Below are 72089 nucleotides of genomic sequence, written 5' to 3' on the forward strand. Positions count from 1 at the left end.
CATGATTTCTATTTTAAGCCCAGTCTTGATCCCTGGATTTTGTCCTGGTAGATTTACTGACCCATTGCTTATCCTAGCAGAGGAAGACCACAGCTTCAACCAGTGATCTAAAATTGAATCCTGTCCATGGCGTTCTCTTCTTCTCCGCTTTTCTGGGCAACAGACCTCAATATCAGCTGAGGGAAAGGTCTTTTAAATATCTCTGCAGACAGGAATACAGCTCTACAGATTAGGAGTAGCAATAAACAGAGAGTTTGTTACTTGAATCCTCTTAACTCATCTTTCTGTTATGATATATATTCTATGAAACAAGATAATAAAATGGTCCTGACAGTGGTCCCTCACCTATAGCTGAAGGACCTCCTGCAATTCTTCACAGGCACAGAGAAGAAAAAAGCAAAAAGAAGAGTCAAAACTAAAGTCAATAAAGAGATCCAAGTATGACACATCTCACAGAACATGGTCAGTAATGTAGCCAAGGATCAAGGAAGAACCTGGTCTCTTCCACAGCTCCAGGAAACCATTTGTGCTACATTTGTGCTACTTAAAAATTAAATCTCTGGCATTATTCTGGCAAAACCACTTTTCTCTTTTTAAGCCTGAGGTTTTTTTCAGTGAGCAGTTCCAATTTCTTCCAGTAGAAGATAGCCATTTTTTGTCCTGGTATACCATTATTGCATTTGAGTTTCTTGAAAAGCCTGTATCATATTATAAAGTTGTGTGTGCACATAGAAGAACATTCAAACATGTAAGTTAATGGCATATTGAATCTTTATTTAAAGTGCAACAGTCAGCTGCAAATATCTGTAGAATTCACACCCTTTAGCAGAGGATGAAATATTTTTTTCAGGTCCTCTGACTTTCCCTTTATCTGCTTCTCTGTTTCTCTACACTATAGCCATTTATCTGAGCATTTTTTGTAACTATTTACACATACTCATTGCCATTCTTGAGCTTTCTAAAATGATATGGAGCTGTGTTAGGGGCAAAAGCAGAGAAACAACACAACAGATTTTATTTATGAAGTTCTGAGAGTAGTCTTCTTAGGAACAGGGATAGGCAGTAGGGATAACCTTCCAAAGTGAAGAAAAATTGGTTTGGGGCAGTGACTGTCATATAATGTATGACATATATAATAATATCTCTATAAGGTTCTGAGCTGATGGAAAGTTGGAAAGCACAGACATCAGGCATCAAGTAAGTGCTGCTTTCCTGTGAGTTTCATTATCTGTGGCCCCATGTCACTCAATAAGCTTGTTTAACAAGCTCTTTTTTGGACTGCTGCATCTTTCAGTGCTGCACTAAACTCTTCTGTGAAAGAGATCTCACACTGATAGATGAAGCAGAGGTTCACCATCAGCTGAAAACAATCAGTGAAACTGTCACAGTTCCAGTCCCTCAGCAGATCTGCTCTGTGGAAGAAGTTCAAACTTAATAGGTGTTATAAATAATTCTGACAAATCTTGAAGAATTTTCTCCTTAGTACCTGTCACTTGGCTCAAGGCAATGGAAGAAGGATATTTAGAGTCAAACAGGAAATAAATACAGCCTGATAATTCAGTCATGACAGCTGTTCCGTTCCTTGTAAATGCAGCTTTTCATTCACACTAACTGAAAAGAAAATAAGTCAAATAAAATCTAGATGGAAATTACAAGATGAAAGGAAAAAAATGTATTCCAAAGCTTAATAATAATAATAATAATAATAACAACAACTTATTGTGGAGAATACTTTTATGTTGTTCTGAGTAAAATCAGAGCAGTTTATTCCAATTATGTTTTATTTTTAAATGCCTTAATATTTTAAAAAGTATACTTTATTTCAGGAGGATATTTATCTGTGCTGTTGCAGTTCCATACAGGGTTTTTGTTTGTTTCAGGCTGTATAATGCCCTTTTAATAAGGCTTTAACCTCTTGAGAACTTTTGACTTAGAAGAGACTGCATTTCAGTAATGCATGAAGTAGCTCTGTATTATATAGCTGGCAGGTTTTTTGAGCATCTTTGATTCAACAAGGCAAAATAAGAAATACAGGTTCATGAAGAGAAAGGAAATGTCATTAAGGGTGACATTGTAGAAATATATATTTGCATGAGAGCTCTGGAAATAGTGAATGTATTTCAGTGACACTACAATGGCAAACACAGTTCTTGATTAAAAGCTCTTATTTAGAAAAAAAAAGTACACATTGTGATATGTATAATGTTAGCTAAAAAGGAGGTCATTAAACCTGAACTTTGGAACTGCTGTTGTAATAAACACCTTGGACTACACTGAATTTCCACTGTACTACTCCAGCAATGCTCCAAATATTTTTTTGTCGTTTTGGGACTTAAACAGGGACAAACACATCCTCAAATTTTGGACAAAAAGGAGATAGTTTAAATTGCAAGACAAAGAGTTTTGTCATTTCTTCTCACCAAATGTCTGTGTGACCCTTCAAGCGCACCGTGGAAATATCTGTGATAGGAACATGCACGTGTGTATCTTTGCCACGTGAGGTGCAAGGAGACAGAAAGGAACAAATGCTTGACTGGATCCTGGTGCTCCCAGAGCTGTGTGTTGTGGAAGTGGGAATGGAGCTCAGCAACAGCCCAACAACTTAATGAAATTCTCCCATTTCCAGGAGATTCTGAGGTGAAGAATGGTCAGTATAGCCTGTTCTTGGGCAGCTTTCAGTATGCAGTTTGGGTTATGTTTGCAAACTGGAGAAGGTTGTTGCCTGGTGTTTTCAAGTTCTTCAGTACTGCAACAGAACCCAAATCCATGGCAGCTACTCCATCTTAGGCTAGGAATTAATATCTCAAAAAATAATAAACTGTGATGATACTTATTTGATAACCTTGTGCTTTCTTTCACTCTCTTCTAGCCATCAATATACATTTAGCAGCTTCCTATTTTAAATGAGAGCCAAAGTCAGTGAAGGATCCACCTTTAATGTTTCTTATCATATATAACTTTCACAAGCTGTATTTTAGTATCAGTGTTGCAAGTCTCTGAGCTAGCACTCCATAAGTTGCTACTGAGCATCTCACAGCAGGAAACTGTTCCTTGACATTGCAGGACTATTGGCACTCTGTTCTCACCTGTAGCATACCAGATGGAGCTTTGTGAGTCACAGAGGTTTCACTGCTTGTAAGGCTCTGGTTATGGCAGAAACTGTGCCAATTCAGACACCGATATCTATGCAGGGACACCAGCAGTGTTGGTCACACCAGAAAAATGTCTTTGATGGTGCGAAGATTGAGAAAGTTAAATTTTCTTACATCAAAGATAAGTACATATTTTTCAAAATTTTAAAAAATATTTATTCCAAATCTCAACCTGAAAAGACAGATTAATTTGTTCATTTATACATTCACAGAACAGTGGGCTATTCAGTCAATGATGTAATTTATTTTTAAAGATCTAGAATATATTTCTCCTTAAAATTACCTTTTTGGGAAAAAATCTATGAATGTTAAAGAACATAATCTGCCTAATGCCAAGGATAAAACTGGTGAAATGGGCTGTTCTCTTTGGTAATTATTTGCCACATGAAAAATATGGTATGTGTGATTCCTCTCAGAGCTGGCTTAGCTGGGGAGAGATTTGAAGTGGCAATTATTTAAGCACGAAGTTAAATTTTAATCTTGAATATTCAGTCAAGTTTGCTGAGCATGTAATGCTGTCCTCCATAGCCAGCCTATGGTTAAATGTGCTCTGCCTGAATATGTCAGAAACAAATGTACCATTTGAAGTAAATAATTCACTTTATCCATTAAGGGAATCTACAATTGATACTTTTGCAAAAGCTGCTATTGAGAAAAAGCTTATTGTGTTGAGATTAATTCAGTACATTCCACCCTTATAAAAGCTTAAAATAAGCCTTTGAAATCTTTTGTACTAAGCTAACGTGGCTTGGTTTTGTTGGTTTTATTTTTTTCTGGGTTTTTTTTCTGAGAGGAAAGCTTACAAGAGCGTTCAATTTATATTAAAAAAAAGCATTTAAAATCAATGAGAATCTATTAAATTCTGACTAAAGCCTCTCAGTTGAGTTAGAGTATTTAATAAATGCCCAGCATCCCTTTTCCAAAGTCATTGAATTTTTCTGTTTCAAAGTTTTTGCTGCTGATTTATTTCTAAGTCATGCCCTGAATTAGTCCCTGCCTCACAGAAGTCACAGAATACCATATCAAAGCAACTGAAAAGGAAAGGAAAGGGAAAAGAAGAGAAAAGACAGTGGCTCACAGCTGTACTCTGAAAAATGGTATTTTTTAATCATGAGTATCCTGAGCTGAATCTTAAGATTGTTGTTGTCCTCTGGTATATACCTGTGTATTTCTGAATAGGCAATACCTATCAGCAAGGGAACATTTCCAGTAACAATGGGCCTTCCTACATTACTTCTGTCGTAATGCCTGTACTCACACAAAATTATTTTCCTTTTATTTTAATTAATTGGTAATTCTTCATATGAGGACAATTCTTCTAAGAATGTGCTAATTTTATTAGTACAACATGTTGGCAAATTCATAATTTCCTTTAGAAAGACCTTTATGTACTAAATATGCCCCTCATTAATTTTTACAATTTGTTTATCCTTCATGGGAATCAAGAGAAACTTTTAATGGATGTTAGTGGAAATTGTAATGGGCTATAGAGGATGGAAATATTGATTGAATATATTGATTCATGCTTATTCAGGAAGATAGTGAGCTAATAGAACTAAATAATTGGTTAAAATATGAACTGACTATTTAGACTATAAATTCTTCTGCATCCTAGACCTAGAAGAGGACTTTCTTTAATTCACTCTTAAGCGCTTAATTAATTCGCTAACTGGCAAATAGCTAATACTACCTTCTCAATCTCTCCTCTGGAAATCTTTCACTACCTCTGTTAGGCAGCATGACTGATCAACAAAGATGGATTTTTTCCCCCATAGCCATTATCTAATTTTAATTTTTAAAATTTTCTTTTCTTTTGTTCTCCGCCATAGTACATCTGATCTATTCCCAAGGGAAAAGAAATATACTTCTGACTAGTGCATTGCTATATTTAAAATTCTAATTAAATGAAAAGAGAGCTAGAAATTATCACTACTTGAATTTTGAAAAATTATTTTTGGCAAAAAACACAGTACTGTGACAAGAAGATCAGGTTATTAGTTACTATGACTGCAATATTAATTGATTGCTAAGCTGAAATGCCATGGGCCATGTCTTACTTATTCCCACAATTGTCAATGAAGGTTCTACTCATGGAATGAATAGAATTAAATAACCCAAGCCTCCCCCTCTCCTTCCCACGCATATCCCTTCCTCGTATTGCACCTATTTAACAAACTAATGATATATGAGCAAAATAAGTGTATGTAACCCTGAAATTCTGACTTTGTGTTGAAAAAAGAAGCATTTTCTGTGGCACATTTTGTTGTTTTGTTTTCTAGCATTTTTGGGTGTTCCTTAGCTTCATGGAAGAAAAATTAAAGTGTGTGCCTTGGCATCTATTAGTGTATATATACATTTAATTAATTGAGCTGGAATGCTTGAGTTCATGCCTCCCAGTTGAATGAAGTTTATCTCAATAGAGTTTTACTTTAAGACTGACTGTGGAACATCTATTTAGCTTTAAAATGCCTATAATCTCTGGTCTTCAGGTTGGTTGATTTGGAGGATGGGGCTATGGGCCTTGTAGTCACTCCATTCCAAACATTTGCTAAGCCAGAAGTTCTAGCCTTGTCACAAGTTCATTAATTTGTCCGATGACATTTTTGAACCTATGTGGCAGTTTTGCATTTTTTGAAATGTCACAAAATTACAGTTTAAAAATTATATTTTGCAATTTACAATTTAGATTGCAAAAATCTTGCAAAAATCCCTGTAATATTTCATAGGAAGTTCAGTGCTTTGAATGTGTGCCTTTGTTTTGAACCTGTCTTTTTGATATTATTTGGTTCTTCATCCTCTTTTTTTTTTTTTTTTAAGGCATAGAATGCTAGAATGGTTTGGAGTGAGATGAATGACTAGTTCTTGTTTCCTCTCCTTGAATGTAGTTTCAATTAGGCACCTGAAAGAAACGAATCCTTTTTGAGAAGTTGTTAATCGTATGTGTTGAGGCATCTGTAAGATTTTGTGCTCACAAATTAATTATGTGTTGCACTTGCTTTCCTAGTTATTTACATTCGAAGCAGAGCCACTGAAGCTCTCTCCTCCCTGGCATGTTGTTCAGTCATCTCTTTTCAGAGAGCAGTGGCCTCATGAAAATTACGGAACAAATGAACACTTCAAATACTATTTTCTCTGTTCTGTCTTCGTGAACTCCTGCTACTGTCATCTACAGACTGAATAGTCCTCCTACTTTACAGATGAATGGTTAAAAACCTTAGAGAGACTGCAGTGTGTCTTACTAGTCTTAATTTGTACTCCAGTGGCTCATATCTGCAGAGCTCAGGGCTTGGTCCCAAATTTAGATCTGCATCTGCTTATAGCAAACTGATGTAGAGCTCTGCTTCCTGCCCCACAGGTGATGTGGAATATCCTGGCTGCTGCTCTGAGGCAGCCCAATGCCCATAGTCCTCTAATTGGGGGAATATTTTCATCTCATTTGAGTAACAGTTGGAATAGTAACAAAAATATGTTTTAGGGATTATAAGGTTTTTTCCTTATTATACTAAAAATACATCAAATGTCAAATATTCTTCAGAAATATAAAAGTGCTGATTTCTCCAGGGATATTTGATAATAGTGTTAGACTAGTACAGATTTAAGTGTACTGTAACATAGGTTTTTGTTTAGGAAATAAAGCCAGTTTACAGCCCTTGACCTATGCCCAGTCTCAGCTGTGGTTCAGTTTTGCAAGATAACTTGCTCAAATCCTTTCCTCCACACAAGTCCTGCTCTTCCAAATTAAGTTTCTGATTTTTGGCTGTTGTCTCACTGTCAGAAATTTTCATAATTCTTGTTCATTCTGGTCTTCTTGTACTCCCTGTTAAAGAGCCTTCCTAGTCTGGTAATTCTATGCCTCTGAAAAATAGGAATGTTTCTGCTGTTCTTTCAGTAAACTGGGGAAGGATGAGGGGTGCATTTTAATTTTTTTTACCCCAGCTGAAAAATCTCAAAAATATACTGTAAGCCAGATGAGCTGCTGAAACTGAGCACAAATACACTATGCTCACTGTTCACCAATAATTTATGTGATTCTTCTGATATGCTTCCTATTAGGCATCTTCCTATAATCCCTCAGATAGTATTAAATTTATGTGGGGATTCTTTTGAACTATACCATACTCAGGCTTTCCTTAATCATCCGTGTTTCAGAAAGGCAGCACTAGAGAAACAGATCTATGTAATCAAATAATGCCTGCAATTCAATTGGTACCACTTTCAAGAAAATATTTTGAAAGGGTGGCGTGTTTTGCATGTATTCAGGTCATCCTAGCTCTGGGGTTTCTTGCATAATTGAATGAAGGAAAACTTGATATCTGACTAAATAAGGGATTTGGTTCCTGGAAACCCCAGCAGTCTGAGTGATAAGAGCAAATAACTGCAAGAAAAAGATTTATAGAAGTGTGGAATGGAAGCGTTGAGTCTGTTTAAAGAGAATATTTAGTTACATGTTTCTTCTAAATAGACTGATGGCCTCTAATTCACTTTTGTTGAAGTTTCTTTTTAATACTTCTTCTGGTTTGCAAGAGCTATATATAACTTTTCTAGCTTTTTGAACTGCTAACAACCGTGAAAGCTGGCTTGCAATCCAATCTTGTATAATACTTTTACTGCTATGACTTTGTTACCCTGTCTTCAACAGAAATATGGATGTCTACATAGAAGGAATTAATTCTCTTCAATAAAGGAATTAATTCTCTTTAATGCTTTTATTGTGCTGGAACAGCATGATGAGCATGTGTACAGGGCATTCATTGACATCCGTTCACCACATCATTGCTATTGAGCATCATTTACTTTTGCATGTAAATATCAAAACACTTCTTGTACCATTTTGGGGGACACATCAATAGACCAGTGGTGGTCTCAGTTATAGCTGCAACCCTGCTACCATTTCTGTCAGTTGCTGTTTTAGATGTCTTCTTGGGTTTTTATGGCTCATTGATTACACTTAAATCCACCACAGCTCTGACAACTTAGTAGAAAAATAATTTCTTGTCTCCAGTTGAATAACTTGCATTTTATTTCTTTTACCTTCTGGAACATGAGCAGTGGGAGAGAGAGAAGATATCTGCTGTGCACAGCTTCCCCTTGGTCTCAGTCCGTCTGCCAGAGAAGACATTTAGTGATGTGCTGAATCGGTACTACAGTCAACCTCCGCTCCTCTAAAATCAAGTTTTGTTTGCTGCTCGCCTGTCAGTACTCTTCTTATTAGGTCTGAGGTCTTGTTGGTTACCTTGTATTAATTTTTTTGTAGGAAACTTTTGGACACTGAAGATGAACTCTCTGACATCCAGTCGGATTCAGTCCCGCTGGAAGTGCGGGACTGGTTAGCTTCTACATTCACAAGAGAAATGGGAATAGTGAAGAGGAGACCTGAGGAAAAGCCCAAATTCCGGAGCATTGTGCACGCTGTACAGGCTGGGATTTTTGTAGAGAGGTGAGAGCTTTGTTTTCTTGTTACAACAAGTACTGCATTTAACCACAGTGCCTGTCATTGGAGATCCTTTAAACGGTGGGATGAACCTGAAGCAAATCTTTGAGCCAGAAGTTATGCTTCAATTTCTGCAGCCACTCTATTTTTCTATACAGAATTCCAGAAGAAATCTCTAAATTCGTAAAATCTCCTAGGCCTTGGAAAATTCTGGGGATGAACTAAATGGCTTTGTAACTTTTACACTAAATTGTACTGAAGACTGTTGCAACATTAAAGAGTAACATACCTGCAAAGGGGTTTTTCTCACAACGTCATAAAAGATTACATAAATCTTTGGGGCCAGACCCTTAGATAGATTCTTCTTATTTCACGAACTGTGAAAGACAAAAAAGATAAACTGTTCCAGTATGTTTTTAAAGGAGTGCTATTTCTTAATATTTTATTTGTTCTTTTAGGATGTACCGAAAAACTTCAAGCATGGTTGGTTTGGCTTATCCAGCAGAAGTCATAGTCACATTTAAGGTGAAAGAAGTTTAATCATTGTGGAATTTGAATGTATTTGCACTTATGTTTAGCGACTTCTAAGGTCAGATGAATATTTTTCTTCTGAACATACCCTAGCCATAGTTAGTACTACAGAACTGAGCACACAGAACAGAGAAAATAATAGTTAAAATTCAAAAACAACATATGATTCTGATTAATTGCGATTTAATTTAGATTGCATTAGAGCAATAGAATGAAATTTGTATAGAAATTCTTATAGAAATGTGAGACAGTTTTATCAGTTCCCAGTGGTATCGTAATCAGCGTCTCAGACAGCAGCATTTGTTTCTTTTTTAGGAAAGAAAAAGGAGATAGTATTGGGATAGAGCTAACAAAAGAAGCTGAAGCTTATGGAACAAGTACAGTATTTGCTGTAAATTTAAGGTATTACTCTAGTTCAGCCAAAAGATGATCTTTTATAGTAAGCTGAGTTCCGATGTCTATGAATGCAATTAAAAACTGGTATTTCTTGAAAATGAAGTACCTCAACTTTTTCCCTGAAAGCCAAGCACTGTTATTCTTAAATTGCTTTATGGTTAATGACATCAGTGTTAATGACATTGCACAATAGCCTGTTTGAAGGGTGGTATTCAGATTATCTCCATAAGGTTCTATAGACAATTTGTACTGAGAAAGTTAAACTTGAAAGATTAAGACCTTTGATGCAAAGCATGCAAAGTTGATTCAGTCATGTTGCAAGTATTTTATTCATAACTGACACAATTGTTTTCATCATTAATATTGAAGTAGCCATTAATGTGTTATCTACATTAGGAGTTTGAAAGAGTTGGACAGCAAAACCACCAAACTCTCCCTCTTCCCTCTGAAAAACTCCAAAGTATCTTTTCCAGTGATTAAATGGAAAACTAGCTAAATGGATGGAAATGTAATGTTTTTGGGTTGTTGGGAGTATTTTTTTATTTTTGTGTTTTTTTCTTTTTCCCTCCTCTACAGGATGTTGATAAGTGGTCTTTTGATGTATTTGCCCTAAATGAAGCGAGTGGAGAGCACAGTCTGAAATTTATGATGTATGAGCTGTTAACCCGATATGACCTTTTGAGCCGTTTCAAGGTCAGGAACTAACCAAGAATAAAAATATATATGCAAGAATACATGTGTCAAATTTAAAATACAAGAAACCCAGCATTGAAATGTTTTTCTTTTATTGTACAATGCAGTGCAGAATTTCAAAGAATATGGCAAATATCGTAATATGCCAATAGTTCTACCAAATGAGACTTCACCCAGAACATGCAAATTTTTCTGCAGCCCAAAAAATGGAGAGCTGTGTGTACCCTTGTCATGTCATTTGTGTCACACAAATAGATTATGTATACAGGCTATTTACTCAACAGGCCTGAATCAGTCTCCCAGCTTTACGGACCAAACATTGCTAACAAGGCAGAAAACCGTAGTTAGTCCTAAATACTTTTTTCATGGTCTAGATCTTAGTATGTTGATCACCACTGTGCAGGGGCTTCAGCTGAATCTTCCTCTCCTAAATAATCTGGGGTGATATATAAAGAGAAAAATTGCTTTTCCAAGGTGTTTGTAGGGTTTTGCAATACAATATAGAGTCCTTACAGACAACTTTGAAAGGCTGAGATAAAAAATGGATCACAGTAATAAATTTATCATTATTATACTACCAAATGAAAGTTTTCAAAAGTTTCAAAATCTCTTCACTGAGAAAACTCAGTGTTTCTTTTGAAGAGGCTGTCTCACCCTGAAATTCTTTGAATATTTTAATTTTAGGCTGGTAAGCCAGCTTTTTCCAACAGGTTTTATGTACTTGAAGTCAGAACCACACCAGGGCTGCCATTATAACATAGACATGAAGTACACAATGCTAATGGCAGAGTGGGCTTAAGCCCATTCTCAGTCCCATTGTTTGCATTGCAGGGTTTTTAAATAAAGAAAAAATTATTAAGGGAAATGTAATTTCATTAAATGAGTGATGTGGTTTATCCCCAGGCAGCAAATAAGCACCACACATTCACTTCTCACTCCTCTCCCCAGCAGGATGGGGGGAAGAGAATTGGAGGCGTAAAAGTGAGAAAACTTGTGGGTTGAGATATGTACAGTTTAATAATGATGGTGATAATAATAATATAGAAAATTAATATCTAAGAGAGAAATAAAACCCAAGAAGAAATGATGGGAATGCAGACAATTGCTCAGCAGCAGCTGAGCGGTGCCCAGGCAGGCCCCAGGCAGCAGCCCCCACCCAGGCTCGCCCAGCCGGGTGTTGCTGACCATGGGGCCGTAGGGAGCGTTGTCCCTTGGGTCAGCGGGGCCAGCTGTCCCGGCTGTGTCCCTTCCCAACTTCTTGGGCACCCCAGGCTACCCAGTGGTGGGTGGGATGGGGAGCAGAAAAGGCCTTGACTCTGTGCAATCGCTGCTCAGCAGTAACTAAAACATCCTGGAGTTATCAGCTCTGTTTACAGCACAAATCCAAAACATTGACCCATACCAACTACTATGAAGCCTATTAACTCCGTCCCTGCCAAAACCAGCACAATGCAAAAATAAGTGGGACCAGATTGTACCTGTACTTCACATGTTGCCTGGAGGAAGGAAAGTCGTACTACGAGATTAAAGCAAACCTTGTCTCAAGCAAGGCAAAACTGGTGAAGAAAAGGAGATAATCCTATTGTTAGACTCCTATCTGTCATGCCTGTATTGTATGTGCAATCTATGCATTCCTGGCGCAGACAGACACATCTTGAAAACCATTTGGTTGATAGCTCTACAGTGTCTTGTGCATGGTGTATGTAGAGAGATATAACATCTACAGAAATTGTGTGGAGACTCACTGGTGCATGTATGATATTAGACCTTTACACTTAAAATTTTTCTTTTTTTGTTTGCTCACTAGATTCTATGGTATATTATATGTAATTCATTCATTGCATGCTTGACTTTGCAGCTGTTGCAGGAAAAACACAATTATTTTAATGTTTTCTTCTCTGTAGATCCCTGTTCCCAATCTTATTTCTTTTGCTGAAGCTCTTGAAGTTGGTTACAGCAAATACAAAAATCCCTATCACAATTTGATCCATGCAGCTGACGTTACTCAAACTGTGCATTACATAATGATTCACACTGGCATCATGGTAAGAAAAGTATTGTGAAGTTCAATTTACTTCTTTTCTCAGACTCTGCTGCTTTGAATAAATGCGTACATGTGTCTTTTCTAGAGGAAAAAGCTCAGCTGAAAATTTTGCAGAGAGAGATTCAAAACTACTATTCAGGCTGCAAACTTTATTTCATTTTTACAGTTCTTCCAGGCTAAACTTCTCTCGATGCAGAGGGAACGAGGAAGAAAAAAATAATCCTTAAATCATTTTTGCTTTTCATCGCCTGGAATTAGGTATTTTATATCATATTTACTGAGATAGATTTGCAGGAGTGGGCAGGTGAGAATTTTTTACTTTCACATCAGAGCATGGGAGGTGTGATCAGGCAAGGAAGCTTTAGTATCTGCAGAGGTCCTGGCTGTTGAAAGATGTACTGAATCAGTTCAGGCTTAGAATATCATCATGGAATGGCTTGGGTTGGAAGGGACCGTAAAGACAACTCAGTTCCAACTGCCCTGCCATAGGCAAGGACGCCTTCCACTAGACCAGGCTGCTCAAAGCCCCATCCAGCCTGGCCTTGAACTCTGAAACTGCTTTTTCCTTTAGTTTTTAACCTTCTTTAGGACCACTCTTGCATACTCCATATGCTTATAGTAGGCAGGCTATTGCAATTGCCTTGAAATATCACAATATTTTAAATTATTTATTTGGGAACTGAAATTAATCTGTGAAAGCATTTTTATTTCTAAACACCTTAAATTTAATACCAGCAGTGGAAATCTCCTCACTATCAGCTTGCTAGGCAAAAGTAAATACTGACTAAAAGAAAATGGGTGTTGCTGTCAATGGCTTTTTGATAATTTGTCTTCACTGTGAATACAGTTGTTTAAAAAAACCCCAATGAACAAAAAAACAAAAAATAAAACAGCTGGGAAGAAATAGTGTCTGATTTCTGTTTGCAGAGCTATGAAACAAGTCCAGAAGACTTTGGAAAGAAAAAATTTAGAGGTGACTCTGGATGTTTTTGCTCCTATATACACAATAAATGACAGTCAATAACTTATGTTAAGCCTTTTCTCACTTAAAATGCCTTTGGCTTCAGGGTGGGGAAGGAAAGGTTCCCAGGCATTACACATTTTTATTCTACTGTTTGAAGGAAACATTTTGCTTCTAAGAATCAATTGTTTAAAGCTGTATGTTAACTCCAACACTACTTAACTGTAGCCCAGTGTCTTCACCAGCCAAGATTCCTTTTTAGATTGAGAAGTTTTCTTGAGAAAGGACTTCCATATCAGACTGAAGCAGAGGCTAGACAGTTCTTGCCAAGAGGGGTCCAAACCAAAGTTTTTGTATATAATATTCACCTATAAAAATAATATTTTAGTAAAAGAAAATTCTTGAAGTTATTAGATTGCTGTTGCTATTCTACCCTTGTCTTCTACCGTAAGATTAACTGCAAGAGTTAAGTGATATGAGCCATGTCTTTGTTGCACGTATACACCTGGATCAGGAACTTAACAGGAGGAAATCCTTTTGTCTCATTATAACCATTCCTCTTGTCCATTGTATCTGTGCCACTCTGCCCTTCAAAAAAGGCAATAGCATTCAGATTTTCCTTCTGATGCCAGGACAAGGTTCCAACTTCCAGAGCTATCCTATTAATTTTGGGATGTTTAGCCATTGATTAAACCGCTTTGAAAGACACTTTGTTTATCTCTGAACACTGAATGAAGGAATCCGTTTCATATTTGAATATCTGCTATTTCACCAGCTGCACGTGAGTGTGAGAAAGGCCTTTCCAACACGAGTTTTACAGTATTGGCATCTTAACCTTCTAACTGCCTTTGAGGTGGTTTGGACAACTATTTTCAAAAAGGTTAAGGCTTTACTGCTGCAAAATCTCATTAATGTTGCAACACTGCTACAAAATATTTCTGTAAAATTAGTCCAGGTTTAATTCACATTTTAATTGCCAAATTACGATATTGAATTGTGATATTTCCCTGCCCATAGCAGGGAACATAGCAGATGATCTTTAAGGTCTCTTCTAACCCTAACCATTCTATGTTTCTATGGTTCTATGATACTAGAAAGTTCTTGGAAAGATATCTAACTAGGACAACACTTAGTCAAGAGTGCCTTCAAACAGATGTACTTGCCAGGCAGAAGGAACATTTATGGAAATCAGTGTTTGAAAGAGGGCCTAGTGATTCTGCAGCTTGCAAAGTATTTCTCTCCCAAATGTCACTTGCAATTTGAGAAAGCATCAGTATCATGAAAATGTTCTATTTAACTTGCTGGATTTTTTTTCCCTGTTGCCTCGTTAACCCTCCAGTACCCGACTCAGTAACAATTTGGCGTTTGCTTCTCAAGCCAATAGTTTTCAGAGCATGTCCATTGTAATACTTTTATTTTTTAACTCTCCTGTATCTCTGATAAATACTTGGATTAGAGTAAATCTGATGAGATTCTAGATCAAATTACTGTGGGGTTTTTTTTTTGCAGATTGGTTTGCACTTTGAAGTTTTTGTGCTTTCATTGTCTCTTAAGGACCTGATACTGATTCCAAATCTTGCAAAGGGTTGCTATCTTCCTTGTTTATTTCTGAAACACATACTGAAGCAAATGTTTCCAAGACCTGGGGTTTAGGAAATCTTTTGCATGGTTCCTGTTGTTGAGGTCATATGTTTTGTACCTTTTACAGGAAGCTGGAAAACAGCCGTATTTCCACATTTGCCAAAAAATTTTGGCTAATCAGAGTTTATGCTTCTCCACAAGCCCCTAGAGAGATTTTGGTGAAGAATAACACATATTCAGAGCTGCTGTTAAAGAAATAAAATAATCATTATATTTTTCAAAAGTTGCTGTCTATCTTAAGAAAGAAGATCCGGCCACCTCAAATCAATGTTAGAATGTTAGATATCACAGATGGCAGACAGTCTATTAATCCTCCCAAGAGATTAAATCCCAGATGATGTAACTGAAATGTATAACTCAAGGTTACGTTTATGAAGTTTTCATCTTTATAAAGGTTTAAGAATCCAAGTCCCAGGGAATACATCTTGTAAAGAACTTTTGAGTCATCGATCATCTTCCCACCATCCCTTTTCTCCTCCCACGTACCTGTATTGCTCAAAGTAAAGGAAAAAATGTCTTTACTGCCAATAAGTGCATTGTGAGACTCCATTTCTTACTCAGTTTTTAATCCATCATCACTAACAAAAAAATAGTTTCAACTATTATTATTCAACTATTATTCAATTATTATTATTCAACTATTTCAACTATTCGAACTTGTAAGTTGAAATGTATCTATTTACATGTAAGCAACACATAGTACTTCAATAGAAGTTGCAATTTATGTTATCTATTACAAATACGAGATGTAGTATCTTTCAGGAGGGAAGCAGGTTTCAGCTCTTCTCAGTCTTGCAGACCCCCAGATACTCATTTTTCCCTCTCCCTTTCAGAAACACACTTATTAACTGTCTCTCTAAGAGTTTTTTTCTACTTCCTTATAAATTCTTTAGCTGAAGTAGTTCTCTGGTTTGATTACTGATCTCAATTTTGACTGTACAGCTAGTGTGTGTGGAATACTTGCTCTTCTATGTATGAATGTATGAAGTCTCTGCATAGCCCATGGATATTGTTTGTGAGGAATGTTCTTCTGCCTGTGAATGCATTGTCTAGCAATTATTTTATTTGCTACAAAAGCTGACCTTTGAAAAGTCATCTTAAAGAAAAGTTTATGTTCAGCTTTCATTACTAATAATTTCTGTGTTTCTGTTCTATTTGGTATGTTGGAAACATGGTGAAAGCCAGGACTGGTCATGGCCTGGTTTCTTGTGACACACAATATGATGAAGGTCATTGTTTCCATTTTTAGAACTGCTTACAGTACATTCTCATTCCTCTGTCTGTGACCTTTCTAGACCTATACTGCTTCTCCAGCAGCCAGTACTTGTTCCTCAGCAGCCTTATTTTGTCACTGAATGACCTACTTAATTATTCTCACATTGCTTATGAATCTTGACTGTTTCCTTTCTTCTTCTTTGAAAGAATAACAACTATTGGCAACTTGTACTACATCTGACAGCTTATACATTTCATATCCATTCTTGCACACGTATGTGCATATTCAGATGCATGAAGTTGAGATCATTCTTTGATCCTTTAGTACAGAAGCATACTTGTATGCCAGAAACATCTGAAATATGTGAGGAAATGCTTGACTGGCACTTGACTGAATCAGTCCTATGATTGTGGGGGTTAATTATCATATGATTTTTCTACCCCCATCTTTAGGTGGAGTAAATTTTCTCCTCAAGGACTTTTTATCATTCAAGAAAGAGAACTTGAAAGAAGATAATAGAGGTTATTTTACAAACTGAGCAATACTGAACGGCTTCATTTAGCAAGAGTTATGAAAGGGCTCAAAACTCAGGGTCTGCATTATTTTGTATACATGACCTACATTACCTTTTGTTCTGTGTAACTTTATACTAGCCTTGTGCACTTTTTTTTTTTTTTTTTTTTGCATCAGTACAAAGTATGATAAAATTTAGAAGAGAAAAATCTCCCACGGGCTTAATTTTAGTGCTATGTACACTAAAATATAGATAATGCTAATTTTGTACCTTCAATTTATTATTAACTGTATCTATAGTTTACTCAAAGAAAAATTATAACCTAAACTTCATATTAGGTTTTTTTAGATTAATATACCGTAATTTGGCAAGTGCCATGGGTAGCTAACAGATTAGATACTCAAAGTAGTTGCAGAGTAAACTGTGTAATTCTTTTGATAACTTCATATATTTTTGGCTGCCAATATTTACTTTGCTAGTGACCACAAGGATGTTAACTTGCTCTCAGAGAAATCGTAAGTACAAAGACTTGTTTAATTGTATAATAGTCAAGTGCTTTGGATATACAGTTATCTGGAGTAAGACAAGAGGAAAGTTTATGTAAGTTGAAGGTAATGCAAAATATATTCAGCACTGTAGGGTTTAATCTGACTTCAGCTATTATCAAAAATGTGACTATGATTTGTTTTTCTTTTACCAGCACTGGCTCACAGAACTGGAAATTTTAGCAATGATCTTTGCAGCTGCCGTCCATGATTATGAACATACTGGGACCACGAACAATTTTCATATTCAGACAAGGTAAGTGAAGTGGTCTCCTAAGAGTCACATCTGGAGTTTGCAGTTCATTGAGATCCTTGCTGAACTGTTTCATAACTCTTATTACTAAAGCCAGGAGGTAGCCATGTCAATCCTGATTTTACAAATTGCTTCCTTGACTTCTGTACAGTTAATGGGATCACTCACATGATCAAAAACTGTAGAAAAGTAATGAGATAGCTCCATAATGTCTGAAATAATTCCGTTTTGGGGCTGATATATCAAGAGAAACTTCAAAAAGATCCAGAACATGCAGAGGATGGACTTGAAACCCCCTCACCCCTCTGCTCACTTAAATTCTGATACTGCTGACTCAAAAACTTCTTCCACTGTATCCCCATAAAAATGCCTTGTCACTTACAGCAATGTGCTTACATTTTGTTTCACTTTGTGTATTAAATTTAGAGGGTCTTGGTGCAGAGGGAGAAACTTTCAAGTACAGCTTTAGAAATACCTAGCACGAGCCCTTTCCCAGCATGTTTTGAAAGCAGATACACAAAGGAAATCCAGAAAGGAGTCCAGTTTGAAAGTTAGGCTAACTGCATTCTCCTGCAGGTGCAGCATATCACTCTAGCTGCTGGTCCCGTAGAAGAGCATATACTTCTCTCCCTTAAAATATTTTCAGCTTATCAAAGGAAAATCCCTGACCAATCCATTACTGAGTGAAAAATGGTACATTTGATACTTAACCTAGTACAAACAACCTTATTTTTCTCTTACACTAAGCTATACTTTGTTTTTAGTATCCTCAGATGAGGAGTTAGCTTTAGCTGCTCTTTAAAAAAACAATCAGCATAGCACTGGCATATTCTAATAAAACAGCTCAGTGCTAGAAATATTATTATTTTGAACAGAATTGTCCTCACACTCACCTATATGGATAAATTCCCCAATGGTTACATTTAAATTTAATCTATAGCATAGTTGTTCTCCAAGATGTGGCCTTCAATAATGAAAAAATGCTAGATTTGCAGCTGAAATAAGGACACAATTCTTTTCTCCCTCAGCATAGTCTGGCTAAAAATAAACTTCAGTTTGTAGTTCCAAGTTTATATTAGTTTTCTATTTTTGTCCTTAATATTTTGCTCTGAAGTATTGCAAGAGTGGAAAACTAATTAAGCTGATAGTTTTAAATTTTACTCAGGCATATTTGCAAACAGGTATTTGTTATGTGATGTAGCTCATTCTTCTCTCCTCATGTAACTTGGCCCTGATGTGCCATCCCAGACTGTGATTCCAAGCTTCTTTTGCCTGAGGAAAACTGATGGAATGAATGGCTGCCAAAATCATAGGAAATCTTAGCACTGCTTAAGCCTAGTCATAAGTAGCTATGTTGATCAAAGTGTGCTTCATAAACATATGTGATTGTCATAACAGATTTTCCCATGATTTTAGTTAGATTATGGTTGTAAACATATTGATTATTGAGGGTGGTTATGGTTCGTTCCTCTAACATTCCCAATCCTATTTAAATTATTTAGGTTCCTTGGTACCATACATGACAATATATACTGTTGCTCAACAGAACAAGGGGTTGAATTTAGTTTATTTATGTCAGAGCAAGCTGCACTGCTAAATCAACACACCTTTCTTCTAGTACAGACTTGTCAGTGGACCAAATTGAAATATTCAGGAATAGTTTTGTCAGAACAGAATTGTAGCAGAGAGGGGACTCCTGAGGTTGCCTAGCAGGTCAGATCAGGTCTTGGGGAAACAAATTCCCCAAGAATTAATGGTGTTTGAAGCTAAGTATGATAAATCCATGCCACATCAAAATTTGTGAATATCTCAGTGTAATTTTGGAATTGTACATTAGTCTTTGATTAGGAGGGAAAGGATACTGTTAAGTGTGCTAACATTATGTTATGGGTATTTCTTTAGTAAGCACTTGAGTGCAATCAAATTGCAGCTTAGCATCTCTACCATCCCATTGTAATGAGGCTCAAGGTTTCTGTGTTTTTCTGAGAAAAGATGGTGGCTGTTTAAAACATATGAAATGGAAACTTTTTAATACTTTATTATTTACAGCATCTTCTGATAATGTGTAGCATGGGCCAAAGCACTTCCCTCAGAGCAGGGGGAGTAACTTCTTAATACCCATGCTATGTGTGGAGCCCTGCTGTTGGTGAACATATTGCATTTTAAATGGTTGTATTATGTTAGTGTACTCTTGTAACCTAATTAGAGCATGTCTGATGCTCTGTTATCCTATCTACAGTCAAGAAGCTCAAAGATCTCACAAATTTTTGCCACAGTTAGGTCATATCAATAAAACAGCACACATTTGAAAATATGACTTTCCCACAAACACTGGGAAATTTGGCATAATGATAATTTTTTATGCATTTAAGATGGAAAATTTATCAGTATTTGTTACAATAGGGACAAATGCACGTAGTTTGATATATCTGTATCTACCTCTATATATGTATCTATAGTCAATGTTTCTCATGGAGAATGCATATTCCTACCTTTCTCAGAGTCATCATTGGAACACTTTTACAAAATCTGCCTTTTGTCCTCCACACTAGGTCAGATGTTGCTATACTGTACAATGATCGTTCTGTTCTTGAAAATCATCATGTAAGTGCTGCTTATAGACTCATGCAGGAAGAAGAGATGAACATCCTCGCAAATCTAAACAAAGATGACTGGAGGTAAGACTTGCTGTGACATTCAGAAATACTCCCAGTATTTAAAAATAATAAAAACCACCAGGCCTTCCCTGTGGAGTCTATTTTAAGATTTCAAATTACAGGAAGTTGACACTGGAAACAGTAGTGGATATTAGAGCCTAGGGAAGGCTGCTGTGTTGTTAAGTACTGTTTGGGAGACTCCATATAATTTTCCAAGTGAGGTTGTGCATTTATGAAGCACAGTGCTGGAGTGTGTGGACAATGCCTCAGATGAGATAGCCCTTTAGGAAAACCACAATGCTGCCTGAGCTAGGTTGCCTTTGTCCAACATAACCAGTGGGTTGAAAACACAATGAAGGGTCACACTCTGCTGCCAGGTTGAGCTCTACTGCCCCTGGGATTTCAGCAGAGTCACGTCTTGGTTAAGCATTAGAAAATGAATTGTCTGGACAGTCCAAAAATAATAAAGGCCCAGAAGCACTACAGAAATTTCTTTTTCTTCTTAATTTTAGTGTAATACCTGAAGAAAATTTGGACAGCTGAAAGCAATTGATATATCACAAATAATAAGACCCGTAAGGCTAAAATTCAGGTGTTGGATTAAGACTCTCTCCATTATTAAAAAGGAAATGTTATCTTTGTATATTGTTGATGGATACATATTGCATTTAAAATTTGAGTTTTCTGTGTGTTTCTGTAAACATAGATATTATTCAGCGACCTTAAAAAACCACTTGCAGACAAGTGGACTGTGACGTTCAGAGAGATATGTTCTGCTTCCAGGAAAGTCTCCCACTGTGAATGATGCTACCAGGAGTAACAAAGCTAAACACTGCTTTACTTGTATTTTCACAAAACTATACATTTTATGAAGGAATATGTGAATACCAGATCAAATTTTGCTGTGGTGTATATTTACAGGTGAAGGACTGTTTTATGTGCTAGATTATAAGATTTTACTTATTTACATGGTGAGAACACCCCTAAATAAAGCATTTATTCAATGTAAGTCTGCTGGCCCTTCCAGGTTTCAATTAATTATTATTCTGCACATGTTTTAAAAAAATATTAAAAACATTTATAATTTTTTTATTTAATACAAAATGAGAGAGGAAGCATACACTTTTTAGTTCTCTTAAAATAATTCTTTTCAGAGGATACTCATTTGGATTTAGTTATCAGAAGGTTTGTGTTGCACATTTAGTTCTGTAGAAATTTCACCAGAAGTAAGTAGGAAACTTCATTGATAACTGCCTACACACCTAGATTTTCAATGCCAACATGAGCCAGCCGTGCTTCTCTTGAAACTATTTGGGGCCTGATAGTTTTGGGGCTGATAGGCTTCTGTGACCCTATTTTTGCTTGTCCTAACTATTGAGCATGGAGAAAATGATTGTGCCCGTACAATGCCATCAGAAAGTCATATTCTGTCTTTTAAAACCATAATTTTAGAGGGAAAAGTATTTCCAAATCTTCGGACATGTTGCCTTGAGTACATTTTTTTTGAAGTGGAGTTGTTTCATATTGCATCCTACCAGAGAATGCTTCCATGTAGAAAGGGGCTGCAGATGAATTTCAGTTCAGGAGTGTTCCACAGATGGCTTGAAAACACTTATGTGTGTCCCCAGTCCTGGCTTCTTCATTACTGGAGACCACCATAAATCAGTATAGTTTAGGAATACCTGCAGCAAGATACAGTGGCTCCAGCTGATAGAAATCTGGCTGCCAGCTAGTACAGTTTATCCCAGTCATTCCCTTTCGTTATGTCACTGAGGAAAAGAGTAATACAATGAAAACCAAATATTTGCCAATGGAAAGAGGAGCCTGTCGTTTCCAGGTTGTGATGTTTGTATGTACTGCTATGGTGGACTGCAAACAAAATAAAGGGGGGAATGTGATAGGCTCTCTTCACATTTCTGAAGCACACACTTCTCTGCATAGATTTTTTTGGGCAGGTCTTCCCACAGTTCTTTGTCCAGTTCAGTTGTGGACTGTTTTCTCTAACTTTTGTTGCATTTTATTTCTCTGTGGTTTTTGAACCTGTGATAAATTACCACGTTCTTTTGGAACTTGCTCAATCACATGCTGGCTCTGTTTTCACTTCCTTTTCAATCTCTTCTCACTGTAAGCCAATTATGTTTTCCTAGAAGATGTTTAGTTTTTCAAATTTTGTTTGTATAGAGTGGCTACACAGATTCTAGTATATGCAGCCAGTTTGAAGCTGGTGAGATTTGGCAACAAGAGAAAAGTAGAATTTATCATCTCTTTTTGGGCATATTCAGTACAATGTAGAAGAAATTTATGAATGGACTAATAAACTCAAGAGTCTAAACTAGGAAATTCAGTTCTATGTTTTTTTATTAGCTCAGCAATTGCAGTCTGTACTTTGAAGCCAGCAGTAAATTCCAAAGTGCTGGTCTGTGCCAACCTGCACAACCTGTTTCAATGTGATAGTTCAATTTAGAGGGTCAGTCATGGAAATGACAGTTTCCTGGTCTTCATTCCTAATATCCAGAAATTCCTGTTACCCTGTCATTTCATTGGTGCAATGATGGATCTGGTAGCCACTTACCAGAAGCTCTTATTTGAGTGAGTTTCTTGGATCTATACTGAAACTCATGCTGGTAAACTAACAGTTTTGAAGGTTGCACTGAATCAAGTTGGCAGTAAATTGAAATGATAATCTGTTCAACTTTTTAATATACTTCCTGGCACTGATTAATTTCTTTACTTCTGTCATATCTATTTTCTTCAGTTGCAGAAATTTCATTTTTCAAAAATTTAACACTGCTGACTATTAAAACTGAGGTTCTGCTAATTCTAGCAAGATGAAGCAACATGACTGAAATTACTTTATGGTATTCCATTTTCTCTTCTACATGTTAACATTAGGAAGATAAATGTGCTAATAAACTTCCAGCTTCAATTAAGTCTAAAACTTAGGCTTCTGGTCTGAGCTGGGGAACACTGCCAGCATTCTGAGGATGATGTCCTTTGTGGATAATGCATGCAACATTCATAGTAATTTTTCAGTCTTTTCTCAGCTCTGAAAATACATTCTGGTCTTTGATATTATCTTGTTTCTCTCACTTAGTGCCCTTAAATAACTAAAGAGGGATCCTCATTTGTCCCCTTTTCTCTTTAGCTTTACCAGATTTCCAGTGTTCCAGCACCCCGTGTAATATTGTTATAGGTGGTGGGGCAGTATTAATGTCTCAAACCATCCCAGTCATAAGGCATACAGTGATATATTGCCTGATTATAAAAGTAAGATGAATAAAACAGCATGTATTCTATGTAATGCATAATGACCAACATTCTTTCACAAAGTCCCTTGGGATTCTTCTGGCTGAGGATTCCTATAATTTGAAGACGAGGCTTATGTCTTCAGTTCCCACCTCGCTTTTGCTCATCTTAATCTCTTCCTGAATTTTTTGATTAGTTTCCAGCTGACTAAATGTCTTTGTCATTGACAAATCCAGGTAAAGCTGGTTTCTATTTATTGGTTAACTACTTTTCCGAGAAATTCATGTTGCCACTCCTTGTCTCTTTATTACAGCATTGTTCATGTAATTTTTTCACATAGTCTTGCATCTGTGTTGTTTTACAGTATCCTATCCATAGGACTTATGGCTATGGGGAGGGTTAAGAAAGGATGCCAGCACAGAACATGACAGTTTACTTAAGTGGAGATGGTAGACTCAAACTCAGTAATCTTCTGATTTTGGGCCTGAAAGATTGCCATGTGCTGTACGTGAATTCTGTTACCACTTCCCTTCATAGCAGGACAACATCTATGTGTCTTTTTGCCATGGCAGCAGGTATCTGTATTATCCTGATGTTTGTAGTTGTGGACTGCTTAATGAAGATTGGGAGGGATTTCTGTCCAGGAGTCACCTAAGAGACCAACTGAGGTCTCCTACAATATGGAAGTTGAGACAGTCTTTTTTCCCTGGGAAGCAATTTGGTAATGGGATCAGTCCAAGAGTAACCTTCTGTGCAACGATAGCAGATGAAGTATTTCTAGCTCTCGTAGAGCTTTATCTACCATTTCCCCATCAGATCTCAATTTTCTATCCCTCTAATTATGGTGGATACAGGCGCAGGTAGTTAACAACTGCAGGAAACTCTCTTTTGCTGTAAAGCAGATTATTAGTGGTCTGAAATCTTCAGAAGTGTGTGACAGCATAGTGCTAGACTATTTGATCCTTATTCAGGTGTTGGAGGTAAGAATTAGGGTTTTTTCTGCTGCCGTGACAATATGAATAAACTGAAAGTGTGGTTTTGCTTCTCTGTGTGTGTGTCTTGTGTAGAAGGGGTGAGATGTCTTGTGAGTAGGGGTGAACTTATTTCTGATTACTCTAAAAAGTTCAGACATTGAAAGTTCCTAAGAAAATCTCCTGTACAAAAGAGAAGTGATAATTATCTCAGTCTTAAAAACAACAGGGTCTAACAATGCAGATCCCTCATTTTTCTTGTAGTGTTAGCTGTTTTTTTTCTTTTGTTTTGCTTTTATTTTTTTAATGGGTTTGACTGTTTTTGAAGGGTACACTTTCAAAGCAATGTGGAGGAGGAACAGTTGGGATGCAAAATAATTAGTATCTTATTATGAGATCAGATAAGGTAAGGCATTTTCTAAACACAAGTTGCTATGGCTGCATATTATTGAGTAGAAGTGAGAGCATCGAGTCTTTATCCAGTTACATTAAAGCAAATTGGGAATAAATACATAAAAATCAGTGACAAATATCTGCTTAAATATGTAATTAATTGGGATCAAAAGCAGTCTTGATAGTCTTAATAAAAAAGTATTCTAACAGCCCTAAAGAAAACTGCAAATTACCTCTTTTAAGTATAGTCCTTTGAAAGAACCTGCATGTTTTTTGATTTACCTAAATCAAACGTATGAGTACAATTTGAAAGATCAGTGAGAATGACTAAAGTAGGATTTTACTGTTGTATTTGATACTTGGACATCCTTAAGATTGGGGGTGTGCTCCTGAAGGTAATATGGTACCTGATGAAAGGTTTAATGAGGTGAATTGTTCCCCATATATGTATAAGCAGGACTTGTCCTCCTAGGCCATTTAACAAACATGTAAATAAAGACCCACTGGACTCCTACATGGCCTATATCCTTCTACATCAAGGAGATAGAATTTTCTAAGTCAGTAATTATTGTTGACAAAATTAATTTAATTTCATATTCACAACCAGAATTAATACACTTTTTACATGATTCATGTTTTATTAGTTTCATATTGACTTAATAGAAAGCTGATGGACAAGCCAACATCTCTGACCATAATACCAAGACAGAGATGAAATATTAATCCCAAACTTGTTCTGATTCATAAAATAGATATTACAATGGTTTTGGAATGAAAGATTGTTTGTCATAATGATCTTATATTGATATAATGTTAGTATTTCAGATGCAATACCTCTTGCTCTTCTGAGTGTTTCCTCTCACTCTCCTGAGTGTTTCCACAGCCTTCTTCCTAGGTTTAGTGTTATGCACACTCTTCACTAATATGAGGGCAGTAATAATGTGCCCTGTTGTATGGTGGTAAGCCCAGAGAACAACTTGTTTTTTGAATACTCTACCGCTGGAAAAAATAAGGAATTACTTATAATGGGTGAGAGAACTGCATGTAATATTAGTTTATGCACTAGGAAATAGGATTTACAAAACAGTGTGACTCTGAAATAATGATTGCAGAGTACATTTTCTGAGGTACACTGCTTTCACAGAATCCCTTTAGGATACAATGTTCAAGTTGTTAATAATTTATTTAAATGCTTTTTAAAACATAATAAAACCCATGATGTTGTTTTGAAAGTTATAAATTAACAAATACTGCTTAAACAAATGTACCATACCTAGAATAAATGAATTTTAATCAGTCGTTTTGCTTTTAATTATTCTTAGGGAGTTGCGTAGCTTGGTCATTGAGATGGTCTTGTCTACAGATATGTCGGGTCATTTTCAACAAATTAAAACAATGCGACACACTCTACAGCAGGCACAGGGGTAGGTTATTTTCCATTCTGTTCATTATCTGTAGTCTTTCAATAAGCTCATATTCAAGAAAAGAATTTAAATAGTTGCTTTTGTTTTGAGATAATTGGAGCATGTCCTTGAATTGACAGGGTAGACAAAGCCAAAGCCATGTCTTTGATTCTACATGCAGCAGACATAAGCCATCCAGCAAAATCCTGGGAACTGCACTACCGGTGGACCATGGCCCTGATGGAAGAATTTTTTCGACAGGTGCCATTTTTAAAATCCTTTAATAAATCTAGTTCAAGAAGCAATGGTTACACGATTAAATATTTTCTTAAGTCTACCAGCAGGGTTGCTTTGGTTGTGATTGACAAGCATAGTCAGGAGTATATATTCTTTGTTCTTCATACATATCGCTGACATTATTTCAACTTTTATGTGTGTGAATAAGACAAAGTGGTTATAGCTCTCTATCTGTTTCAGCTGATACCAAGATTCTGAGTGTTGTAGTGGGTTTTTTCCTTCCAATTATAATATAACTTGTCAAGCTGTTTTCATTCTGTAGACAGAGATTTATATATGCTTTGAATTATAAAGAAGCACCAGAAGGGTAGGATGAGAGAAAATAGGAAGAATACATGTTCAGCAAAGAAGGCAAAAATTTGTCTCCATTCCACATTTCAGAAAGCCCTTCTACTTCTTTTCCTTGCTGGTATTTGCCATGCATATGCCACATAGATCTGAAGGTGTTGCTTTCATAACAGCCTGAGCCAAAGCCAGAGGTTAGACAGTACCATCCTGTTAATGCTGTGACCATATATCCTAAACCAAAAATTTAGACACACCTTTGTGAAAGTCTTTGTATTTCTGTGCAGTACTGAATTCCAAGGAAAACCCCAGTAGGTGTTGGTGTCACTGCTGCCATTTTTTGACTCACCTCAGCAGGTGAAGCAAAAAACATTTCTCCGGAGAGAAAATACTCTCTCTGTAATCAATATTTGCAACCATGCACATTGACAGCATAACAGTTACTGAAGTACAATTCATAATCAAAATCCAGCTTAGGTATGACAATTTCTAGAGTTATGCACAGATTTTAAAAAGGGCTAATACAGATCAGTGAACAGTGTATGTCTTGCTCACCTTGATTGTCTTGTTTTTCTATATGTTGACATTTTCAAATCAGATTGGTCACACTGGATAAAGGGACCAGAGAACAAAAAAAAGGCTATGTTAAACCATGAGGTTCTTAGACCCATCTGCCCTGTAAGGTTCCTGCTCAGTTCCTGGAGATTCTTCATAAGAATTCTCGGTAGGAAGCATCAGGGCATCCTTGATTCTGGGCTTTGCAATGGGGAGGCAGACTGGAGAGATGGTGCCTTTATCTAAATAATGAATGGACTGAGTTTTGTGGAAATTAGGGGTACTCATGAGTTTGTATCTGCTTCTGTCAATGGAAAATTTGAGGATTTTGAACTTGAGAGCAAAAAGGAGGAGTAGTTTACCCAAGAAAAAAGGTCATAAAATGACCAATTGTAATATCATTTTAGACACAGAGAGGCAGACTAGACAGGGTGCATGGGACAGTGAGGCAATGTGTCCAGCCAAGTGGAGGTAGCATTAGCAGTAAACAGTACCACACTGGTCACTGAATGCATAGGACCAGCTCATGTTTTAGTTGTTCCTTTATCCATTCACTAGAAGAAGTGACTGGATCCCAAGAAAGCTGCTCAAAAACTCGAGAAGGCATTTAACAATAGAACAAGTAAAACCATATATATGTGTGCAATGCAGCAGTATAAAATGTGAAAGCTTCCAGGCTGCAGAGGAGTGCATCAGAAACAGAATTCTTTCCATGTACTGCTAAGGACAGTGCGTGTGGAGTAGCTCCAGCACTTTTAAAGTGTGGTGAAGTAGCAGCACATGTGCACTGAGCAGTGCAGACACAGAAGGTCTCCTACTTCCTAGATGCACTGGCTTGTTGTGTGTCCTCTGGTCTGTTGCTTTGAGCCTGTGTGATAGAGATCTCCGGGATTTCCAAATATGTGCCAGCCAAGATGATGTACTCCAAATGTATATAAACCCCCTTAATTCCTCCTCTTCTTTTCTTTAAAGATAGTAATTCAACTACTTCTAGTATGTTACAGGAAAAGCAGTAGATTCTGAAACACCTGATACAAATCCAATGCTTTCACAGGCAGCTTTCAAAGTAGTGAGCACCAGCAAAAAAATGAACATTCACTTCGACAAAAACTTTGTTAACTGCAGCTAATGGTTAAAATATGTCCTAGTGTTAACTTCAGGAAAAAAAAGCCAAACCACACTTTAAGTTTAAAAGCAACAACTACAGAAAGTATATTGTAATACCAAAGAAACTCTGAGTTGCTTGTTTAAAATAGAAATGCAGCCACCCATCTCAAATCCTTAAAAGTAAAGAAATACATAGTTCAAGTCACTCAAAGAAGTATCACAGCACCTATAACACTCTACTCTCAGTCTGAATAGATCCAAAGACACTAAAATAGTTAAAAGTGAGCCGAGGGCCTGGACAAAGAATTTTTTTTTCTGTTTTGATCTGTATCTTGTTTTTAAACCTCATTAAATTCTAATGACTGGTTTAAATAGCAGTGCTGTGTCCATTATTACAATTTACAGTAGTCTTAGACTTAAGTGACACTTAATTAATTAATATGCAATAATAAATTAATTAATATTACATTGATTGCAAAGCAATTCATAATTGCCATAAAGAGCTACTTGAAAACAAATAGAAATTCAAACTCATCCATTAAATAGTGTGGAATTTTCTCTTTTTCATACCTAATGAAGAGAAGATTGCAACATTTATGTTACTTTACAAATCCTGTATTAAACTATGCTGAAATATTTAGAACTAGCCCAATTTATATGATATTACAATCTGGCTCCTGTATTTACATGGAGATGCCACTCCCACTGCTCCTAGTTGCAAGTGTTCATGTCTTCTTCTATACTCTGAGTTCAAATTATTAACACTTGCATATAAAATGTAATGGCCATGGTGATAAAGCTCTCCACTTTCACATGAAATGTAATCTGCGAGCTGCATCTGTTCCTGTGGCTGGATTGGTTTTACTGCTTTTGTGGTTCTACACCTTTCCCAAATATACTCCAATGATACATGATGAAAAAACTAAGGAAGGTCGATACTACCCTCTTCATCCATCAGTTTTTGTTTTCCCAGTTTTCCTTGGGAAAATGGTATGTTCATGTAGTGCTCCCCACTGAATGTTCATGTAACAGCACTGTCCCTGACAAATATATAGGTTTATTTGGCTTGCAAAAGACTAGGTTTTCCTGTATCTATAATGTCAGTGTGTCTGGCAGCCAGATTTGTCCAGGAACACAAATTATAACCTCCTTTGAAAGATGTCTTTTCAGGGTTTTTTTGTTCCACTAGACTTTCTTTTTGAGGTTTTGCAAATCAGTTGGTCTACCATGCTGAAAATGGAGATACACCCTCCTGTCTGTTAAGACTGTTGCAACAAAAAAGATTCTTCTAATCTGCTAACTGTTGAAAACATGTCGGAGCTAGGTTGTACAAATCGTCCTTGTAATGAAACTGAATTTCTATTTTTTGTGGCTTCAGCAGCAGAGAGTAATGCCTTCTAGTGAGAATAAGCTCAAGTCAATTCATACACTTGACCTGAGTAAATCCATTGAAGGATTTTTCTGTGTTGGATGAACCAATGTAATAGAAGGAAACACTCAGCATTTGGCATACTATTACAAACATGTCTAAGTGTCTCTAGTCCCATTACATCTGGGATCAGCAGAACTAAATTGTGAATATTGAAGGACTTAATATATTTTAAATCTCATTGGCAGATGCTTTGCTGTTGAGGAGAACTTGATTGCAGTAGGTTTCTTTACATAAAATTTGCCAAATCTAAGTTAGAATTTAGCCTCTTACTTTTAATCAAAATTTGAAGATTTGAAGATTTGTCTGTCATGTTTTTGTTTAGGAATATAAATTAATAAAGTGTTACGTTGAATAAATACTAAGAATATTCAGATTTCTTTTTTCCCTCTGTCCCTCTATCAAATATATGCTTATAATATTAAACATTGTTGTTTGCAGGGAGACAAGGAGGCTGCTTTAGGTCTTCAATTTTCCCCTCTTTGTGACCGCAAGTCCACTTTGGTAGCTCAGTCTCAAATAGGTAATGACAAGCTGTGTTTTCCTTTTTCTTGTCTGTGTAGGGGCATGTAAATTCACAAGGACATTTCATATACCCATTTGGAATTTTAAATGCTCAAAATTCCATTATATGGAAAGTGTTTCTTTGCACCTATCTATTCACCAAGCTCATGTGCTTTTACAGCAGAATGGTGCTGATCTCAAAAGAATGTGATGTAATTTCACCATATGTGATGCCAAGGAGGAGTAGGAGAGGGATTAACCAAGGTTAATCCAGCTTCTACTGTACACACTTTAGAGATCATGTCCTCAAACTGCTTATCTCTTGCTCAAGAACTCACAGGTCTGTCTCTATTATAATCTGAAAGTACCAGTTTGTAGATGATCTCAACTTAGAGATAATTAATATATCAGATCTCTGGACTGCAGTTAAGCCTGTCAGTGTGTCAGGTCAAACTACAGAGGGTCAAGCCTCCGTGGGTTGACAAGGTTGACTGCATTCTGTCACTCTGCATATCCTTTATTCCATTTAACTGGGAGTTTGTAGGCAAATATGCTTGAGCATCATACTGACTGCAGGAGAGAAGCTGGATCCTAGACTGAATCACTGTTGCTCACCTTCATGCTGTGTTGCATGGTTAGAGCATAAAGACATCTGGAAATCCATTGCTAGCTCATGTTTTAACATATTTTTTTCTGTTAAGTGCTCAGTAGAGAATAATGCTTCATTCTCTCACTGTGTCATTCCATACCGTGATGAGCACTTTAGAGTGTAAAAGACATTGTTCAGAGCTGACATCTCAGAACTGTGGGATGAATGCTGTCTCCTAAGGATATTACTTGTTCTCTTCACTGATTTGACAGAACCCTCCTACACACTGTGAAATAACACTTTACCTCCACAGAATAATAAACAGCAATTTGAAATATTAACTCCTTGGCAAGAAGCTCCGGATGGTAAAAGAGACAGCATGACTTGTAGCACTCTGGCTCAACAGTAGCTTCCCTTCTATTCAATAATTAGTACTCATTTCAAATGGTAGGTGTGTTCTGCAGTGCATAAAATTTACAAGAAAAAAAATGAAAAGCTGCAATTATTAATACCTACTTATATCTATACAGCTTCAGGTGTTTTTTGTTTAAATTGTGCTGTTTTGTTCGAGGTTATACTGGCAGTATGTAGTATATTGAAATGGGACTACAGTTAGAAAATCAGCCTGATAGCAAGTATTTATTTTTAGATTTGAATCTTGTAGAAATGTAAAACCTGATTTTCTCTCTTCTTCTTCTTTAGGTTTCATTGATTTCATAGTAGAACCAACATTTTCTCTTCTTACTGATTCAATGGAGAAAATTGTTATGCCTCTTATAGAGGAAGCGACAAAATCTGAAAGTCCTGCATTTGGGACCCCCAGGTATGAATATACTGCTTTGTTATTGAACTAACAAAAGCTCACATAATAATCCTACTGGCGTCATTCTCAGAGTTATCTCAATTATTTGAAGTTGGGGAGGTAACAAACAGCTGTGCCGTGTTGCCACCCTGTGGGGCTACGTTGTATTTGCAATGTGCTATTTTACCCCATTGACTGAACAGTTGTGCATATAAAAAGGCAAAACCCCAATAATGATCAGAATAAACATATATAAACCATGATACTGATTTCTGCAATTTTTTAATATAATCTTTGCAATAGGCTATTGAAATTCCTGTACCTATAAAGCAAACTATGACAGTGTAATCTGAGTGACTCCTTGCTGAAAGCATTGTTGAATAATCAGATACTACCTTTACAAATACTGCCTCTGTTATATTTTTATTTCATTTTAAAACTGTAATTTGAGCTTTCACTGAGGTTACTAAATGATAACTCTGCAAGGCAATTTTTAATTTTCTGGGCATTACTTAGGTTTTAGTAACAAAAGGGTGAACCTAGCTTTTTCCTATATTTTGGTTACTAGAAGCAAGTAGAAGTTACTAGAAGTAGGTATTTATGACGGTGTTCTTCGTGTTTTGGGGGACAGTGCTAAACTAATGTATTACCAATGACAAATTTGTTTACACCCTCACTTCTTCACAGATGAGTGATTAGCAGCTGCAAATGATTAGCAGCTTCAGGCTGCATTTTTGGTTGATGTTCATGAATGAGTGGTAAATGACAAAGGGCTTATGATCCATGTGAGATGGAGGATAAAGGGATTTTTCTTTGTATGGAATCAAGTGCCACACTTACGAGGAGAGTGGAGAGCCTATAGCATGACAGAAAAGTCTGAGCCAGAGAATTGCACACACATTACTGAGTGGATGCTATGAGATGGTGCCTGGAAAACAATAGAATTATAGCCTATTCTTTCCATTGCATCCCATTCAACATCTCTGGAGCACATGGAAGTTAGAGTTAACTCTTCTTGTGAAGTTCTCGTTGGTATGTTCACTGCAACTCTTTTCTGATTAATGGAAACCCATTTGTATGCATATTAATATCTCTCTGTGGTAGCAATGAGATAAACCATGCAGCAAAGCTGAGTAAACAAAACCTAGTAAGACATGAGTACTCACACAAGGTTGGAAATAGGTCTTATTTTTTAATTCTAAGGAAAAAAGAGCATTCATTCTTTTTTTTCCACCTTTGCATGTATATGCATATACATGTATGAATAATTTCACTTCTACGTACCTTGGGTGTAAAGTAGCTGCAGTCTCTATTTAGTGGATTTTAAAGCCACTATCTTAAATTCTGCTTTGACTACACTTGAAGGTTTGTAGCTTGAAGAGAATTTTCAGCTCAAGCAAAACTTACCTACAGTATGCTTCATACATGTCAGACTTTGTGTCTTCCTTTTTCTAAATGGGTCAAAAAATAATGATCAGATGTCTTTCCTGTAAGACCCAAAGATACCATTCACTGTTCAAAAACACAGCTAAGAAACTGCTCCAAAATGGCTGAGTAAACTTTCCTTCAAGATTGCATTACAAGTAATGTATTTTCAGCTGTCACATTTTTTCAAGAATTCCCTGGAAAATGGTCAGCAAGACATCTTGTATCTTAGGCACACTCTGGTAAAAACTATTATTTCAGGTTAGTTCCTAAGCAACTTGATTCAGATGAACTGTTTGTGTATTATTAAAATTGCCTGACTGTGTTCATAGTTTGGGGTTTTTTCCCTCGTGCAGCCAAAATAGTTTGGGAGCAGTAAGCAATGCTGAATCACAAAGACGACCTGGTTTTAGAAGTACAGGTGATGGAGGGACTCACACAGAAAATTCTCTAGCAACTGTAGACCTGAGAAGTTTCAAGGACAACTTGATGAAGATTATTCAAGCAAACAAAGAAAGATGGAAAGAATTAGCAGCAGAAGGTATGATATGTTAAGGTGGAATGTTTTTATAGGTCACTCCCTAAGATCTTACCTACTTTCATTTTTTAATTTCTATCAACCTGTAAAAATGCATAGCTGTCTTGTATTCATATATTTTATGTCTTAATGTTTGTTTTAGATGCTCCTGTTCTGGTCTCCCAGGAGGTCTAAAGAGGTGTAGGTGGTTAGGGGATGAGAGTAAATCTTATAACCTGTAAGTCTCTGTGCTGCATATCTTATCTTTAGAGGTCTGGTTTAGAAATGTGCATTCTTGCACATTTAATTGTAACTGATACTGACATCTGCTTTAAATGCCAGAATCAACAATTCAAAGTAGTGTGTGCTGTCACATTTCTTCAGAAACATGGAAGTTGTACTTTGCTATTAGAAATGCTATTTGTTCCCCACTGTATGAAACAAAATTCAGTATTGCAGGCTTCTTGGGACTATGCTGTGGGCAATTATTTAAATGACCCAGTGGATCTAAAGATTTGGGCAATCACTGCATGCATTAGGCCCAAGCAAGCCAAAAGTGACTCTTCGTTTGCCAGTAGATAGTTAATAAAGCCAAACCTGCATCAAGCATCTCAGTTCATAAACCACACCTGAAAATTGTCTGGAGTTACAGTTACCTGATTGAAATGTTTTGTGATAATTGTTGAGAAGAATTTATAGCTTCAATTCAGGTGAAGTGAATGACATTTGGGAATATTTTGTCCACAGGCTGTGTTATTTCCTAGCAAGTACCTGGAATATTGCAGCGTTACATTTCACTGCTGAGACTGGTCTTGCTATACATGACCTGATACTGACAGCTGGGAATGATATACTGGAACCCAGGGCTAGCCTTGCTTTTCATCCCATCATCCAAATCAACATCTTCTTTCTCAAAGAGGTGTCAGACAAGACAGAAAAACAGTGCTGAACAGTGATAAAATCTAATTTAGTGCTAAATTGCAAATGAATATTCTCATTAGGAGGATATTAAGGATAAGCTTCTGTATGTCTTTTGTGACAAAGACTTGACAGAGTCAGGTGGAAGGGGCAGCTGAGGAGAGGATTCCATTAATATTGTCCCTTCTTCATGAGAAGCTTTATATAGCCAATTGCTTCCTTTGGTCTTGCCCAACTAATACTGGCTGGTCAAAAGGACAGAACTGCTAATTTGCAGTGGTCAGTAATAATAGAAGACCATCAGAGTGCCCAAGGCCACTTAGCTATAGCCTGCAGAGTTCAAGCAGCCCTGAGCTAGTGAAAGGTCCTTCAGTGTGGAATAATGGAGAACTTATTGTCTGGAAGTTTGCCATTTCCAGTTATATATAACTAACCAGTTTGATTCTGGTACATGAACTTTTTGGTATGTTGTTTAGGAGGTGCACAGTGCTATCAAAGGGCACGGTTTCCCCTTCATTCCTAGTGCTTTGTTCTGCTCTAGAAATTACCAATATATTTAACCCAGTTTTACTGGACTGTTGACGGGCATTGAAAACACAAAGCTACTTTCAGCAAGAGATTTAAAAACTATTTTGGGTAAGATTGCAGTCAATATTAATTGGAGGCCCAGGAAAATGCAAGAAGCTCTGACAGAGATGTTAGTGTTCAAGACTCCATGGATTTTGTTGAGATTGTGGTTGTCCTAACCTTCTTTTCTTCCATCAACTTGACTAATGAAGCGTGTCTAAGTACTTCCTGAACAGAATTATGGAACTGCAATAAAACATACATTAGGGAAGCTAATGGGTAAGTGTAAATAGCTGGTGTTGAGGCCAGAGTGTGATGAACAATATTGTCTCTGTGTGATTGTGGCTGAATCTGGTTTTTTGAACCACTCTGTGAGGAAAAGATTTATAGAAATCTGCTGCCATAAAGAGGCTACTTGCAGCCATGTCTGCAGCTGCCTGGAGCATGGCATAGAGACCTTCAGGGTGCCTGATTAGCCTGTAGAGGAAACCTTGTGAATAATGCAAATACTTTTGAGTACAGATTTATATTTTTTTAGTAAACAGATAGTAAGGGTTTTTTTAATTAACAGCTGTGGGATGAATTATACAGGTGGTGTGGAAGTTATATTTTCCATTCATTTGAAATGGAATATCTGGGTCCATAGCCCATATGTGGGCCCTAAGGACTGCTATAAAAGAGTTTTTTGCTAAGTAAAAATAGCCTTCTATAGAGCACTTTCTGAGGTAGCACGTAAGTTCCTTGTCACTTAATGGGAGAGGGAGTCTTCCTCAACTGGTCCAGTATATCTGCTCTGAAGCTGTACCCTGCAAAGGCTGAAAATCCTTAATCAGACTGTGCAAAGTGAACATCTAGTAAAGAATAGAAAATATTGCGCTACATCCCCCTTCCACTTGAAATTCTTTTCAGATCAACCAAGTTTGACTAAGCTCGTAAGTGAATTACCGGAGCCCTTGAACTTCAGATGATTAGTCCCATCCTGTCTGGATCTCATGCTGCCTTCTCTGACTCCATGCTTGATGAAAAATCTTTAGGCTGCTTTGGGCATATGTGTGAAGCTGTGTTTTATTCATATGTTAGTAGGACCATATACTGAGAGAAGAGATGTCAGAGATAAATCACTGCCAGGTGAAAGAAGTGCTATCATTGTTCCTAGCTAGATAATTTATGACAAGTCACAAATTGCTGAATGCATTGAGAGGTCACATGTATGAGGACTGTGCCGTGGTAGTAAACAGGCTGGCTGTTAGTGTAGATCTTCAAACACGCTTCCTGAGCTGACTATGACAAACAGAGCTTGTGCTGTTAAAGGAACCATCTGCATTCTTGTCAATGGGCTCTGCAAACACCAGATACTGTTCCCAGTTTAGTTCACAGGCTCAGGAGAAGTTGTCTCCATAAAATGTAGTACTACATATGCACAAGGAATACAGAAAGGAACTAGCAACGTTCCAAATAATTTCCCGAGGATGATCTGAACTCACTCCAGCTTCTCACCTTTTCAGGAAAAAATTACTCATGTAGCACAAGTTGGGAGGCAGTTCATCAGGAGCAAGGGCTCCCTTAGCAAGGGCTGGAGAAGATGGTCTGACTCCTGTGCCAGACAGTCCAGAGGAAAAGACTAATCCTCGCTGACAGTGTTGTTGACAGGGAAACTTTCCTGGAGATGCTGGAGCTACCTCTTCCTGAAAAGATAGTTGCTGTTAAGACTTGATTCAGAGCAAGCAGCTTGTGGAAGGAACAGTGTGCTTTGTTTTTGGAAAGGCCTGTGTTAGTAAGGAAAGAGTTTATCTACCTAGGCAGCTGTTTGAAAGCTTCCTTCTCAGAAGGCTCAGTAAATAGGATGGCTCCACTTTGCTAAAAAGGCCATGTCTTGTATAATTGATGCAGAGGAGCTCAGTACTCTATAGCCTAAGGGTCTTCAACCTTTCACCACTGGAGAATTAGAGGAATGTTTCTCAGGCCTTTCAGGGGATGCTGTTAACAGGGAATTACCATAATGATCAAACATCTGGGATTCTAATTTGAAAGTCTTGATGTTTAATTAATATTCCAAGCCCCAATCACCAGATAATCTTTGTTCAACTCAACACAGTGATAAAGATACTATTCCATCCTGTGCTTTTTTCAACACATACTGTTGATGGCTGCTACTGTTTGCAATTATTGTAGATGTAGCAAATGGACAGTAAATGTGCTCAGATGTATCTGAGAGGTTCTTTCATTAGAGAAGATGTGTTCTAAGTGGATTTTAAGATCTGAAAGTTATCGACCTACTGAGAAAGCTATAAGAAACACAGAATTTGTGAAGAAACATTTAACTATAATGTAAGATCCTTCACCATGCACTTCTTAGAACGTAATTGTAACACAATTATTTATTATTTAAAAAATACAATGCTTATTCCTTTATTCACGCTTAGTTTTTTCTATAAAAATGTTTCAAAGATTTACTTATGAAGTTGATCTGTGCTTGGCAAGCTTAGGTACTCTTAACAGAATGTAAGGGTATGGACTAGTGCTTGCTGATTTACATGCTTTAATTTCTTCAGTAGAGATCATTGTAAATAAAGTTACAGGGATAAAAAAATATCATTGTTTTCTCTTTATAGTGAACAGAAAGAGGCACAGGCAGCTCAGGACACTCAGCTGAGGTCATATAACATAGGGGAATGCAGAACAACACACCAAAAAGTCCATCTGCCAACCAAATGGACCCATCTTCAGGATAATACAACAACAGTTGTATTACAAACTTACTGTTTTCATTTTATGCTTATGAAACTCTTCTAAAGAATTAAGTGTTACAGAATGTGACCCAAGTTTGCATTATCTCTATGGAAAGACATCAGTGACGAATATGTCCTCAACACTTTTGGCAGTGCACTGGGCTGCATGGCTCAAAAGTGTATGCCTGGGATGACTGACCTCATCAAGGTGGGATGAAAAAGATGTGAGGCTAAATGAGTCTCTCACACTGGCCTCTGCTTAATTTTGATGATAAAAATGTGACAAAATAACAACTATTGCGTCTATGGAGTAGAGACCAGCATTTTTTCCCCCCCACAGGCAGCAATTCTGAATAACAAATGTCTCCTCTGAAAGACCTGTGCATGGTACCTGCAGGCCCCCCTCGGGCACTTTCAGTTCTGCATACTTCCAGTCACAATAACCACAGGGTTCAGTTCCATTTTGTCTGAAAGATTTTCTCTGCAGACTCACTAACAAGAGGAGAGTAGCAGCTGCTGAAATGTGAAAATCTGAAAGTGATGATCTGATAGCATGTTAATGCGACTTAGCAGCCGCTAGGAAGGGCGGGCAGTGGGAGGATGTGTGTGACAGTGACAGAGACTGACTGACAGTTTGGCACATGAAATCTACCCTAATGGACGGTTTTAATCTGTTGGAAAAAAATCAATTCAGGAGGCTAAAGGAGTCCCATCTAGTATTGGTGACAGTGATTTTAATTGCGGTGTTAAAATGCTTAGGTCATAAGCAGTTTTTGAGCTAATTCAGAAATGTGTTAAGTGGGAAAAGGAGAATTTTTCAGCATGGTCTGAGTAAGTGCAAGGAGTGGGTTGAGCTAAGAGTAGGAAGGAATGTTTGATATTGGCAATACCTGGTAAATCACAGACTAAGGAATGATAACTGACCTAATAGTGGAATCTGTTTTATATCTCCCTGGAGTACACATCAGAGAGCTGGCCCATCTCTGCACGACAGTCTACATCACTTAAATCACCTTTTCCCTCTAGTAGGCTCACAGCATCATGTCCTTCCCATTCCCTGTCCCAAAAGTTCTAGCACTCAAGCCCCTGAGATTACAAATAAACAGCAAAAGAGAAGTAAAAGGGAGAAGTAGAAACCCTAGGAAACCATAAACTCACACATTATTTTTAACCAAATCCTTTAGTGTAAAGTTTTGATTTAATTAGCTAATTTAGTCTTTGCTAATTTTTCTAGATAACATAATGCTATAATATTAAGTGCCACTGGATTATGTGGTTTGCAGTGGTTTTATATAATCCTGTAACTGTGATGAAATTTGTGTGAGGAGTTGAAAGTGGAAGGAATCAGTACCTAAATAGCTCAGTGGGTTACTGCAATATTTTCTTGAATTTGAAAATGGCAGATTAGTTGGGGGTAATCATGGCTGTTTGGGAGCTTTTGGACATGTCTTTAAACTTATTTGGTAGTTCCAGAAGCACCAGGATCAGTCCTCTTGTTCTCTGCAAAATTTTGATGCTTTGTCCTGGTCTTTTTGTTTTCTCTTTAAAATGGCTGATGTGAGAACATGTCTTCTAGAAAGGTGTATTTCCTTCCTGTGTTGTCCTGGTTTCGGTCTTTTGTCACTTCTTTCTGTAAATTTTGTTTTACAGTAAAAAAAAAAAAAAGTAGACAAACCTAGAAATCAAAGTTTGTCATAGTATACACAGAGATTCCATAACATCCAGCAGCATTCTTCATTACAGAGTCCTCAAATAATTTAATTCTGAAGTGAAGATGAACACCTTTCCTCTCTAACTCAGCTTAAAACTTTCATGTCATCATGTCTGTCTGTAAGGGTAAAGAATTGTAGCTTTTTGTCAATGCAGCCAATGAAAATTGCAATGTGATTCAGCAGATATTTGTTTTACTGGGGTTCACAGTCACTGCCATTAGTTGGTTGGAGATGTCCTGCTTGCATATGGCTTTTGTGTTTTTCCTCTCCATTCCTGTTAGGTCAAGACATGCTCAAGTGGTGCAGTTGCTGTAAACAGGAAGGTAATTCATAAGCCCTGTACTGTGCAGGTCATAGCAGCTGAATGCTCTTTTTTGTACCACAGAAAGGTGAGGAAAAGAAAGCTGATGGACAAATGCAAAAGAGAAAGTTCCAAAACGTAGCAAAGCTACACCACTTGGATCATGTCCTGAAACTGTTGCTGCATACATAGGCAGTAACAAACAGGGCTGGTGGGAAGCAGCAGTGCTGTAGTTGATAATACAAACCCTCCAGGGCTTCTGTGGTACATTGGGGGCACCACAGAGTCCTACAGCACGGGACTAGAGATTGAGTCTTGTGACAGTTTTAGTGTTCCATGGACACTTCATTGGACTGAAAGGGATTCAGGGCTCCCACTCACTCCAGCAAACAATAAAAAATAAAGAACTTAAAGAATTCAATTAAATTTTCTGACACTTAAGTGAAAAACAAAACAGAAAACCCATGTGACTTAATGAAAAAAGAGTATAATCTGATGAAGAGAGGAACGAAGTTGCTTTCACTAGTTAACACATTTTCTGCAAATGCAAAATTACTGAGTACCAGAATTTTTCAGCGATTCTGAAATTTGGCTATTGTCTTATGAGTCCTGCCAGTTTAAAAAAAAATATATTGCATTACAGTTATTTTGCCAACAGCTCAGCCTGAACACAAGGGAAGAAAGACACCACTTCTATCATGTTTATGTGTCATATGCCATTGTTCCTTCTCATAAAGGACTGTGCTTTAAGGCAGGATTTCAGAAAGGGCACAGAAAAGCAGAAGAGAGGGATAAACTTGAGTCACCCCAAACAGACCAGTTAGGTGAAGCCATTTATTTTACAGAGGAATTCACACAAATTTTGCTGAATAACACTTGGATTCTTGTAAAGAAAACAAACCCAACAGTTGAAAAGTACATAACCAGGCCTGGCTCCTGTCACTTTTGCCAAGTTAAAGCAGAGAGAGCAAAACCAGTAGCAACAACAACACATACCCTGAGTTCACTGCACTGCACAATGTACTCCTGCCTGCGTTTATCTGAATGGCTGTGATAAACCCTGAGCTCTTCAGTGCCTAACTGACACACCCCAAATCCCCCAAGATTTTCTGAGGGCCAAGATGGGTGGTTGTTTAATCTCTTTACTTTACTAATCTAGTTATTGTTATTGAATATTGACAATGTTGCAAATGCCAGATTACCTTGTTCATTTAACACACTCTATTTCCATCTCTGGCTGGTCATGGTAACGTGTCCATAGGGAGGGGGAGCTTGCTCTTCCCAGAAATGCAGTTCAGGGTGAGGGGCAGCAGCCTGGTCCACTGCCCTCAGAGGGTCCTGGCATTTCATGGCTGGCTGGAGGCAGAGACTGCCACAGAGTTTATTACAATTCTTCCTGCACAGCAGTGGGGGTCAGACATTATGCCAGCTCCATTTCTCTTACACTAGCAGGATTAATTTAGCTGCGCCATGCTTGAATTCTACTTAATTGGTCACTGTCCCAGTCTCAGCCTTATTTAGACTGCTAGATAATTCTGTTTCATCAGAATGATAGGACAGCAGAAATTATAGAAAATTCCAAGTATTATATGCAATACAAAAGTCCTATATAATATAGAGTACAATTATTAGGTGTTTAGAGCAGAAATATGTATTTTTCCAGAACATTTAGCATATTCCGCAAGTGGCTGACTGTAAGAACCCAGTGTTTTTCGTCTTTCTGAAAGATGAGAAAAGGGTTAAAGCTGAGTGGAGCAAAGCAAGTGAGAACACAGAGTCAGATGTCCATCAGGTGAGAGACTTCATACTAAGAAAAGAGAGGGAGGAGCTTAATGGCAGTTGTGACATCATCATAGAGGATTTTGTACTTGAGGCTTCTCAGTCTCAGTCACTCCTACCAGCCACTCGTGGTACTCCTGTAGTCTCACACCAGTTTAAATGCAAAAGGCATAACTTTTAACTGGTATGTTATCAAGTGTATCCTGGTGCAGAAATACTCCATTTCAGAGCTCCATCCATCAGTTAGAGTTAGAGTTTAGGTATCCTTAAACAGACATGTTTGAGATCATCTCAAGGGCAGTCATAGAAATTAGAGACCATTGTGACATAAGTCAAGAACAATCCAGCAGAGCTGTTACGATTAAACTCTTAATCTTCATTTGCCAGTTAAGTTTGCTAAGGAGTGAATGAGAACAATTTTAAGTTTGGATATTCAGCTTTATGAACTGAAAAGACAGTAGTGGATTTTGCACATATGAACATTCTGAGCTTTCTAATATGAGAATAAAATGGTCAGTCATCCAGTTACACCAAGACACACCTGAGTTCTGGCTAGAATAGTCCTAAAACAACATTCAGCGAGAAAAATACTCTCTTCTTGCTAGCTTTTTGGTTAAAAAGTATCACCAGTGTGAGCTATATTAATATTACAGTTTTATGTGTGCTTATAATTCAGCTTTTCTTGTTTTAACTTACTGATGCATCTGAGCAGCATGTGAAATATTTTATCTTTGAATTTCCTTGGGTTTTTTTATAAAGCTAAGGAGAAATGCTGCAGTTCTGCCATTTGGAGGCGAATATGGCACATAAATAACTTTCTTAGGAAAAAAGCCTTATGTAGGTAGGTTGTGTCATGAGTGACAGGTGCTTTAAATAATGTCTCTAGATTGAACATAACTTGCATCAAGTTTCATGTACATATTTCTCAATGGCTTTAGCCCAACCTCTTCTTTGTAAGAGCTGCATTGAAGTCTGTAGAAAAAGACTACCTGTCCAAGTTTCAGAAGATTTAGAATCCAAAGCAAGGAAAAAATGGTTTAACAGTTTAGAAAGTGCTCAAATTTTAGTGTTCTTGATTTTTAAAAAAGTATACTAGAAAGTATAAATGACAGAAGAAGGAAATTATTTGACTATTCCATGCTTCTGCACATCACTTGAGGTTTGAAGGTCTTCCCTTCCATCCCATTCCACAGACCAAATTGTACTTCAGGGGGAACTTTTCTCTGTATTTAGAAAAGTAAGGTGGTGCCAAATGCTGACAGCAATAAAAATGTGCTTACAGTCTGGGTTATCTTTCAGTTGTCATGTGCAATCACTTGTGGCCTGGATTTGGACTGGTCACTCACAATCAGAGTTTCTGGGAGATGCCAGTTGAACTCAATAAGTACCTCAATGCTTGGTTTCCTTCCTTCATAATTTCTAACATACAAAGTTGAAATTTTATGCAATATCATGTAGCTGTTTTCTGCCCATGTTGTTCAAACTGCAATGCTTTCACTTTTTAAATTAACAGTATTTGGTATCTTCTATACTAGTGTACAGATTCTAAAATCTGAATTTATGAAATACAGATTATAATAGCAAGACAAATAGGCCCTCCATGAAGACGGCACATTTATTTTTTGTTAGACTTTTCACCTGCCATCACAAGTTTTCCATTCTCTGTTTCTTTTTCATCTAGTTATTCCTGGTGACACCTCTCTGTGCTGTTCTGTTCTTTCTCCTTTACTCTGGGCCATTTCATTTGTACTGTTCTCCAAGTTTCTGCACTAGACCAAAGAGTAGAGCCTTCCACAAACATTATTTTTCCAGTTGCTGCTGTCCCCTGAAGCAGTTTCCCCCATATCTGTTCCTTCCTGTTCTGTATGTGCCATTAGCCATAATGGCAGCAGTACTGGACAGCACATGCATAACCCCCTATAGTTTGTTCCAACTTGTGTGAGCTGATGGTTTGGACTTTTCCAGGCTGATAGGCCAGTTTCCTTCAGGGCTTCCCCTCAATTCTGATGCCTGCCCCATCCCCGGCGAGGCATTCCTCTCCATGCCCTCTCTCTCTCGCAGACCTGATGGGCTCTGCCCTTCCTAGTCCTGGGTGGTAAACAGCACTGCAGAGGGACATGCCTGCAGCAAGGGGTCCTCCTGCTCCCATCCTTCAGGTTACTGTTGTCTGATGATACCCCTTGCTCTGTATTACGGCCAAAAAAGAGGTATATATTAGACATCAACCAGAAAGAGGACTGCTACAGTTCAGCTGCAGTAGTGCAAAGTGCAATCGGGAGAGAATCTGACCCATATTAAACACAGTGGGCATGATCTCATGCAGAAAGTGATGTTCACAGTGGTCCCGTGTGCAGCTCAATTTGTCACTACTCTGAAATCAAAAAATTGTGGCATATCCTTATCTAATTCACCTATTTTGTTCCCTCTTTGTAGAAGAACTTGTGAAAAATGTTGGTGAACAGGAAAAAGACCAAAGCAGAAATTCCACAGATGCACAGTTACAGGAAGAGGCAACAAGGATACAAAATGAGAGTAGTCAGGGAAGTGATGGTACATCCTGTCCTCCCAGATCCATCGTTCTACAAGTAGTCTCTTTCGACACTCCTCTGAGTGATGAATCCAGCTCAGAAAAATGCACTAACTCTGATCCGAACCAGAAAGATCTCAGCGATGCCCAGCAAGAGACACAGAATACAGACCCACTGAATGGTAATGCTTCATCACAGAGCACCAGCCAATCTAATGAAGCTGTCCAGGGTGAAGCTGCAGCAGTGTCTGGTATCTGCCTGTCAAATATCAACAACAATGTAAAATATTGAAATAAACTGTTGTATAAACCACCAGCACAGGACAGTTTCTTCAGGCCTGTGTAAAAGTGGTAGTGTCCTAAAACATCAAATAGAAGCATATAATCAAATATCAACTTCTTGATATCAGCTATTTGGTATCTACTAGAAAATTCTTTAGAGAATATATTTTAGTTGAACTTGAAGAATGATTCCAGAATAATTCAAAGATATGTATTTACAATTAAATAGCTGTTTGTTACTGGAGAATTAAGGTAAACTTTCAAAACAGAACTATCTAGCACTTTCTTTTTGAATAAGTAATTACACTATTAATATTTATTCCCCTTAGTTTGGGCACCTAATATGATTGTTATTTTGTAAACCACATCCTTTGTACCAAAGGTCGTGTGAATTTAAGAGTTGAGTTCAAGTAGATGGAATTTGCCAACTGTAGAAGTCATGGGACTGTGTCATTCTCTTAATCAGGAAGATCAGTCTCTCGACTGTAGCTGCAAGACAAGTGGAGAAGCCAGAAAATCTCTAAAATGTCAGAATATGTTTTTGGAGTGTAAGTATTTTATCACAAGATGACCATGTCTAGTATCTGGTGATTGCAACATAGTATCAAGGGCAACATGCCCAAGCAATGAGGAATAGATGTTACCAAGGGAAGAGAAAGACACTGTGCATCTTCGTTTTATTTTCTGAGTTTGCTTATAGTTAGAATAATCTTTGAGGCATGAGGGTAATAAGAATAATCAAGGCATATAATGACACTTCTTTTCCTCGCTTTTACTTAAAATGTGAAACTCATTAATGCTTTAATGACAGCAAGCCTTGCAATACTGTGCCAGAAGTATGGCATTGTCTGAGCAGCAACCTTGAAGTGCTTATAATGCTTAGCTTAGACATGAGTATATGACTTGGCATATTTCTCAAAAAGCCTTTTTATGGAGAACTCCCACTTACTCTAGATTTCCGCATTCCGCGGCTCCGTGCTTTTATTGTTGACAGGTTTTTTTCCATCAGAAATAACAGATGGTTAATTTAGGGCCCTAAATCAAAATATTTACACTAAAACTATTTTCACAGCATTTGAAGTTGTCTAATAACTGACATTTTATCTTTTGACATGTATTTTTTACACCAGGTTTGTATTAAAGCTTGACTTAAAATTAAAGTGCCTTAGAGAAGTTCCCCATCTCCTGGATGAGGAATGCAGTAGGAAAAGCTGAACCTTTCATATTTCAGACTCTGCAGAAGGCAGTTGTGGTGTAGCTGTACTTGTGGGTCTTTAGATGGCTGACCAACAAAAATGATGTTTGAGAGGTCAGATACAACTCAGCAGGCAGTTAGTTCATTCTGTTGCCTTGTCAGTCTTTACATTCCACCTTTCCAATGAGAACAGAGATTTCTTATCTTAGAAAATGCTAATCTCATTTGTTTTCTGAGGCAGGAAATTTTCTAGAGAATGCATTGTACTTTAAAACTTCGAACTGCAAAATTTATGAAATAGGTAAGAAGCTATTAAATTTTTAACAGTGTATTTGCACCTCTGTTGATATCCAGGGGATCCAGACAGGACTCTTTTAACCAAATTCAGACATTTTCAATGGAATGCTGCTTCAAGGAAGCAGAAGGTAGCAAGCACATGACCTTACATTTTTCCCCTGTTTCACATCTTAGACTTGAGTACTCTGAGAGACACCATCCATCTATCAGGACATTATCTCTACTTCTGCAGTTTCTGTACTGAGGATGGGGGGTAGAAGGCTAAGGTGATGTCCAGTGTGCTTGCTGGCTCCTGGGGTGGAGAAGTGAGCACCTGCAGGTGCTAGGGCTAGGAGGGTGAGATAGAAAGGAAGAAGAAAAGCAACATGGTTATTCAGGTTGGAATTTCATATATTAGCTGTCATTGTTCTGTGTTTTATGAAAAGCAGAAAATCCAGTTAAGTTTTCTGTGAGTGATGCAGTTATAAGAGTTGGGAACACAGGAAAATGATGTGTGTGCATTCCTGGGAACTGTCAATGAATGTTTGGATGTGCTATGTTTGGATGAGGGGGTTCCCCATTTAAAAAAAATTTAAAGGGGCCATTTTCCACTCATTGTATCGCATCTCTTTCTAGGTGTAGTTCTTGTAGACCATCACGTTTTAGTGACAGGAATAGCTCTGCCCTGGGTTGTGGTTGGTGCAAAGGGAGGACTGGAGGGTCCCTGTTACAACCACTGCAGTTGAGACTAAATGTTGTTTTTCCACACAATACCTTTTTTTCCTTTCCATCATCTCACTTTCATTTAATTGAATGGTACAAGATTAAATGAAACTATTATAAGGTGATTTTTTTCAAGCGATGATTTTCCTTTTCTCCTGAGTGATTTATTAATTAGAACATTAATTTCAAAAACTGCTTATGTTTAATTAAACAACTCCACATTTAAATGATTTATAAATGCTAATTGGCAAACTTAACTTCTCACTCGTAATGATAGCCACATTAATCCTAAATATCAAAATGCAAGGGAGATAATAAATCTGTGATAAAACAGATTGCCAGTAGCTTCACTCTATATGACAGGAGAGGACTGCCCAGTCCCATCGTGTGTGCAGCACATTCAACGTCACCGGCAGTCAGTAAGTGAGAGCCTCTGGAGGATAACCAGGTTAAACAACAGTGGGCAGATCCACAACAACAACATGCCAGCTTGATTTATGGTGGTGCAGGTGGCATCAGGGGATCATCTGTGCCATGCAAATGCTTGGTGACCACCGAGTGCTGCGGTGGCCCCGTGGAGCTCAGCGAGTGTGGAGCCCTCTGCACCCGAGCAGAGCGGGAGCAGATTGCTGTTCTGCTGCTTCCTTAATGCTCCCTGGGTAAACCAGGATTCAGGGACTTAGGGAAGGCATCCATGTTCATGCATGGAATAAGGATGGAGAGAAAGTTAGAATAAAAAAGGAAATAATGTGTTTATAAAAAAGGTAAGGTTTATAAGATAACAGCCATTCGCAACCACATTTTTTTATCACATAAAAAATCTGATGCACAGAGAAGAAGAAAGCTATATATGTCTTAGAAGTTAGTGTTTAGTGTTTTGAAATTTATACCACAATGTAAGAAAGAAATTAAGGTGTTAGAGACTGCCCAGAGGAGGGCACAGGATGGTGAAGGGTTTGGAGGTGCATGAGGAGCGGCTGAGGTCACTTGGTCTGTTCAGCCTGGAGAAGAGGAGACTGAGGGGAGACCTCACTGCAGTCACAACTTCCCTGTGAGGGGAAGAGGAGGGGCAAGCACTGATCTCTTCTCTATGGTGACCAGTGGTAGGATCCGAGGGCCTGAAGTTGCGTGGGGAAGTTTAGGTTGGATATTAGCAAAAGGATCTTCTCCCAGAGGATGGTTGGGCACCGGAACAGGCTGCCCAGGGCAGGGGTCAGAGCACCAAGCCTGACAGAGTTCAAGAAGCATTTGGATGAGGCTTTCAGGTACATGATGTGATTCTTGGGGATGATAATGGGCAGGGCTGGGAGCTGGACTCGTTGATCCTTTCAACTCAGCATATTCCATAACTCTGTGAATTGTTTTGTTTTAAGCAAACCACAAACTCAAATGTCAAGTATAAAATTTAATTTAAATATTTAATTTAAATATTTAGATAAATAGCTTTTACTTTCATTCACCTTCCCACCCCCTTTTTTGTTTTTTTGGATAATAATGCTAATAAAGTTTTGCTAAACCCCTCCAAAAAGAGCCACAGGCTGAAAGATCTGTAGACATCCTTGTTCTAATTAATGTTATTCCAATTTTGAGACTTTAAAAGCCTTTGAAGTATTGGTTGACTGTATTCCACCTACATTAAATTTATGCAAAATAAGGGATCATGTAGGATGCTGCTTGGGGAATATGACCGATCTGCTTGTGGCTGCATTACAGAGTGGGCAGCACACACTGCCACAATTTAAGGTAGTGAAGCAGGAAGAAGGGTGAAATCAGTAGCAATTCTTACTTGTTTACAATGAAGCCATGGTAGATTCGTAGGTATTAATTTTCTTCTTTTCTCATGTTTGTTCTCTTGAGTTTTCTTTCCTCTCTTCCTATTCTCTTTTCTAAACTGTCCACCATCCATTCAACTTGCCATCATCTTCCAATTTTCCTTTCAGATCACGCATCATCTGCTTTCTCTTTCAGCTACTTCTACCTTTGTTTTTTGGCTTTCAAAAATATTCCCCTCTCTATTTTTATAACTTTTATGCTTCTCCCAGGTAATCTTTCCCACTTTTGAGACTACTATGCTTTTCCTTTTTGACATTTTCTGTTCAGCATTCTTACTGGTGGATCAACTGGATAAAACTGAGAAGTTACTATATGTAGTTAGTAAATAACACTGTGACTTTGCTACATTCTACCCTGCCTACCATCTCAGTGTATAATTTCCTCAGCTGTACTCATTCAAAGCAACTGAAGGAATGGTTTAAGCAACAGCTTGATTCTATGATTGCCGATTTGAGATTCATGTTGTTCCACTTAGTTTGAAAGCTGCTTGTGTTACTCCATGTCATTGCTCCTCTCTGATTGAATTAATTGAATTCTTAGAACCTGACACTGGCATCTTTCATTATCTGGGAGAAACTTACTCTGATTTGAAAGCCTACGGAAAAGGGGATTTAAACAGCACTTTTCCACAGAGGGTGAATTTTGACTTTCACTAAACTGGAAGAAAAAAATGAACAAAAACCAAACCCCCTTGTAAAAGTCTTCATAGTTTTGTTTCATGCTGTGATCTACTGCTTTCATCCTATCTTTTGCCTTGTGGATAAACCATAATGATTATTTAATTTGAGCTGATGCTTATTCTGGTGAGAAAGCAATTAAAGAAAGCAGTGACTGAAACCTCATTTTAACCTTAAAACATCTTGAGGAACTAGATTCTGTCTGTCTATGGCTGTGCAGATTCTCTTGATTTGGTTAACTTCCTCATTCAGGTTCCCAATCACATTTTTTTATCTTCCAGGTGAGCCTAAATACTGTAAGACATCAGAAGATATTGTAAAAGCCACGGAGCAGACAGAAGCACTGGTACAGAACTAGATTTGCTATTTTTTAAAAGCTTCTGACATTTCAGGCAGGACAGGTAATTTGGTAATTTCTTTCTTCCAATGGGGAGTGTTTTATACCATAAAGGCTGACTTAGTGCTGTTCTTAACCTCTTTGTTCCATCCCAGTTGTGCTTATATCAGAAAATTTTGCAATGGGGACACGGTATACCCCACTTTCAATGTCATCTTAAAAAAATTCAATATAAAGAAGGGAAACACAGTACTTTTTAATATCTGAATCCTTAGTGTCAGACTAAATTATCATGCTATAAATCATCCTCAATTCAGGTATATGAAGTAGTAGTATCAGAAATCTTTTGTTTATGAATTTTCATTTGACCTCTATTGCAGGAGAGAAGAACTCTAGCTGTTCCTACCCCATGATCTCAGAGGCTGTTATCTGTCAACTTGTTCTTGGATCATCCTATTTCTGTGGAGAGTGATTGAACAAAATGTTCAAAAATGTAAAATGTAAAAACCCTGAGCTGGTAACTCAAGGCACTTAAAAAACTCGCAAGATTTCAGTTGTTTTTGTGTTGCTATTTCCTCTTCTATTCTGCTTTTCCTAAACTAGCCAAAATAATTTCTTCAGCCAAAGTTGGACCTTGCTTTGTTGCATCACTGGTACCAGACATTTCCAGTTAATCACGAGATGTGTGCAAACATGATGTTTGTCATCTGCCTGGGATTGCTGTTACATGTCACTGCTGCTGGCATCCAATGAAAATGGAAAATCAAAATGAAATGTGTTTCTAGATACTTGTTCATGCAATCATGCTGCATGCACCATAAAAGTCCTACTTGTTAGCTTCCTTAAAATATCTGGAAATAAATGTTTGTAGACTGTACAGGGAAGTTGTAGAGTTACACTGACCAGCCTGCACGAATGAAGATTCTTCCCCACTGCAGTGGCTGCCATATGGACAGAACTGGTGTTGAACAAACCAGTATTTGAAATATCTCTTTAAAATTAATTGAACAGCATCTGGTGTTAAAGATTAAAACATTCTGAATCCTGTAATATTTTGAAAAACATCAGCACTGGTGTCAGCCCTACCATGAAACTGGTGCTTATCATTTTGTAGGATGGAAGAGACAGCAACAGAAATACATGAAAATTGTTTCACTTCAGCAAAATGCTGTGTTGCCTCTCAGACAGAATTGGAAGGTGACACTGAGGCCTTATGTCATGGTTTATCTCAAATGCAAAGGTGACAACATGCATCCTGCAAAATCTCTGCTAGAGTTTGTTTCTTTTTGAGGGGCAGCAAAAACAGAGCACACAGGCAGTTACCTCTGTAAGAAGCCTCAGAATGAGCCCTCCAGCCCAAACTGTGCCCGTAGAGAAACTCCATTTTCATCTCTTCTTCCCTCGAGCTGCACATGACCCCTCCTGACTTGTCTGGGTGTCCTACATGGCTGCAGCCAACCTCATTTCCCTCTGCTGGAACCTGCCAGGAAACTTCCAGGCTCCCCTTCAGGTTGTAGGCACTCAGGTGGCTGGGGTCACTGCACTCCCAGTTCCCCAGTTCTCCTGTTTGGACCCTGTGGTTATTACCTCACTGAACAAAAAGTCTTTCTAATCAGCCATGGTCTGCTCTGAAGGGGACTCATGGAGGCAGTGGCACTCCCCTCTGTGCCAAGCGTGGTTGAGACCTGTGTGCTGTTCATCTGCTGCTTCAGGGATCCAACCAGTGCTCAGCAGGCATCAGGCTCCACCTCAATAAGGGCACGCTTTGTCCAATTGAAGAAGGAATCATAAAACATAAAACCTTCACTGAGGGACCCTTACATGTCCATACCTGTTGACTGTCTCTTTTCTGACAGCAGAGCAGTCAAAATTGAGCTGGGAACAGTGTAAGCTCTGAGCCCTGGGACAAGGGCATGCCAAAAGGTGGAATTCCTGTCTTTGAATATGTAAGCCATATATGTGCTATGCATAAGGAATGTGCATAGTTTTAACTTAAGAAATGTTTGTGCATATAGGATGTAAAAAATACATTTAAGTTGTTTTGTGTATCTGGTCCAAGGCTTGTATTTAGCATGGACAAACTTCTGTACAGTGCCGTTAACGAATGAAATGTTAACAGATGAAATTGTATCATAGATGTTATAATGCAATCAATATTTTTTGCTAAGAGCTAAGAATTTATATATTCTCTGCTAGTGTTTGAGCAAATCATTAGTCGCCTGGACCACTCTGTGCACCTTTGCATCCTTTTTGGGAATGCTGGACTCTTTTTTTTCCTTTTTAATAAAATGTAAACCATCTTATGGCTTCTTATTGTCCTTATGACAAGAGAAGAAATTTAATGGTCATATCAGACTTTTTTTAAATTGTAAATTGCCACATGCTGTGGCAGTGGAAAATCTTTTTGATTAAGATCTGAGAAGTCAGAACCTTAGATAAGTTGATCATCTATAGTTCCCACCAAATTTGAAAAGAACAAAAGACCACTACTATCTTTAAAAACTAGGCCAGTTATATATTTTTTACTGACTGTTTTTCAACATGGTAATTTATGACTCAATGAGACTGAAAGTCTGAAGCAATCAGAATTTAATCTTTATATTGTATTTTCAATTTCAGACTTTTACCATAGCTGAAGTTTTTTTCTGTGTCTCTATCCTGTTGAGATTTGTTACTCTGCAAAATTTTTCGCTTGGAAATACAAGCAGAAAATATAACAGATTCTGCAGAGAACTTGAAGCATCCTGTGGGGGGCTCAGTGTCCTGTTGATACAGTGAGCACCAAGATCTCCCACTAGAGAAGCTAGAAGGAGCTCCTGGTCTCACAGGAGGCACTCATTGCCTGCAGATCTTATTCATTAGTATAGAAGAGTGATTTTTCTATAAATAATCCTATTTGCTCATTTGTATTCAGTTTTTATCACTGTGGTAGATGTTACTGAAATACAAGAAGAGTCCTTAGTTTTTTGTTAATGCCAGCTGATTCTTTCTTCCTTCCTTTATCCTTAGCAAGATTTTGCCTGGACATGACCCAAAGTTTGGTGTGTTGTTTGGATGAGGAGAAATTTTCTTTGATGGAGAACACTGATAGTGGCAACATGTGTTAGATAAGGCTTTGAGCTGGGTGAAATTTGGGTTCATATGGCAGAAAGGCTTCTTGAGAACTTCTTGAACAGTAGTTTATCTCTGAAACCTGTAAAGCTGCGCTGCCAAAACACTGCATGGGGCCCTGAGAAATGGTGTTTGCATCTGCGTCTCTCCCACAGCATTCTGGGCATGTACCCTGCATCGAGCACACTGAGGAGCTGTAGCTATAAATGAGCCCTCAAGAGTTTTATTTTGTACTTTTATCTTGAGATATATGACAGATATATTATGTAATATTGTTATGGGTTATGATCTAGCCAGTATTTTTTTAATTTAATTTTCAAGAAGGCAATCTACGACTGTGTGTTTTTATTCTGCTGTATTTGTCCATATTTCCTATGATGATATTCCCAAATAAATTTGATTTGAGGGCAAGGATTGTGAAGCTCCTGAGTGTTAGTTACAAATTTGATTTCCTGGAGCATTTTTGCTCAATTGTGTATGATTGTCTTTGAAAAGTGACAGTGCATATATGGTTGTTTCCAACCCTTCCACCTGTTTGGGATGCCACGCTTTTTCCACTACTGTCCCAGTTTGCCATACAAACTCACATCCTCATAGCACACTTGAAAACAATTTCTTTAAGTGAGTCTTGCCTTCTTAGCCTTTATGGCTAAAATAACCCTCAGATGAAGGAAAACATAACCAATAAAACATTTTTTACACAAAAATCTTTCTTACTGTGGTTGAAATTGAAGGAGCCATGGGGACTGTACTTGTTAGCAACAATTCTTCAGGAAGGGTATGACTTTGAGAGATGCCTCCATGGCATGGTGTAAATTTTATAATCCAAGCTCAGTGTAAATGGAATTAAACAGGGCCCCTTTCTACTTGGATTGAAAATGAAGGGAAAGACTCCCATAGATTCAAACGTATCAAATCCTAGCTAGGTACATGATGCAAATAAATCAAGACAACTACTTTATACCACATTCTTTGCAGTTCCTCTTTTCCAGGTGCTATATGAGCTACATGCACAAAGGATCTTCTTGTAGAGATGCCAGAAGTCAAACAAGCCACTACTGTAATGAAAATAATTTCAAATTAACGAATCAAGCTCACTAGTGGTAAGTGTCTAAAATGTGTCTTTTTCACAGACTATACAGCTATTGTATGAGAAAGAGGAACATGTAAGTATGACTAGCATTCCTCAGCAGCAGCTTAGAGATTGCTGTGTACAGCAGTTTAGCAGACAAAGGTTTGTCTGAAAGGGGAGTGCAACCCTTTTCAAAAATCGCATCCTTGAAAAACAGTATGGAAAAATGAATGGAAATGATTTTATTGCTATGAGTAAAAGCAACTGTCCTCTGTCAAACACTATGCAAACATTTAGGCTGCTTCCCTGGAATAATTTTACTTTCCTGGTCATTTAAGTATTTAATGGGTTTCCAGAGACTGCTTTTCCATGTCCCAGGGCAAACATTCAGAAGTTTTATCAAACTGTGAATGTCTAAGTTTTCCCCTGGGAACAAAGAAGCAAGTCATAACCACAGAGTTATAAATGGAAAAAATCTCATAAAAAAAGGGACTTTAACTGTTTTGGGCTGAACTTTCCTGCAAAATACTTTCTTTGTGCTTAGGCAAGTCCTTAGCTTATGACCTTTGTGTGGAGAATTGTTGGGGAACTTTACATTAGCTGAGTTGGGACAGATAATAGCTTAACAAATTAAGCTATTCTGACAGATTACATAGGATATGAACTTTAGAGCTGTTGAGTTTTATGCATTTGCAACATCCTGTATAGGTCATTATTACAAACCTGAAGTAACATAAAGTAGCTAAATAAGGTGGTCAAAATCAAAATGGTACAATCTTGGCTACAAGATGGAATAGTTAAGCAGAATAGAAGTTTCTTCACTTTTATTTGGACTGTAGTTATAAAGCCATCTCATCACCACATAGGACCTAATACTGATGCACCTACAAGCAACACTCCTGAACCTGCAAAAAGGACTGTGGGACTTGTATCATAACACCATGAATAAACGTCAAGTTACATGAAAGTATCTGCTAATTGTATAAAGCCTGATATGATTATCTGAATAAAAATTCAATGAGCCAAAGGGCCAAATTCACCTATGATGCATTTCCGTGAAAGCCAAGAGAGATGATGTCATTACACCAGAAATTAATTTGTTAATTGGATAGTAATTGGTTCTCTCTTGCTTTCTCTGTATTCAGCTGGCTTACAGATTTTTTTTTTTTTTTCCTGCAGTGCAGGGTACTCTGAGGGTCTAATGGCTCTGTACAAAGCATGTGTTTAACTTCAGGCCATCTTGAATTCTTTTATTGAAATTGTGCTTCCTTTTCTCTGAGGCTGCTCAACTTTGAGAGAGAACTGTATTCTACTTACCAGTCAGAAATGAACATTCACCTTTATTGTTTGGGGTTCATCAGTAGTACACAACTGGAATTAATGGCAGCATATTTGTGTCAAACTTTTTAATATAATGCATGATGCATCTTTATTTTAGAGTTCCTGCCTAGGGAAGACCCCTATTCTGCTAGGCACAAGGTGGTTTGGGGTAGGGCAGAACTGTGACTGCAGCCAGAGTAGTTCTGGAGGACATGTGTGTGGTTTCAAGTAAATAGTAGATACAGAAGTATGACTACAGAGTTGATATTTCCAGTAAATTAGAGAATAAAAATGTCATGAGCAATTTAAATATTATTTATAGTTGACCTTCATGTCTGTTTTTAATATTCAATCTGCTGAGTGTTTAAAAAAGCAATTAAAAGTCCCATATAATGTTAAAACCCTTGATAAATGTAATAAACAAATGACATATTCAAAAGACAGAATCTATGTCCCATTAGGAGAGAAAAAGAAAGATGAGAGCAACATATGGCAGTATAATTAGAATGATTAGGGAAGCACATCAACAGAATTTATGCTGCAGGGAAAATGTAATAAGAAACCAACACACTTTCCTCGCTGCCTTGAAAACTGCAAATATCGCTCTCTGAAAAGGAGAAGATGCAGAAAGGGTCCCTGGCATTTAAAGCTGTAACTTGTGTTCTTCTGTCATTATTAAAGATGCACACAGCCATCTGCAAACCATTTATTTTTTGCAGAGTTCACATTGTCCCATTGCTTTGATTAATAAGGAGCAATATTACACCTCAGCTGCTTTTCAGAAAGATGCTATTTTGGAAACCTAATTAATACTCATTCCACAGTTAGCTTGAGGTGTTCGTTAGTGCCAGATACTGAGTTCTTATTTGTTTCTCATTATGTGGAGAGTATTGCTTCTCAATGCCAGCGTTTTTGGTTTGCATTTTGGAATAACCTTTCGACACTCCTGCTTTCCACAGCCCTCCCTTCAGAAGAGCTAATAACACCTGTCATCATTATTTTCACATGCCTGTTAATATCTGTTGAAGACATTGTGGGCTATTTACATAGATAGACTATCCTGATGCACAGCAAATATTCCTGCCATTTTCTGAACAGTTGGGCTGAAGAGAAAAGCAAAATTTAGAAACTTGGCAATGCAATTAAAATCTCAGTTTACCACTAAGGGTCAGTATATACTAGCCAGAAGAATCATTACAAACTTGAAAGTGTGTTTGGCCTAGCAGAAATAAAAAATAATTTTTCTGCCCTAAAACCCCCAGATTATTTAATAAACAAAACAGAAAATTGATAGCAGAATGTAGACACTGAACTTATATAAACTCCATCAGCCCACTCTGGTGAATCAAACTGCAGATTAGTAGCATCTTACCAAGCAGCCTGAGGTTCAATAGAGGGTGCACAAACATCTTGCTTGAGATTTGCTCAAAGTGCTTCTATCCTCACTGGAGGATAAAGGAGGGAATACGGCAAACAGACGGCATTTAGCATCCACTCCGTTGCCAAGTATAATGCTGTGCATGAAAAGGTTAAATGTAATTGCACATGTCAGGAATCAACAGAACAACTGAGGCTCTTTCTGGAGCTCACTCTTGAGCTGAGCTGCTATAGAAAAAAATAATAAAAAGAGTAAAAAAGAACATCTGTGGGCCTGTGCACTAACATGGATGCAATAGGAGAGGAAGAAAGGGGAGTTTGAGGGACAGCATGTTTTAAATATGCCCTTACATTGTCCCCCCAGGGTTAGTGGACAGACAATGCCTTATTTACTGTAGGAATAAGGTCCCTCATGAAAAAAACTTATCTCAAGAGAAAAGAAATGAGGAGGAGAGCCCTGCACTTGAGCAGGACATTTTGTTGCACAGTACCAGCTGTACAAATGCTGACCTGCAGCCTGCAGGGACCCTCCCCAGCCTCCACAGCCTACCCAGGCCAGCTCTGGAGAGAGCCACCCAGTGCTTCACCTTCTGGAGTAAAAGAAATGGGTCTATTTTAAAGAGTGAAAACGACCACCAGCCTGGCCCTTGATGTTAGAGGAAGTGCAGATGAGCTGGAAGTCCCTTCCTCACTGACTGCCTGGACCCTGGATACCATGGGAGGCCCTGGCCCAAGCACAGGCAACAGAACCTCTGCTGCAGCCCCGCCTCAAAGTCAGTGTTGGATGTGACACTTTTGGTTAAATAACACCAACAGTGCAAGATCTAGTGGTGACTTTTAAGTTTACATTACTGGGGAGAAATAGTGATACTATGAGAAGATGGTAAGTCCTCGAAGATTTCAAAAGAATTTATAGCAATCTTAAAAAAAAAATAGGCAACAAGTCCAGTAATTAAATTGATATCAGGATAAAAGAAGCTTTCCTGTACACTACACATCATATTTCCCCAAAGGAAAGTATATTGTCAGCCAAAACCTTTAGTCTTTCTCAAGCAAAATTCCTCTGACTTCAGTGGAAAGTATGCTTTAGAAAGCATACTTTAAAATGCTTTAGAAAGGAGTTTTAAATCTTGACTCTTAATATCTATTTTAGTATTATCTGATTTGGCACATGAAAAATAAACAAAATATACCATTCTGAAAGTCAAATACAGTTCCAACTGCATCTGGGTGGGGTTTTTTCCCTATTATTTATAAAGTATAATTATACCCAGGTCCAACAGTCAACCTGAAACAGCTTGTTCAGTGGTGAATTCTCCAAGCTCCTATCACGTGTTTTGTGTATTGCCTTTGAAAAGCTGAGATTCCAAAGTGTTCCATACCTTGTCCTGGTATCAAGTGTTATAAATCATGTTTTCATTTGCTCACAGGTCCTAGACAGTTTTCCTCTGCAGCCTGTGGGTACTAATAACCAGCAAAAAGCCATTAATATCCAAAGTGCTTTATTAGCTAGCAACACAGAGAGGTGGTGTGAGGTTAAACACCAATGACTGATTCACAGCTTGGGAGTACTGTGGCAAAAGCAATTTTGTGAAGAGCCTAGTGCTGTGCGAAAACAAAGCCATGGCAAAGCTGGGACCAGAGCCCAGCTCTTCTTGCTGCTGTTCCAGACCTAACCTGGGGCCATTGAAACAGTTTCTGATGGGTCATTTCCTTCTTTTTGTTGTTTGTGAGATAAAAAGTCCTGTAAGTCCTGTAGTGGCTTCTGTATAATTGCAGAGTCCTTCTTTAGTCCTTCTTGCACACCCTTGCTGAGCTGGAGTCATGGATCCTGTCTGCAGTGTTTGTACAGAAAATGGAACCAAAGAGGACAGATACAGAGATACAGATGGAGGGGGAAATGGCTCTCAAATATAAACACTTGTTGACAGATCCTGTTCTCAGCAGGTCTTCATGGAAGACCTCAGATTGAGAGTGAAATCACCATGCAAGACATAGACAAAAGGCTCTGTGTTTTCCTATATTTCATCTCTTTTTTTCTTTTCTTTTTTGTTTTTTTATTGTTTTTTTTTTTTTTTTTTGCTAGCTCAACCCTTTAAAAGAGACTTACAGCTACCGAAAGTTAAACTGAGGGTAAAACTTTGTGTCAAAGGCAAACAGTTAATACGAAATGACAGTGAATTCCTTTAAAAATTTGCCATTGGTAAAAAATCAAAATAATCTGTTGACTTTGAAGAAACATCGCTTTCCTTCTCCACCTTATTCCATTTATGCCACGGAGTTTGCATGGTCTAACAAATGAAAAGGTTGGTATGAGCCATGCTGACTTCAGCCAAGACCCTGGGACTCAGACACAAGCTGAATTTGTGCAGCTTGCTGTGCTGTCACTTACTGGCTCAAACTGAGCCGAGCACAGGGCAGGAAGGCTGTGACCTGTGCTTGCTGCAGGTGACAAAAGGGGATGTGGCATTTCCCATGACTCAGCTGGTGCTGGGACCCTGCTCACAGGCCTCACCCATGCCTGTGCTCCTCCTCACTCCCAAACTGAAATATTTTCTAATGCCTCCAGATAACAGTGAGCTCACGGTAGAGAGAAATCGTTTTGGCTGCTGTGACGAGGCAGCCTCAGACCAAAAGCAATACAAGTATTAAGTGTCACATATCCAGAGAACACAGGCAGGAGTGTCTTTGCATCCTTCTCTAGACAGAGTCACCTCTGCTTACTTCATTACTTTTTTCTGTCTACATCACTGCAAGCAACTCTACCAACAATGGTAAAAACTGCCCTTAACCGAAAGGATCATTTTATATGAACATTTATCTCTGTACGCTAGACAAACCCTCTGTACAACAGACAATCTTGTCTAAATTAATGTATTATTTATTTTGTACCTTTTAAATCACTTTTATTTACAACAAGCCTTAGATACAGCTCACACGCAGTAGTTAAGCTCTGGCAGTACTGACGTCAGGGAGCTAACACATTTGCGAATTACATTTCTAAGTCATAGAAAATAAAAGAAAAAAAGACTTTAAAATAAGTGTTTCATCTCTGGGAATAAGGGTCACGGGACACGTGTGCCAGTGTCTGCAGAGCCCCTCCGAGGGCGCTCCCGGGAGCCCCGGTGCCACGGGCACGGTGAGCGGGTGGGCAGGACACGGCGGGGCCAGGGGGCACTTCAGTGGCGCTCCGGACGGGGCTGGGGCAGCTCTGCGCTCCTTAATGGCCCCACTCCTCTTCCCTCTCGCCGACTCCCTCTTCTTCTTCTGGAAACACTGAGTCACTCTGACTCTTCAGATGCTTAATCCCTGAAAATACAGAAGTCATGGTTAAGGCTGTATTTAGCTTGCATCAGGGGGGTTTTTTTTGTGAAGGAAGAAACAGAACACCAAAATAAGGGCAAGTTTAATGCCCATATTTACTCTCTTTTTCACAAACCTCTTCAAATCACGCTATGGTGTATTTACAACAGAGATATTCTCTTCCTTGAATAAAGGCTCAGAACAGTACTTGCTTTTTTTTCTTGGTAACCCTTGATCAGGTTTGTGTTGAACACCATTGCAAAGCACCTGACAGAGAGGAGACTGCTGGCACCAAAGCTGTGACAAGACTGGATCATTTCTTATATGGAGAATGTGTTCTTTTGACCTCCAGATACTGTGAGGGGCTGGATGAAAAGGGTAAGTACCTATCACAGGATGTTTGGAAGTTCAGGTTTGAGGGAAGTTACCTACTGCTGGCTGGGTTTCAGCCAACAAGTGAAGTAGACTCCCTGAAAATGAATCTAATTACAGTTATTTCCCTGTCTCATGTTCAGCACAAGCAAGCAAACCTCAATGAATGGGCCTAATCCCATCTTCTCAGCTCCACCTTGATGTGATAGAAGAATTTGAGCTGGAAAAGGAAGTATCAAGATAAGAAGATGACAGAGAGACCAGTGAGGAAGGGTTGTTATTTTCAAAAAACCTAAAAAGCAAATGCACAAAATTAGTCTCTGGGTCCCCTAGCTTACGACAAACAAAGTGGGAACATAACTGTTCATCAAAAATGCATGATTTGTACAAAACAAGCCTGAATTAGGCTATTTTCAGGTGCCATTACTGTCATTACATAAAAATATTTTTGATTTCATTAAAGATCACACATAATTCTAGTCACCATTTTTAATTGTCAGAAAAAAGGCTTCCCTTTTGTATCACTTCATCTCTGTGATGAGGAGAAATGACAGTCCAGCTGCTTTATATAACCACTGCTAGATAATCAAACACCCCAATATGCACCCTGCAAGTCATAGCACTGGTAGGGGCACAGTTTTCAAAAAGGGGTTCACCCTTGAGGGGTGAGGGCAAGACCCAGATTACTGCTAATTGTGAGTAAGAAGAATTGACGATGGTGTACGTCCAAGAGTTTTGGCCCCAGTGTCGCTTAATCTGGAAGTTCCTACATCTCACTATTTATGTCCACACCACTCCAAAATGCAGCATAGATTTTTTCCAAATATATCACTTTAAAAAAATCTCAGCAAAAGTTATTCCAGTTCCACGAAGTCACAAATAACTGAAAGCAGTATCTTCCATCGGCTGTACAACAGCCAGCTCCACTTCTAACAGGAGCCCATCACTCTGTGCTGGGCTCTGGGCTCCTCTCTCTCTTTTCTTCTGCACAAATGACAGCACACAGTCTTCTGGGAAACTGGTGCTCAGACATAAACCAAGCAAACACATTAATGCTCCCAAGCCACAGTTCTTGTAAGTGCACCCTGCAATAATCAAGCCGTTTCCAATTAATACATGAAGGTGCTCAGCTACCACCAAGCTCTTAGCAGCTCCTCTTTAGCAACACCTTTTAGTAAGGCAAACACTTTAAATATGATTTCACCTAACTATAGGTTAATGGACGTTTGTTTCCAAATTATGTTGTGTTTTTAAGGTAAGTTTGTCTCCTGTTGTTCCCTCTGCACTTACAGAGCCATTTCTGGCACAATTCACAGTACTCATCTAACAGCTGCTGTTCAGTATAGGAATTGCTGGAGCCAGAGTGCACAGTTTTTTAGGGAGTTTTTCAAAGATGAGAAGGGGAAAGTTAGGGACGGAAAAGAAAGCATGTGATATATGGTATGATGAAACCATGGAACTGTATTTTTTTAGGAGTGAAGACTTTTGGTTATGTGGTTTAATTGCAATATTAAATATGAAAATGGTAGGAAATAGAGAGAAATTACATCAATGAGCATTAACCATTGATTTTTGCATGGCAAGTAGCTATTGATCTTATCTGATGATTTTTTCACAACCTCCATTCTGCAGCCTGCCTTCACCTCTGCCAGTCATTTTATGCTACACTGTCATTTGAAAGTTTCCTTCTCTGACCAGTAAGTGCACAAGAGTTGTTGTACTTCTTTATATGCCTTAAGATGTTCTCACAGCATCAGCTTGTCAGTATGAACTGACCCTAGGTGTGGCATTATGAAATAAGATGCTCATCTACGCAATGGAATAAATTAGTGTGAAGTGACATAGAGGTAATGAAATTCCTGTCAGTAACACGTGAAGATGTATGACAGGAAATGCTGGTAACTGTCCTGAAAAGATACATTTCATGCACAAAGCTGCAGACTTTTACAGTGCAAAAAATGGCCTGGAGAAATGAAAATACTTAGTTAAATCATGGCAATCACGCTCTAGTGACATACCACTGCAGTAGCCCACAGTGGCTGCCAGGGGTGGTCAGAAGGCATTGGAGCTGGGCACGTTCAGCCACAGCTCAAGAGAAGAGGCTGGTACAGTGGCTCTCCAGCGTGGCTCCAGTGGGGTTATTCAGCCTGTGCCCTACCCTTTGTCAGTATGAACCATATGACAAGCAGGTAGTGAGGTGAAGCTCTACCCACAGAGGTGTATTGCTGCATCAGTTCAGCATCTTTGCTTAGCAATATCTGAATTGTTTGCTGAAAGGTTACATTCTGTTAGAGACTGAATAAAAATTCATTGCTCAGGTCACCTCAACCATTTTTATGAGCACAACTATGGCAACATTACTTTATCAGAAAGGATATTTCCTTCTCATCTTTTCAATCTTCATACCAGTTACACAGCTCATGCCCTCAGCTTTCTCAACTAGTAACCAAGAAGCACCAAAATGCTGTAGTTTGGGGATTATTTCTGCTCACTGATTGAACATGGTGTAAAGATGAGCATGAAATAAACAATGTAAGATTTTACTTGTAGCAAAAAAGAAAAACAAACCCAGGATATTTTAGAAGAAATTGTTGGTATATAAGAGCATATTCAAGTTAGAAACATCAAGTTACTGATTCCACATAAACTACACAAGCTTGACAATATCAGTTGCAAATAGAGAGGACTGCAAATGCTGATCCATGGACTTGCCCTGTCTCATCAATGTCCCTTTTTCCAGGCAGTGGGTAACTCTGGGTTCGTGGGCACCCTTGCTTTCCTGAAGCGCTCTGCCTGCACTGTCCTGATGCTGCTTTGTTTCTCTCACTGGGTGCCCTGCCCTGCTCTCCCCTTTCTTGGGGATGGGGCTCACAGGGTGCCATCCATCCACTGTCCCCACGGGTTCCCAATCCCCTCTGCACCTAACCCAGCCACTGCTTCACAATGTCACACCCTGTCTGGGGCTCTGCTCTTCACCTGAAATGTCTGAAGGCAAAAACCCTCTTCCAGACCAAACACTGCCCCTTCTCACCGCTCCCTGAAAACATTTCATACCCCTAGTGTTTTCAAACTCACCCTTATGCTACTTTAAAATAAAGTCTGTCTGAACACTGCTAAAGCCAGCAGGACAAGAACTGGTTTTTCTTGAAGGGCTTGTATTTTGCTGCAGGTAATTTAATCCAATTAATGTTGATAAACAAACCCATAATTCCAAGCCATATTGAGCAGCCATACACTAATATAATAACTGTCAATTCCTTTTAGATGAAGTCACTGTCTCAAAGAATATTTCTAGATTTCTAGATACTTATAAATTATGAATGAGAATGGGACAATTTTCTGGCATTTTTTGTAGTCACATCACATCCATGCTGCTTCATCAACAGCTGTCTTTTTGCTTCTCTCCATCTAACCAAAGCACCAGCTTAGAAAGCTAAGCAGGGTCACAAGATTTGAAATAACCAAGTGTTCCTGAATTAAGTATCTCCTGGAAAAAATTTTTTTAAATATTCAAGTAATTAAGGCAGCTCCCCATCCTATTTAACACCTCTTCCTTCACCCTGCTTCACTGCCCAAGGAAGGGTGTTGACATTTACCAAACTCAGGATTGAAGTCTGGTTGGCAGCTTGAATTCCCTAAAGTTTGAAGGGTTATTTGGTTTTATGATTTGGAGCTGATCCTCTCTCTATCAAAAACACATTTCCAGATTTGCAGAAAGCAGTGAAAGGCACAGATAAAACAGGCTCATTTTCAGCGTTTCAGAACTCAATTCGCTTTGAAATTATCATGCAAACAAACCTGGCTGAAGAGGATAACAGCCAAATAAAAATGTCTCAGCCAATGTTAAATGAATTATTTTCTAGCTTCCTTAGCAAAAATGAGAATATCAAAAGAAACATCATATATTTATACCACTAAACAGAAAAAAGGACAATTCTTTCTAATGGTACATTTTGGTTTGCATTTACCAGTCAAATATGTTTTGATTTCTTTGATATGTCTTCCTCATAATTTTTTTCTTAACTGAAATTTTGATTTAAAATATGCCAACAAAACAAACAAACAAACAGAAAACACAAAACCCAAAAAACCAAAAACAACTAAACAGAAAAAACCCACAAACTGATGTCATTAAATCCAGCATCCGCTGCAGATCCTTGGCTGAGTTGGGTGCAATGGAAGGCACTTGTGAAGAAATGAAGCTGGCAGGCTTACAGGGCAGCCTCCACCAGCTATAGGGATGGCCCCTACAGTTACAGGAGAACAAGTAGCTGCACCAGGTCAGGGGCAACTTTGGGCCACCTAACAGCAGCCTGCCTGTACCAAGGGAAGTTACCCAGAAGATGAAGGTGTCTCATCATGAATGGGAAGTGAGTATTTTCTGACCGGATATAAGGAAGGAATTATTCCACTGGGTGTATTTAAGCACCTGTGTGGTTTCCCAGGGATAGTGTGGTGCCTCCTTTCAAGGAGACTTTCAGTGCTGAACTAGGCAAAGTGTTGAACAGCTTGTTAAATTTGGTGCTAATTCTGCTTTATGCATCAGGTTGAACTATGGACTTTCCCAAGGTTCCTTGCAACCTAAATGACTATATGGTTTTATGAAATCAAAACTCAGTAAATGCATCTTACAGTTTATAACAGCGTATTAACCTTAACTTGTGGGCTTCATATTGATCCACCTGGGAGCTTCAAATGACTCCTGTCTCTGCAAAGTGATGAAGTGTCTAACATTTCAGGAATAAGGTTCCCCTTCACTCCTTAAACCCTGGGGCCAGATTAAGTTAATACTTCTGTACTGATTCTGGAAAACATACAAACTTATAACTAGGCCATCTAGTCCATTGTGATCTACATACACAGGAATATGAGGTACATATTGCTCCCAAACACAAGGGATGAAAATAATGGGATTAAAGTCAGTGAACATGGAGCATCTCTTGCATGTGACAGATACACCTGTGAGACAAAATCTCACACAGAAATCACACCCTTGTTGTGGCCCAGTGCATGGAAGTGCAACAGAAAGAATGCAATTCCTGTGAGGGAGTCACAGAGCTGCTGTCCTGCAGATGAGTCCTGGCACTGCTGCTGAAATGGCTCATCTTCCCTTGGGGGCCTCAGGGGCAGATCATTGTCTCAGTCACTACCAGTGTGTGGTGCCTGAGGGTGCTGACTGCCATTGCAGTTGAAAGAATGTGCTGAGCTGCCTGCAGATATAACAGGTTAAACAACCACACTGTGCTAGTAAAACCAAGGCCTATGCACCCTGTTTCAGAAGAAATCCTTTTCTTGCTCAGCTAGGCATCTGCTTGATGGAAGTAACACAGACTCTCAACACAAGATGTTTTGCCAGATGTTTCCAGAAGCAACCAGTGCTCTGTGTGATGGAGCGTGCTCCCCTGTGCTGGTCAGTGCCAGTGGGAGAGCCCAGAGACTGTCGCTGCCATGGGCACCACAGTCCAGCTCTGACAGACACAGGGCACAGCCTCCACTCAGCTCTGAAAAGCATCAACTGAGCTCTGAAACACATCAAAAGCTTCCTGCTCTTGCCACCTCCAGCAGAAGCCGAGGACCATTGGAGCCTGCAGGAGCAGCTGCCTGGCAGAAGCCTCCTTTGACAGAAGCTGAATAATTATTAAAAACTTTTCCTCTCTATGATGACTTTCAATTCAACAGAATACAGCTTCACCAGTCTCCATTCTCGGCACTTTCTGCTTTATGGAAGTTTAGAAAAATCCAGTTTCATCATCTTCAAATGTTCATTGTCAGGTGCATGCCAGCTACACTGCCGAATTCATGTAAATATAAGAAATACATGTCTTGTCTTCTCTCCCATTTGGAGAAGATATCAGAAACACAGCTGTCCTTACTGGTCACGGAGAAACTCAAAACTTACCCCTGCACACACATCTCCTAGCCACTTCAACTTTCTTGATCAAAAACTTGGTTGCTTGGCTGGAAAAAAAATTAAATCCTACTATATATATTTTTATTCTTTTAAGCAGCTGAAATACATTAGGGCATATATTCCATGCAGGAGCAGACCAGGAAGCCAGGAAGAAAAATGCTATAGTTTCCCCAAAACCTATTTTGAGCTTTCTCTTTTTTCCTCTTTGCATATATGACCTGTTATCTATCTCCTTCATCTGTATAATCAGTTCCTGAAACCTTTAATCCATTTTTACTTAACTGAGTGGTTTCGATAAGCTCTCCTTGCATACAAGTCAGAGTTCAGTGCAGTTCAGTTTCATTAGTAACTCTTAAAAACCATTAAGCCTATCCTTAACCCTATCTGCCTCCCCTTCTTCTCCCTCTGCCATTCAGCTCACCAAAAATGATGCTCACTGGTTTCACCTTAGCAGCCCTCTCTGCCCCCATCCTCCATTTCCTTGGATCCAGTTGCCCGTGGACCCAGTCTCAAAGCTTTCTGACCAAGTGCCTAGTGATGTCTCTCTTCATCCTTTCCAGCTTGCTGATGTCTTTGCCTCTGACACTTTTTTGCCCTGGTTCACCTTCACCCTGGTTCTTCTTCCACTGTTGTAATGCTTTTATCTTTCCTCCTTGCCATTCTCTGACACTCATTTCCCCTTCTGTTCAAATTAAACTCTAAAGTGCATTCTTCTACACAAGCTTGTGGAAGGCTAAGACAATATCTCAAAGTGGTCAAAACCAAGCTCTTGATCTGCAGTCCTGTCCAAAATGTTCATCTACCATGAACAAAACTGTCTGACATTTCGGCTTACACATTTCTGATTTCCACTCTTCTCTAGATCCCCATGTCCAACTGTCATCTGAGTCTTGCATGTTTTCTCTCATAACCAGAAAAACGCATCCCATATAGTCTTTATCATTTATCCAGACTTTGAAATTCTCCCTATCCTGGGGTCTTCACTACTACCACATCTCCTTCTCCAAGCTTTATAAATGTACATTTTGTCCTGCCACTACTTTCCCCCTTGAGTTCCCTCCATTGATTCCCTCCAAGATATTTCAGACTAATGGTGGCTATTTATGCTTTCAAGGAAAATTAATTTCTTCATATATTATGGGCATCATCTGCACTCAAATCAGGAAATGATACAGCTTTGCTTCTCAAATTGCTAGGCTTTTAGATTAGCATTTTCATTCTTTCTCCTAAAGTTCTGGAGAGGGAGAACTACCTGCCTCCATGGCTACTTCCAAATCCTCCTCAAAATCCTCAGTTATGGAATTTCAGAAACAACCTGAGAACATTTTTGTTGCCAGCCTGCTGAGACAAAGACTGTTGCTTTCCTCCCTAACATTCTCTATCTGTTCCTGGGCTTGATTGCTGCACCCTAGCTGGGAGTTCCCTGGTGTAATGACCAGCTTCTGTTAAATGTTTGAACAAGGTTTATGTGGCATAGACCAAATTCCTGGTGTGGGTTCCTGGATGCTTCATTAACCTTAATATGATATGACAAGAGTTGTGGCTTACAGTGATCGGTGGATGATTGCTGAGTATGAACGAAGAGCCAGACGATGACTGATATTTGTATGCAAACACAAGATGCATTTTGCATACCTTTCCTTGTGTTTCTTCACTCCCACCTAGAAGAATGGCTTCAGTCTGACAAGCTGGCAGCTATTACTTCATCTGCTGATGCTCATGTTCAATAACTGCACCAGACGACCTGTGGCAGGAGGCTAATCCTGCTTCCAAGCAGATCTGGCAACAAGAGCCCAGCCTTTGTGTCCCAAGGCAGCCACTCTCTTGGGTAATCTCTGAGCTACTGGTGGTTCAAAGAGCATCAAAAAGTTATCTATGACACGACAGCAATAAAACACAATAAAACGCACAGTCCCAGACCTTGACAACTCCCATGTGTATGAGTGAGTGAACAGAAAAAACATGAGGGAGGGAAGGCAAAATAAAAATAAACGCATGTGGAAAACTTTGCTTTATGGATGTTGGCAACTGTGAACAGTCGATGCAGCCTTTGAAAATTTTCTACAGTTTGTGTTGTTCTTTATTGAGAAACACTGAAAAATGGTTCACTGTGCAATGGTGTCAAGGGACTCTGTGTGATACCCATGCCTGTAAGTTTTTGTTAAGTAAGGTTTCAGAGAAACTTGATAACCAACATGCAAGGGTTGCCCTTACTCCTGTGGCCAATTAGTCTGAACATAACCAGGTCTTTCTTCATTATACAGATCTTGGTCCCACTCCTCCAGAAATCAATATTTTCTCTTACTATTTTTAAAGAAAGAAGAGTCAACTTATGTAATTGATGTTAAGTTCCAGTTATAAAGACAAAACCCCAGCTACTGTATATTTACAATGAATGTATGTAAGATACCGTAAATTACTGCCATATGTGGCTTTAAAGTTTGAGATAGGAGATAAACAAATTGACACAGAAAGCAGGTGCTCTAGATAGAGTCCTGTTTGGATTAGCCTAGAAAAAGCAAAGCCAGGCTGTCACTCTGTGATTTACAATTGATGGAATCTTCAAATGCCAGCAGATATGGTGGACCTCCAACATTTAGGAATAAAAAGAATCTGGAGCACCAGCTGACATTACAGCAATCTATAAATAAATATAAAAACCCTCTATGTGTTGTATTATTTTATTCCTAAACTCAAGCTGAGAAGGAGAAAAAATTCTCATGTGTGTTGTGATTATGAGACCAAGTCATTATTGAGCCTTGCAATTTAATTTACTTTTTCCTCTCTCTAATATGCATGACTAAATCAAAACAAACGATCTGAAACATTGGCAAATATGACGAGTTTATGTAGGTCACATATCTGATCTGGAGCAGATCAGATCATCAGCATATTCAGCAGGTCACCATGGCCCCATAGAGGTTTGTGAATGATCATTTGGAAACCCAGCAACAAAGTCTGACTAATTTTCTAAATGTCTGCTGGTTGCTGCTAGCTCTTCTCTTAGCTCCAGTCATACAATCCTCAGTCGTCATGGTGAGCCTTTTAAATGACAAATATTGAGGCTCATTTGAGGCTACTTTCAGCCAAAAGGCTCACTGTTAAACTATCACAATGAAGACTGTATGAGAGCAGCAAAAATCATGTTACAAACGTCTGGCTACTTTCCATTTTGTTCTCTGAGACATCATTTTCAACTTTCCCTTTTTCCCTCTCAGAATGGCTTGAAGCAGCACTGGCTCCTTAGGAGTAGCATGAAGGAGCTTCTTGCACAGAAAGGCTTTTGTTGGTCCTCCACAGGCTGGCCAGAACATGCACTGGAGAGAGGGGTCAGATTTGCCGTGGCTGAAGGGACTGCATCTCCCACTTACAGTAGCCTAAAGAGTGAACAGAGAGGTTTTTGTTGCCCCAGGCAACTTCTGCTAGTATGGAAACATCTTGTTCTGCTGGTTCCTTCCTTCCTAATTCCTTTTCCTTCCTTCCTTCCTTCCTTCCTTCCTTCCTTCCTTCCTTCCTTCCTTCCTTCCTTCCTTCCTTCCTTCCTTCCTTCCTTCCTTCCTTCCTTCCTTCCTTCCTTCCTTCCTTCCTTCCGAATTCCGAATTCCTTCCTTCCGAATTCCTTCCTTCCTTCCGAATTCCTTCCGAATTCCTTCCTTCCTAATTCCTTCCGAATTCCTTCCTTCCTTCTGAATTCCTTCCGAATTCCTTCCTTCCTTCTGAATTCCTTCCCTCCCTTGCTAACCCTCAGACTGCAGAAGTCAGCCAGTCTTCAGAGTTCAAATGAAGAGCAGAAGCTCCTGCAGTCAGCCAGCAAGTGGGTGCTTCAGCCTGTATCAGTCTCAGCCCAACACTAATTACCCTTTGGAAAACCAGAAAATATTTTTTAGCTGATTCTGTGGAGGATGGCTCTGGGTCAAATACCTCAAAAACTTGGTCAGAAAAACATGCAGAGGTGGCTTCCACATCAGTAATGAATTGGGGCAGTACTGCAAAGCTCTCCTCCTCACGACTCCTGTGCTGCTCTGACTAGGCAGCTGGGGCCAGCAATCAGGAGAGGATTAGAGTTTTTCAGCTGACACTTTTCCATCCCGATTTTTCACAGCTAGGGGATAGGCTTAGAACTGTTGATAAGTGTTCTTGAATTGAACCAATGCAGGCAAACCTTCAAAGGTGCTGTGCTTTGACAGGTCCCAGGAAGCTTGTTAGATGGTCAGAATCTCTGCTGAGAAAGCACTTGTCTGGAAGCCAAATCTTACTAATCTTACTGGGCAATGTGTTCATTTGCTGGAGTTGCTAAGCCCTCACTTTTAACATCAGCACCAGTTTCAGTCAGGCAGCTGTCTGCCTAAGAGTAGGTCAGAATCACAGGACCGGCAGAATTGTTCCCTTATGTCAAAGGATTACAGTAATTCCACCAAATAAAAGGCCACATTTTCAAACCTCTAATCAGCTGCTCTATAATAACAGAAGTCAAATGCTCTGCTACTGTCACAAATTATGTGTTAGAACTCACTGGCCTTAAAAATTTACAAGTAGCATTTTCTGAGCACAGCTTCTTTAAATTAAAGCATCCTACACTTTCACAGGCAACTTCTGTCATTCTTAGGATTCACCACATGCTTCTCCATTCTAGTTTATGCATCCAGTTGGAGCCACTCTGTAGCCTATCTTAAAATAAACCAGGAGACTAAAAGTGGGAAGTAGGTTTTACAGCTGGTAAAGAAAGCTGAAGCTAAAGACAGTATGAAAGGATGCTCAGTATTTCAGCTACAGAAGGTAAGTCTGTTTAGAGAGACAAGCCAAATTTTAGTTATATAGACTGCTATGTCTATAAAACAATTGTATCATCCTACCTGCTGTAAGTAAACAAAGGAAAAAATTAAGGAGAATTGGATAAATCTTAACTTTCATAAGAAGTCTTAACTTCTGCATTCTAAACTACATGCCGCTGTTCAACCTCAAATATAGATCAAGTGTAGAATTAGGTTGAAGGCTGTGCTTTATGCCAGAGATCCAATTATAAAAATAAGGGTCCTTTCCAGGCCTTGAAATCAGTGAGCATTTACATAAAGCGGTCCTCCATTTGTCTCTAGGAACAAAGGCTTTATTCACAGCTACTATTCCTTCTACAGAGGGATAAAAGAGAATTCTTCTCCCAATATGTTAAAAGATTAAATGGTAGCTTATGTGTGAGGAAAGGAATCAAGTGTCATAGTTTTATTTCGTCTAATCTGCTCCTGCGAATAGTGGAAACCAAGAATGTTTTCCCTTTTAAATTTTTTTTTTAAAATTCTTGAGTTCTTAATGGGAAATCTCTGACCTGCTCTCCTGGCCATTTCTGTTAATACAGCACAGTGTCTGTGTGTATTCTTGTCCCAAACTCTTGTTGGTGCTGTGCAAACCAGCCTTCAAAGCAAATGCCTAAGCATTTGTAAGGGATTTGCCACCCACAATGGATTCTCAGGAAAATGCTGAATTAGAGAACCTGAACTGAAGATTCTGAGCTTTTGGACCTTACATGAGCTGACACTTGCACCTAGTTGGTCTGTGAGGTACTTATGGTTGCATTGTGACAGAAGAGTAGCATGACATTTTATTCATGTCATATGTTTTAACTTCAAATTAAATTACTTCCATTCAAACAGCAATTTTCATTAAGGTTTAAAAATTGTATTGGCTTCCTTGAAGCTGGGTAATTTTCATTTGTTTGTGATTAGGAAAAAAAGCTCTGAAATTTTGCAGCTCTCCTTATGAAGAAAAAAATCCACCAAAAAATATTAGCAATACAAGAACATTTAGTTTTGCCTAGGTTGCTAAACATAAAAAATGTAGACATGCTACAAGAAAATTAACTTGATTTTTATACACATTCAAAACACAAAGGAGATTAATATTTTTTCATTCAAACCCTAACCAAAAATGCTTTACAAAACATTTTAATCTCCCCAACTTCATGAGCCATTTCTGAGAAGCTGTATTTCAGTTTTCTTTAGGCATTCTATCTGACTTTAGTGTTAGTGGTCAGCATTATCCAGCTGCTGACTTTTTCCTGGACAACTACACTGTGGTGCTACTTTTTTAGATTTTGACTGACATGGGAATTTTTCTGTGGTCAAGAAACCTAAGCAGTTGAGAAAAATCTTATTGCCACATCCTTAGGGGAGAGAATCCTTGATGGAGAAGGGGAGGCTGTGATACTGAGAAGTAGAA

The 72089-nt window shown here is 38.4% G+C and overlaps 2 protein-coding genes across 2 annotated transcripts in view; one reads left to right on the forward strand and one right to left on the reverse strand.

Annotated features, from left to right (window-relative positions):
- Positions 1-8488: 8488 nt before the first annotated feature.
- Positions 8489-49434, forward strand: PDE1A (phosphodiesterase 1A; the record flags this gene model as incomplete). The annotated part of the gene is made up of 13 exons (XM_082285486.1): positions 8489-8589; positions 9042-9108; positions 10087-10203; positions 12108-12248; positions 17280-17380; positions 19930-20055; positions 25967-26068; positions 26188-26308; positions 30162-30243; positions 31516-31636; positions 33397-33581; positions 43997-44272; positions 49358-49434. Exons 1-13 carry the CDS (start codon positions 8504-8506, stop codon positions 49432-49434), a joined length of 1602 nt encoding a protein of 533 aa, XP_082141612.1. The 5' UTR covers positions 8489-8503.
- A 10079-nt stretch (positions 49435-59513) lies between these two features.
- The window catches only part of PPP1R1C (protein phosphatase 1 regulatory inhibitor subunit 1C), a gene marked incomplete at both ends in the record, with an annotated part of 48800 nt that continues 36224 nt past the window's right edge, over positions 59514-72089 (reverse strand). Inside the window, 1 exon segment of the mRNA XM_082285378.1 lies at positions 59514-59602. Within this exon segment, the coding sequence (XP_082141504.1) occupies positions 59514-59602 (89 nt within the window).

The sequence above is a fragment of the Coloeus monedula genome (genome assembly GCF_965178545.1).
Source record: "Coloeus monedula genome assembly, chromosome: 7".
Classification (NCBI taxonomy): domain Eukaryota; kingdom Metazoa; phylum Chordata; class Aves; order Passeriformes; family Corvidae; genus Coloeus; species Coloeus monedula.